Source organism: Manacus candei, unplaced genomic scaffold (assembly GCF_025592945.1).
Source record: "Manacus candei isolate 608988 ecotype Guabito, Panama unplaced genomic scaffold, ASM2559294v1 h1tg000023l, whole genome shotgun sequence".
Classification (NCBI taxonomy): Eukaryota; Metazoa; Chordata; class Aves; order Passeriformes; family Pipridae; genus Manacus; species Manacus candei.
This window is the reverse complement of record NW_026138071.1, coordinates 6,498,811-6,570,097: the sequence shown is the minus strand read 5'-3', so window position 1 is coordinate 6,570,097 and position 71,287 is coordinate 6,498,811. Positions and strand designations below refer to the sequence as shown.

At 48.1% G+C, this 71,287-nt stretch overlaps 2 protein-coding genes across 2 annotated transcripts in view; one reads left to right on the top strand and one right to left on the bottom strand.

Moving 5' to 3' along the window:
- IGFBP5 (insulin like growth factor binding protein 5) overlaps positions 1-4,792 on the top strand; it is a 20,775-nt gene extending 15,983 nt beyond the window's left edge. The window contains exons 2-4 of the mRNA XM_051786981.1: positions 3,517-3,743; positions 3,920-4,039; positions 4,440-4,792. Of these exons, the coding sequence (XP_051642941.1) occupies positions 3,517-3,743; positions 3,920-4,039; positions 4,440-4,571 (479 nt within the window). The 3' untranslated portion in view covers positions 4,572-4,792. The remainder of the gene's footprint in view (positions 1-3,516; positions 3,744-3,919; positions 4,040-4,439) is intronic.
- Positions 4,793-11,768: 6,976 nt separating this feature from the next.
- Positions 11,769-70,807, bottom strand: IGFBP2 (insulin like growth factor binding protein 2). Its single transcript, XM_051786968.1, has 4 exons — positions 70,214-70,807; positions 17,486-17,709; positions 15,883-16,023; positions 11,769-13,643 (listed from the first exon to the last, which is right to left on the bottom strand). Exons 1-4 carry the CDS (start codon positions 70,611-70,613, stop codon positions 13,476-13,478), a joined length of 933 nt encoding a protein of 310 aa, XP_051642928.1. The 5' UTR covers positions 70,614-70,807; the 3' UTR covers positions 11,769-13,475.
- Positions 70,808-71,287: the final 480 nt, after the last annotated feature.

Sequence of the window (71,287 nt, the reverse complement as noted above, 5' to 3'; positions counted from 1 at the left end):
GCATCCTCAGTTTGGCCAGCAGTGTCACTCTTCTGTGTGGCCAGCAAGCCTGGGACCTCTGCTGAGAGGTGAGCTTCTACTGAGTTGTGGGAAGAAGGGGTGGAGATGTGTGAGCCACCCACCTCCTGGTTCCCACTGTCCCTCATCTGGGGACACCATGAGTAGGGCCTTGCTGCCTATGCCTTGTGCCCATGGTTGTGCAGTGTGCTCTGCCTCTGCAGACAGCTGACTGCCTGAAACCCAGCCACCAGGCTGGCAAGGCGGACGGTAGTAGGCGGGAAGGGGTTGTGTGGCAGGCCAGAACCTGACAGCGAGGGAGGAGGAACTCCAGCCTCCTTCCCGAGTCTCAGACAGACACAAGTAAGGCTCATTTGGGGAAACTGGGCGTTGCTCCTGCCGGCACCTCAGGCGCAGAGGCACAGCAGTGCCAATGCTGCCTGCCATGAGCCAGCCCAGGGGCAGTCAGGGGTCAGTGAATGACCTGGTGGGTGTGGATGGGCCGGCGGAGACAGGAGCTCTGGAGATGCTGATGTGAGTGTCTGGTCCTGGCTGCGGTGGGCAGCTGCAGGTTCAGGTGGATGAGCCAGCCAGGAAGAGAAGCAGGGGAGTTGCATGGGTGATGCATGTCCTGGCTCTGCCTTTCCCTCTCCTCTTGGCACCGGGAAGGTCTCTCATCAGCTGCCTAGAGCTTGTCAGGAGTTTCTGTGTCAGAGACTTCTGCCCTTCAGTTTGTCAAAATTGGCTTGTTAGTATCAAATTAGGGAACAGATCATCGGGTGCATGAAAAGGGGTTGCGTCAGCCTTGTTCCTGAAGGAAATTAGGCTATAAAAAACATGAGAGGGTGGAGGAAAGGGATCCCTTCAAGGCATATATGGGATACTCACTGGGATATAAAGACCCAAACCAGACACCACTGCTGAGTGACAGAGGAGGAGTCCCACCACAGCCATCCCTTGTCATATCGCTGCTTGAGGGGCACAGGTGCATGCCACGGAGAGTGAAGGGAGTCAATTCCAGGTGCTTTTTCGTCCCTGCAGGAAGCACTGGACTCGGGCTGGAAGCTGGGCAGCTTTCAGTGCACACCAGTCCTCAGCTCCCTTGCAGAGCTCCTGTGGCTGCCATCTCCCCTTGCTGAAAGGGCTCCACAGCTCACTCTGGCTTGCTGACAGTTTGCAGGGAGAGGAGAGAGAAGGTGTTTGCACCTTTACCTTATTTTGTTTGCTGCTAAAGCTGCTGACCAAATGAGCAGGCTGAGCTGCTGCAAAGGACTCACACCCATTGCAGAGTGAGTCCTGGGGACTGGACACCCCATACTGTTTTTCTGACTGAATTCTCACTGTGTGGTACCCTTCATTTGTTATTTGTTTTTATTTGCTAGGATTGCCCAGGTAACTGTTCCTCATTTATTTGCAAAGGTAATAAGCTGTGCCCCTCTTGTGCTACTTCAGGATTGCCAGCACCAATGTGAAACCTCCCCTCCCCTTATTATCGTAGGGCAGCCCAGGGAGATGCCCTGGATTTGCCTTCTCCAGCCCTGGCAGTGGGTGCCAGAAGGGATTCCTGGGATGGGACACGGTGTGTTTCACTGCCGTGGAAGGACTTAGTCACTGTGAATGTCTTTGGTCTTCTTTTGGACCTTGAGTTGCCACAATATCTTTGAGGCAAAGGATGGACTTCAACTGCACCTTGTACAGTTTCATTTCCTGGGGGGTCATTCCAAATTTACTCAATCTCTTCCCTATCCCTTGTCTGTCACCCTCTTAGAATAAAGGAGCTCTGACCTGTGGAAGCAGTTGAGTCCTGCAACAAGGAATAAAACACCAAGCATATGAGCATCATGGGGAAAAATGGCAAAATGATCCCATGCTGGGGAGCCATGTGAGTCCCAGGGGTGGTGCAGGGGGTCACTTATGTTGCTGTGGGCAGTTAGGAGGGTGCTGAGTCTGGGATGCTGATCTAGCACTGTTCTTGTGGAACCAGAAAAAGAAAGGACTGCTTTAACGAATAAGTGGCCATGAAAAACTTTCCGTTTTTTGATGGGAGAGTGCAAGTTCACTTTAGCAAGGAAGAATAGGAGACTGATATCTGTGGCAGACTTGGGGACCCAGCGACCTCTCCCCTTGGTCACCTCCAAACCCCCCAGCTGGGGTGTGTGTGACAGGCTCGTGCTGCCATCTGCCACTGAGCATCTCCTCTGTCCCCCTCACTGGCCACCCCTGGGCAATCTAATAGGGCAGAGGCATCTTCTTCATCCTCTTTCCCCTTGGGGCTGCATCTAGGCTCAAGGGAGCAGTCCATCTGCAAGGAGATTCCTGTTTGCCTGGTTGGGAGGGGGTCTAACTGCTTTTATTTTAATCCTGAGGCTTCTTCCATCCTGTAGGAGGGGATGAGCTGGGTTCACTGGTATCAAAGTTGCAGGAGATGCTGTTCAGGAAGGGATTTCAGCCACTCTGATGCTTTTCCTTCTACTGCAGTGAGTTTCCTCATGGTCACTTGCTGGTCCCAGCAGACTTGGCATCAGCACCAGACTGCTGGGAACCAGGGGTCAGGAGACCAGGGAACCTCAGGAACTTTAAACTCTATTCAAATTTAGTACAGAAATAGCCCTTTTTCACTCTGGTGGCTGTACTAAATGTCACAAGTCATCTAAGTTTAGACTGTCACCAGCTTGCTCCTAAATATAAACCGCACGGGGCTCCTGACTGCATCCTGCTGGCAGAGGTTACGCTGAGGTGATCCGGGGGGTCTACAGGAGGACAACTGCCATGGACAGAACCTAAACATGCTCCCCCTTTGCTAATACTACCATCAATGGTAACTACAGTCAGGCAGCATTGCTTGGGAGCATTATCCCTGGCTTTGCTCTCTGCTTGGTGCATGCCATCAGATGGAGGCTGGTTTCCCATGAGTGTGGGGCTGTGAGCTGAGGACCCTGGAGATCCCAGCACTTGTTAGCTGAATCTTTGGTGTCACTGCTGAAGTACCTGCCTTGTCACGTGGTGGCTTTGCTGTGTTGTTGACCTTGACTTTGGAGTTGTCTCATCTTCGAGCATTCCTGGCTTTTGCTCTTGCATCTGAAAGGCTGGGTGGAGTGTGAATTTGTCACTTAATCCTCCCACCACAGATAAAGAGGGGCTTCTCTGCCTCATTTGTGTGTCATCTGGCCCTTTCTGGGTGTGGGATGACCCTCACACCAGTCTTTTTCCACTGACACACACAAATGGTAACGGCCCTTGTATATCGAAGCCCATCCTAGACCTCCAACTCCTCCATGTCCTTAGACACCTTCCTGTCCTGAGTTCAGAGGTCATACAAAAGCCTCACAAAGTCCCACACAGTGAGATAAAGCCAGAGCTGTAGACGGGGAAAGGGAAAGGGATTTCTTTGGCTATTTGTCCTCATCCTGTCTGCCTGGTGCAAAGATGTCCTCTGGGGTTGGGCAGAAGGCTCTCTGTGCAAAAGCAAGCCCCAGTCAGCCCATGGAGACCTGACAGTTTGGTACCTGTCTCTTCCAGAACGAGAGTCCCGAGAGCATGAGGAGCCGACCACATCCGAGATGACAGAGGAGACTTACCCGCCCAAGGCCTACCGGCCCAAGCACGGGCGCCTCTCTGAGCTCAAGGCTGAAGCCCTGAAGAAGGACCGCCGGAAGAAGCTGACGCTGGCCAAGTTTGTGGGCATGGCCGAGAACACGGCGCACCCACGTGTCGTCATCCCTGAGCTCCGGCAAGAGTTTGAGCTGGTGGGTGCCTTCGCCTTCCTTCCATGGGGCTCCCATGGGCAGGTGACTGCAGGATGGCTTTTACCCTTGGAGAGTGGGTGCCAGTGGCAGAGGAGAGGGGACCATGGGGCTTTTGCAGCTGGAGGCTTGCTGTGAGGGTGCTCCCCTTCTCACACTCCATCTTCTCCTGCTTCCAGGGCCCCTGCCGTAGGCACATGGAGGCATCTCTGCAGGAGCTAAAGAGCAGCCAGCGGATGGTCCCCCGCGCTGTCCACCTCCCCAACTGCGACCGCAAGGGCTTCTACAAGAGGAAGCAGGTAAGAGCCCCATGAAGGAGGGATGCTCCCCACCCAGCAAGGATTTTCTCTGCCTCTGCCTTGGATGGGAAGGATGGAGGTTTTTCCTCTGCTGGGTTGGTGGGGATGTTGCTGTGAGCATCACCAGGCACGTTTGGTAGTGGGTTGCCTTGCTGATGGCTCCAAGTGCCATCTGGCCTGAAGTAAGCATCCTGAAGGAGCTAGTGAGGGAGGAGGAAAAGTCAGAGAACCCTGGGCTGGGGTGGCAGCAGAGATGGGGATGTGCTGAAAGCAGAGAGCAGGGACTAGGTCCTACCCTGGGAATTTCATCGCTGGAGTTAAAGGGGCAAGGCCAGGGTTGATCCTGATCCCCAGTGTGAGGGAGCCAGCTCCTGATCTCTGCCCTTGGGTGTCTCCCCAGTGCAAGCCCTCCCGAGGCCGGAAGCGTGGGTTGTGTTGGTGTGTGGACAAATACGGCATGAAGCTGCCGGGGACTGACTACCTGAGCGGAGACCTTCAGTGCCACGCCTTCGACAGCAGCAATGTGGAGTGAAGTCGCATCCCCTCCCTCCACCCCGTCACTACCTACCCAGGCTCCCTTCCACCCTCCCCTCCGCACCTCCCCACTCCCCAGGACTCCGATTCCTTTCATCTCATGTAAGAAGAAAAAAAGAAAGGAAAAGAAAAAAGAGAAAGAAAGGAAAATGAAAAAAAGAGAAAGGGACAGAAAGAAAGAAGTAAAGAAAGGAAAAACAAAAAGAGAGACAAGAAAGTGAAAAGAAAAAAGAAAAGAAAGAAAAGAAAAAAGAAAAGAAAAGAAAAGAAAAGAAAAGAAAAGAAAAGAAAAGAAAAGAAAAGAAAAGAAAAGAAAAGAAAAGAAAAGAAAAGAAAAGAAAAGAAAAGAAAAGAAAAGAAAAGAAAAGAAAAGAAAAGAAAAGAAAAGAAAAGAGAAAACCCTGAAGAAACTGAGGACTCGGAATCTATTGCAGCCTCTTGACAAGGACTCAATAAGGAAAGGATAGAGCCAGAGACAAACCAGCCGCAGCCTCTCTGCCATTCCTCACTCTCCCTAATGCCGCCTGTGCCCCTCTGCCACAAGCAGAGGTCACCCTGATGTAGGAAGCTCTCCGAGTTGGTGAATTTCCACTACGGGTTTTGGGCAGGTTCATTTTTAATTTTTATTTTTTTTCATCTTAGCTAGTTGATTTCTGAAGGGTCTTGAGAGAAAACCTTGTGGCCACCAGCACTCCCCTTGCAGTCCTCTGGAGTGTCCTCCCCACACTGTTGGGATTCACTCAAGTCGATTTGATTTCCATCTCAAATGACTGCCCCCCAATCCAGGCAGATTTCAACACATCAGGAGGAGGCGTGAGATTGCTGGCTTCGTGTCTGGAGATGAGCTGGGGAGGGAAACACAGGTCCTGCAACTGCACAAATACCCCCAAAAAGTATTTGTGGACTTCAAAAAAAATCATCCAAAAAGGAAATATATTCTGTTCTTCTCGAATGGAAGGTCAGAAATTATTTTGGACAAGCAGGACTCTGACCGTTGTCCATCTAGGTGTGGAAGCGTTTGTCACCTGCGTGCATGTGTATGAGTGTGTGTGTGCATTGACATGGCTTTTCCTCCTTGCAAAACTTCACCTTGAAACCTGCAATCTGGAGGTTTCAATGTAATATGTAATCAGGGGGAGAAATGCTGCCCCTCCCAAAAACTAATAATAACCTGCTGGACTAAGCACAGGAGCAGAGTTACGGAGGACCATCAGTGCCTGTGGGATCAGGGCCCCATCAACATTGAGGGCTGCATCCCAGCCGACCCTGCTGTTACTCTGTCGCTGTCCAGACTGAAGTATCCCTACATGGGGACAGGGAGATCTGGGCTAAAACTCTTCACCACGCTTTGCCACCACAAAGATGACTATGGAGACTTTTTTTTTTCCCACAGCCAAAAATGTGGTTTGCTCCAGGGGAAAAAAACCAAACCTCCATTTTACTTGATCATGGTTTTTTGTTAAGGCTGGTTTATACCTTTCCCTATGGGTAGGAAAATGCCAGTCTACATCCTTTCACTTTGAGGATACTGCTCATGTTGCCATGGTTGATTCCCACCACCCTGCAGTAAGATCCTATGATGGGCCCTTGCCTTTAATCTGGGACCCAGCTCCTTGTTGAGTGACAGCAGCCACCACACCACGGAGACCCACTGCCTCAGGCATGGTGGGACAGCCCTCATCTGCCTTCCCGACTTATTGGTGTTTTTAACTTTTACGTTCAATTTTGGAACTGTTGCCTCTTGCTTCTCCATGACAAGGGTCTCCACGATGCTGGTGCTGGGAGGAGATCCTGCAGCGAAGGGAAGGAAGGAAGGAAAGGTGGGGTCTGGGTGCTGTGGTCCCAGTGGGCAAACACACCCACCAGGAACCACATCCCACTGCCACAGCTGGAGCTGGCCAAAGGACACAACTGATCTCAGGGGGAAGGTTCCTGCACCCCCAAAGCCCCTTTGAGGTTCCTGAACCTGGGCAGAGAAAAAAGGAGGTCCACAGCACCACCGAGTTCCCACCAGTGGGGATGGACAAGGGGGATTCAGTGCCAAGGGCTTCTTACACCACAGGTTGGGAGCCCTCATAGCCTCCCATGACATGTCATCATTCCCCTAAGCAGCCCCGGAGCCCCCCACCAGGACAGTTGCCCCAATCAAGGGCAGAACTGGACACCTGTGGTTATTTCCCTCAAAGTTACAATGGGGGAGAATTTTGCTGATGGACTTCCACAGAGACCTAATGGAGCATGTTTGGACCTGGGGACAAAGGTCTTTCCCTTGCTTAGAAGATCACCAAATGCAGATCTGCCCCCCAGAAAAGCCTGCTGGAGTGGGGTAACCGCCGTGTTGCTGGAGGGGAGAATGGCGGGTGTTGTGGCCGAGGCAGGGAGGGACCTCTCTGGGCTCTGCAGGGCTGATGGAGTAAGGTTGATTTAACAAGGATGGTGGGTTAATGGTGGGGTGAAAGTGGGGTGAACACAGGAGGAGGAGGAGCTTGTGCCAACCACAAGTGCCCCTGTTTGCTTGCTGATCCCCGTGCAAAACGTCCTGACTGTTACAGGCCAGTACCACCTTCGCAGGACCCTTCTTTCCTTCTCTCTTGCTTTTTTGTTTGTTTGTTTTGTTGTTTAATTTCCCAAAACTTGAAAGCCTTTGGCTGCAGAGAAAGGAGACGTGCCACCAGGGTGGGATGGGAACAGGCAGAGGGATGCCACTTCCCATGGACCTTGTCTTTTGGGGAAGATGCTTTTGCAGGGCGAGGGTCAGCTCACAGGGCCTCATGGTGGTGTCATGACAAGGCCACTACACTGACACTGGGAGGGGGACACAGGATGATTCCCCGACCTCTCCCTACAAAGCAAGTCTGCATGGCCCCAGGAGCCCACAGCACCAAAATCCATCCCACGCAGCCTCCCTCACCCCTGCGCATCCCATGCTGGGACAGCACTGCCTGTCCTGTCCACACCAACCTGGAGGGAGGAGGATGGAAGTCTGTGCTGCACCACTCCTGCCTCCCCAAATCACCTTGGCTCCTGGGATGGGGCACCAAGTGACTCCCCTGGCTGCCCGCTCCCTCAAGGATCCCCAGCAGGACGAGGCTGTTTGTAGGCTTCACTAATATTTAGGACTGGGGTTGGAGTCTGGGTCAGGTTGGGGATACAAATGACTTCAGAAGGGGTTGGTCACCCCCTGGGTTGGCAGTGACGAGGTGCTCCCATTCTCAGCACCCAGCAGCACCCTTTGGCATTTAGGGTGAGAAAACCAAAAGGGGTAGATTTGGGGGCTGAGGAGTGTGGGGAGTTGAGGCACATGGGGAGATGTTGGCAATTCATGCATTAGGGGGAGGTGTGAGGCTCAGGGGTCTCCAGCTACATTATCTGAGCCAAGCCCACGCCAGTATCTAGGATGCAAGCTGAGAAGGAGAGGACAAGGATGGCACAGGGGTCAGGACAGCCCTTCCACCACGTCTGCCCACGAAGCGGCGCTCAGCAGCTGGGCTACCCCTTGTCTGTACTGCAGTGGACTTCGAAAACCACTAGTACAAGAGCATTTTGCACTATTTCTCCACTCTCTCCCCCCTTCCCTTTTTCTCCGCCTTCCCCATGAAAACTTTTTTGCTGTTGGTTTGGGTTTTTTGTTGTTGTTGATTTTTCCCCCCCCCCCCAAATGGAGCATTGTATATTTAACGACCAACAGTTCACCTCGCTTCCAGACCCCTGTCCTGGCCCTGGCTAGGAGCCCTGCCTACTGTGCCCCCCTCCCCAGCCCCACCAGCCCCCTGCCACTGCCACCGGGACAGACGTCACCGCTCACGTTACCCACCGTTGTAACACACTTGTTAAAAACACACCAGATTCCGAGTTTCCTGCCTGGTTTTTATCTTTAAGCAATACTCACTACACATTTTACGGTAGCTTTTTATAGCTTTACATACATACGGTAGCTCTGTTGTTTCGTTTTTGTTTTGTTTTTGTTGTTTTGGTTTTTTTTCCAGTAAACAAGAAATACTCATAATCTTACTGGTGGGAAAAAAAAAAGCAGTTTGTGAAAAACTGACAATGGAAGAAGAGCTTAATGCTCTGTTTAGCATTTTGTACTTAAAAAAAAAATCTCACATTTTATTAAAAAGTGAAGATTGCTGTATACTATTTATTCAACTTATAATTTATGTTACTCTTTGATCTTTGTCTTTTCTCATGACAAAGCATTTATTTAATAAAGTTATGCATTCAGTTAGCTTCTGCCTGACCCTTGTGGAGCATCTCTGTGCTGGGGCCTGCCAGTGACCTGCTCCAGCCCCGAGCATTCCACAGCTGGTGGCGTTGGGCCCTCTGAGGGGCTCATCCAGCTCCATGGGGGTGCCCGGGGAGGTACAAGGCATGGGGCAAAATGGACGCAATGGTTTAGAAGAGCTTTTGATACCAAGTATCAAAAGCTAGATGAGCAGTAAAATTGCAGGTTTGAGTTTAGAGCATCATAAAAGCAGAGCTACCCTATTTTTTTTCAGAATTTTCTTTGCATGAATGTGTCAGTGGAGCACAGCATGCACATTCAGCAAGCTTACCAGGAGAAAGTACCTGGCAACCAGTGATGTTAAGCTCCTAAATGCTATCGCAAACTGAGCCCCACAGCTTCGGATCAGATGCGATGTTTGAGCCTCAGACCTCACTGGGCCGCTGGAAGATTTATCCCAGTGTGCAGGAGCATCCCTGGGGCAGCCCAGCCAGTCTATAATCACCTTGTGGTAGCCCTTGGTGGATCTTCCTGCTGCCCGGTGCCCTCCCCAGTGTCAGATCTGACCCTCCCCCACTGCCCACACAGCCCACTCACCCCCTCATCTCCCCCTCCTTCTGTGCCCCTCTTCCCCTCCATTCAACTGCCCAGCATCATCCTCACGTGCCCAGAGCAGGGTGGGAGGCAAAACTATCCCCTTTGCCCCTGCACTGGGGAGACCGTGGGTTGTCAGGGCTGCACTAAAATGCATCCCCCATCCTATCTGCACCACGTGGTGCTGGCACAGCCCCCCCATCCCTGATGGACACCCCACAAGGCTGAGCCTGCACCTCACGGGGCAGGAGCCGCGCGGCGCCGCAGCTGCCACGAGGTGCCGCCGCTGCCCGTGCCATTCGCGCACCCTGGTCTAGCGGGATGGGAGTTGGAACTGTATGATCTTTAATGTCCCTTCCAACCCAAACCACTCTAAGAAAATATTCACTTGCCAGTGTAGATACCTCTGTGTGCGTACACCACAGCTGCTGGGGTTTCAGCTAGACTCCTGCGTGCAGCTGGCACAGTCCTAATGCCTGACCTCATGCCCCATCAGGCAAATGGCACAAATCTGGCCCAGATGAAACCCCAAAGCAACAACAACCATCAAACCCATGCACAGACATATGCAGACATTAAGGTCATATCACAACCCTAGGGAAGCCTAACTAGAAGCTTTTTGCTCCTTTTGCCTTAATGTTGTCTCCCTCTGCCCCTCTGTAAGGTGCCTGGCCAGTTGCAAGCACCCTTTGCTGGATTGCGGGCTCCCGTTTGTTCACCTCCAGCCCCTGAACTGGAGGGTGGCCCCTGGCATGGCTGGGCTCAGGCACCTCTGTCACCTTCAGACCTCTCTGGGAAGCACCTGGCCAGGAGGTCCCTTGTGCCCTACAGTGCACTTGGCATCCCCCCCACTCCCAGCATCACCTGATCCACCTTCAGCTACCCCACATCCTGCCTGTCCTCTTCCCCTCCCCTGCAACCTACTGCCCCCAGGCATTTTCCTTGTGCTCCCCACAATTGCCCAGCCTCTCAGCATGTGTCAGTCCCACTCAACCTCCTGGCAGGGAATGGAAAATAAACAGAAGGGGAAACAGCCCAGTGGTTTTGCCCCCCTTTGCGGAGGCCAAAGGGAAACCACAGCCACCTGGATGCTAGATGTCAGGGCCACATGGGGCCTCTCCTTCAATGCTGCAATTTTAATTGAATGTAGTGTGGAGTTTTATTATTAGTAGTAGTTATTCTTTGCCTCCCTGTGGTGCCCCAAGCACCAAGCTGTGCTGTCACACTCCCTTTGGCAGCACTTCTCACCCTGGGAGAAGGTGCAGGACCTTCAAGGGACCTGTCTCTACAGCCCCATGGGTGAAGCAGCTCAACCAAACTCTGGTCCCACACACAGCTCAAACCTCCCTGCACCTTCCCAACAGCCTGTTCTGGGAAAAGGCTTCACTTGGAAACACTATAGTCAGCTTTCTGGCCAGCTCAGATTTTGCTCTCCTTGTGCTAGCAAAGGGGAGAGTCCTTGGGAGTGTCCTCCATGGAAACCACATGCAGTTTCTCCCTGAATCATCCTGCTTAGCTGAGGAACTCTTTGCATGGGGTGTAGTGGAGGCCAAAACTGTAGCAAGACACCTAAAGGAACCTGGATGATTCATGGAGGACAGGCCCATCTTCCAGCTCAGAAACAGCATGAGTGGATGCAACCATCAGCTCAAGAAGCCCCTGAAATATCAAGGCTGGGAAGCTGGAGAGAGTAGAGAGACAACAAGGGAGTTGTCCTTACAGCCTTTGCCCAAGCATCTGCCAAGGTCCCTGCACTGGGTAGGAGGGAACTTGCCTTGGAAAGCTGCTTCCCTGCTCAAGGAGCAGGAAATCACCACTCTCACATAGCCACTCAGCAGCTCAGGAAGCTCCATGAACATCATGTTGGACAGGACATTCACACTGCCATTCTCTCCACCCAGCAAAGTGGAACACAACCACCTCTTTCCACCAAATCTAGCTGCTGTCAGGCAGGGAGAGAGTCTCCACACAAATACTGGCCAGATGCTGATTCAAGGGCCTAGTTGCATTTTGTAGATTCACAAGGTCCCACGTGTGTAGCAGGAATACAGCTGGCCAAAGGATGAGTGACACCAGTTCCTCCCTGCTCATACAACTTGGGACAGTAACGATGAAAAGCTCAACTCCCATTGCTGCCTGTCAGGCCTGGGGTTTGCAACACCACCTGGACAAAGGATGAACAGGGCCAAGTTTGCATGTGATGCATCAGGCAAGGAAATATCCTGTGAACAGTGGGGAGAGGGAAGATGACAGTTTTCTGGCATCCCATTTAATTTATTCCAACTTTCTGCAGCTCAACTTTTTCAAAAGAGAAAAAGACAAACACATAAGAAAACTTCCCTATTCCTAAACAAAACAAAAAGTATAAACTGCAGATGAGAGCCAGCATGTGCAAGGTTTATATGAAAAAGCAGAACACCCTCAGATGTTAACAGAAAACAGGTAGCATCAGTTTTACAGTTACTTGGTTTCACATGGAGGTGTTTTCTTCTTCTCTCATGCTCCCAGTCGTAGACATCCACATATGCCCCCCATGACTTTCCAAAGGGGGTCCTTCCCCCGTCTCCTCCACTGCCATATCCAAACCTCTAAAAAGTCACAAAGGCTTTAAGTTACAGAGCCCACCTGTGCCCTTCACACTTTGGATCTGAAATGTGGGTCCAAGAAGCAGGGCAAAAAGCAATAAACCATTTAAAGAAAGCCCAATATTATTACTCTTAGGAGAGGGTTTTTGCAATTGCTCTACAAAGGGTATCCATATTTTAAAAAAAAAGAAAAAAAAGAGAAGGAAGAAAATAATAAAATCTCCTTGCTTAGGCAATGGGGAAGTTATTTATTCTCAGCATCGGTGTGTTCTGTACAGAAAGAAATCAACAGGTGAATTAACAGCAGAGACACATCTCTCCTCAGAACAGCATGTCCAGCGCAAAACCTCTCAGAGCACCTGGAATCACTTGGATTTCATCAATATAAATGTGTATGTGGGCAGAGGAGTGTGTGTGTGTGTCAGGGCCTTTATGAAGCAAGATACATACTGTAATTTACTTACAAAAAGAAAAAGTTATATGCTGAATAGCAGATGCTCACTCCAGTCCCAAGCAAAAATGGAGGGACAAGGGCAGCTGCTTGGGAGCGCAGGTTTTAGATGTGTTTTGGTTTTTTCCTATCTAGAAACAAAGAAAAAATGAATGAGAGAAAGAGAGAGACATTCCCTGGCTTGTTATCCTAAATCTACATAGGCATCCTTCTACCCAGCCTCAGCAAGTTCATTTTAGCTCCCTCAGTATAAGCTGATCCTAAGAAATACTCAGCAAAAGCCCTTCAAATCCCCTTGAAAAACAAGCATTTAGCTTTGTCGTCACCTAAAGGCCCCATGCTCTTGGACCAGTGGCTGAAGCCAGTCCCTATGGAGTTGGCTGTTCCCCAGCACCAGGAAAGGAAGCACCCAGGAGTGTTTTTAGGGGGTGAGGTGAGCAGCTGTCTCATTTTTAGCCCTTTCCCTCACCAATGCTTCCTTAGGGAACACGTCCCAACTGCGGTGGTATGTTCCCACCCCACATCCCATGCCAGGACAGATGGCTGGGCTGGGGGACAGGGGACCAGCAGGACACAAGAGGCAGACGACAGTATTTACAGTCTTTGGTATTGGGGAAGGGAGAAAAAGAGGAGCAAAGGCTGGGCTTTTTCTTTTGTTTTTTTTCACTCACTCCCACCCATGGCAAAGGGTTTTGCCCCCTGGGAGGGGTCAGGGAGCACATGGCACTCTGTGCTGGAGAGCAGAGGAAGATGCCGCGAAGCAGCAGGGACGGCAGGGCTGCAGGGCGAGGAGCAAAAAAGACCGGTTCTCTGGTTTATGTTGGGTGAAAGACTAAGAAAGCAGTCCCTTCTCCTTGCAAACCCCCCACCGCCTTTCCCCTCCCATAATCCCTCCCTTCCCCAGGAATCAGGCAGCTGAGGAAGGAGGGCAGCACGCAGGACCCAACCCCAGTCTCTTCCAGAGCCTAAAGAGACACGCTGAAAACCATGTAAAATCCAGCACTGGGGCCACAGTGAGCCACCTCCAGCCAGCAGGATCATGTCTGTCTACTGGCTCCGCAGGGCATGTGCTCCCCGGTCCTCCTGCTCATGCGCTGTGTAGAAGAGGTGGCACTCGGGGTCCCCGCGGATGGTGGGTGCACCCTGGATCACCTTCCCGTGGATTGGGTCCACACACCAGCACTCGCCACGCTGCCCGTTCACAGACATCTTGCACTGCATGAAGAGGGACAGGGCAGGCATCAAAGTAAAGACAGGGACAAAACAACCCCCTTCCCAGGTCCACCAGCCCAAAGCCCAAACACAGGCCGAGCTGGGGTTTCTCCAGTCATCTGGCACTAGTCTGGACTTAGGCAAGATCCACAGATACCATACTCAAACAGCCCAGGGTCTGTACTGCACCAGCAGTGTTACTTTATCAGTCCAGGCTGAGGGCTGAACCTCTTTCCCCAGTGGCTGATCCAAGGACCAAGAAGCCAATTTTAATGAACCACAAGGACAACTGTCCCTGAAATGCATCACCTTCTGCCAATTGTGGAGAAAAGCACCCAGAGAGTCAAGAGTCCGAGGGGAAAGAGGGATGGGATAGACTGACAGAGGAGTTGTATGAGCTTCTTCTCACCTGTAGATTAGGCTAAACAAACTGAAACATCAGATCAAGGCCCCCTCAGCCAGACCTAAACATACTTCTAAACAGGGATTCACTCTGTTCCAGAATGGAGGTAGGGACCATGGTGCATCTGGACCTGGACTGTGTCCTCCCAGTCCTGTTAGACAAAGGTTTCTTGCCCTAATTGTTATCATCCACCTCCTGCCGTGCAGGGCTGCAGGCACTTTGAATCTGACACTCACCCCTCCATCCCCAGCATATACATTTCTGGACAGGGTGTAGTGGGAGATGCAGAGGTTACTCCAAGCAGGCCAACCTCTGTGGGCACTCCGTAAAGCTGAATTTAAGCCATTTTCTGCAGCTGGACTGAGGTCAAAATGCAGCCTTGTTCATGGGAATAAAAAAGTACAAAAAGAGAGGAAGGAAAAGCCTCCCCAGCAGGAGAGTGCATCCTCCACCTGAGTACTGGCCCATAGGGGGTGTGAGCAACTGGGAATGCTTTTGTTGCCGTCTGCTTTCCAGTAAATGAAAATGAGCTCAACTCCTAGATGGAGGGAAATTGGTATCACTTCACATTTGCCTTGTTTGCCCTCAAGCAGGGAGGTGCAGGGAAGAAGAGAAAACAATTTTTGTCCTCTCTCTTTATCTGTAGTAGTGACCAGTGTGTAACCCACCTGCACCCTTCAGTGCAAGCTGACTTATTTCCCAGGGACAAGGAGCAGCAGAGACTCTCTTCTCTTTTGTAGCACACAAAGCATCACTGCACTGTCCAGGCTCATTCCCCAGATATGTCTTATCTCCCTACAGGCAACTTGCCAGCTCTGCTCCAACCAGCCCTTCCAAGTATGCTCATGCTGGAGGATCTAGCCAGCCCATGGGGCTCTTCAGGGGGAGATGGAGGGTGAGGGTCCAGATGGCACAGAGACAAGAGAAGGGACAGAGGGAGATTATCTCAGAGCATCATACTTTTTTTTTAATGCTCCTGATCAAGGGAAGTAGCCCTGAGTAAAATGCTCAGCCACAAAAAGAGCAGGTTTTCTGGGGTCCCCTCCAAAGACTCAGCTATAAGGGATCCTCATATCCAAGTACTATTCCCACAACTGCAGTCAACTCTGGACAAGCTAGGGTTTTGCTGGTTTTCCTGGCACTTTTTTCCCCATGACTGAGCCACTGACACCTGGTAGTTTTGCACAGGCAAAGCCAAGAAGTCAGAATTCAGACACACAGGTTCTGTGAGTCTTTCTGGATCCCATAAATACCTTCAGAAGCACACTGCACCCCAAGCCCCACCTCACCTGGAAGGAATCCCTCCTACAGCTGTGGGACCAGCCTTGATTTGTGGAGGAAAACCAGTAAAGTGCACTATAAAACTTCCTGACCCAAGGAGAAGTCCTTTCTGTTTTGTCTGCAAGACTGGCCAACATTCAGTCTCTCTCTGCTTTTCTCCTGCAGCAGGGCCCAGTCAGGACAATATGTGGCTCAAAGTACATTAAAATAGACCTGGACAGATAAGCAGCTCTTGTGAGGAAGAAGGGGCTCTGAATTAAACAGATTCTTGGCTGCCCAGAGCCACACGTGGATGTGGATCTCATCTCCACTTGTGAACCCGTGGCTGCAGATGCACCTAAGCACCCATGGCTGCAGCAGCACCTAGGTGCTACTAAACCTGTTCATGCCATGTGCAGTATTTGCTGTTTACCCCACACCTCATATCGTGTGTGCAGTCTCAGCCCAGCCCTGATCTGTGCCTGTGCTTTGTGGCTGCACACGATGGGGACAGACAGAGAGCCAAGGGCTGCTGCTGGGAGTACAGTCAGCCCCAGAGCTGCCACTCTCCCCACTTACCTGCTTGAGATTGTACAGGCCATGCTTGTCACAGTTGGGGATGTGAAGGGAGTAGAGGTGCTCCAGGGGACCTCGCTCATCTGGCAGCCGCATAGTGGATATGCGTTCCAGGACCTGATCCAGCTCCTGCTGACAAGGGGTCTGAAAAGAGACCAGAAAGCAGAAAAAAAAATTAAAAAAATAAAAATAAAAATAAAAAAAAAAAATCAGGGCAATGGTACCATTCAAGGTCAACACTTTGGACAGTGGAAACACCAGTAGGGATGAACACTTGCGTGCACCTCCTCATGACACAGGTTTGCCACTGGGTTCTGCTACAGACTTCACCTGCAGACACCCAAAATCAGAGTGCTGCATGGCCACATGTGGACATGAATGTCTCTCCCATGTGCCTTACATGGCCAAGAGCCTACATAATACCATGTCCCAAGCCCTGCATATACAGAGAAGGAGAAACCTTAGAGATGCTACCGTGGGTCCCACGGGTGATGAAGAATGACACAAAGCAGGGCTAGACCAGACAGACCAGGATGGTTTCATGAGTTCCCACACCTGTGGCACAGTTTTGGCCCAGAAGTGAAATTCAAAGCATGTGAAAACCCATGGGAGTGGAGGGGAAGCCCTGGAAATGAGAGTATCCAAAGCTAGCCTCTGGAGGCATCCCTCTTGCTCCACAGCAGCTTCCACATAGGGCTCCCCACCAAGGCGGTCTGTTTGAATTACACCTGATGTGAGCCAAAGTGAGTCCACACCTCTGTTTTTGCAGTGGATGGTGTTGGGGTTTTTTCCCCTCAAAGGAGCAGCAGCAGTGTGGGAGCTCTCAAAGCTGATGGTGCTTACACCTTATTTTGAACCTCTGTTTTGCCTGTTCCTTGGAAGACATTGAGGACTCTCTTTTAAAGTCCCTTTCTGTCCCTGTGCTCACCAGATATTAATGCTCTATATGTTTACAAGGACCTTTTGGGATGGGTTTCCATCTCCATCCCCATCCCATTTAGTTGCCTTGACCAAACTGCCCACTAGAGGGAAACCACGGCCAAGGACTGGAGGGCATAGAGACAGGGAAAGCAAGAAGGGGACGGACTTTGAGCACTCCCACTGCTATGAGACAGTCGCACAGCCCATCCTCGGGGCTTGTGGCCCCCCTAACCTGGACTGGGGCTGCTCTGCAGCAGGCAAGCAGTACCCCTTTACCCCACCCCCCCAAATCCCCTTGGGCCATCTCTGGCATTTGCTTAGGGGAAAACGGGTGTGAGAAAGGCAGTCCACGGGCAAAGGGCATGCCGCACCCCTGCAGAGGTAGGTATCGAGCCAGCAGGAGCCCCCCTTTCCCAGCTCTGCCATCAGGAGGTAAAGCTGCAAAGAAAATAATGGCTCCTCACCAGCACATCAAAGTTCATCAGATGGTGTGTTCAGCCCCAGCTTCAGGCCAAAACCAATGTTTGCTTTTCCTTATTTTCCTTGCCCCGCTTTTTTCTTTCAAAATTTTTTTTTAATCTTTTTAAGACAGTTTACTGCAGATGTCACTAAGGCTTTGCATTCAGCATTTCCCAGTGAGCCCACAGCTGCACCCCTCAGCCCCCCACAGCCCCTGCCCTCTCACCCTGCCCGTCGACAGCCGTGACTTTTTGGAGTCTTCATGGTTGTGATGGGCCTTGCTGACTTTGCCCATCTGCCGCTGCTGCTCATTCACCTTCTCCCTCATAACTGCCAGCTCCTTCATGCCTGTCTTCATGGGCTTCCTCCCACCAGCTCCGCTCAGTATCCCCACAGTGCCATCCACGTGGTTCTCGGCAAGAATGCTCTCGGACCGGTCATCACCATTATCTGCAGGAGAAGGGCAGGCAAGGAAAGGGTCCAGCTCAGTCTGGTGCTCTCTCACGTGTTCATCCCACCCCGGATCATTTTCAAATGTGGCTGGTTACCAAGCCATAAAACCTTTGCATGCAAACCTTTTAAATTGCATTAGCCCTTTCATCTGGAAGGTGAGAATAGATCCTTTCATTCTGGAGTTATTGCCACTCTAAAAGACAGTTTAGAAAGCAGAGGAAATCGCTGCTGTAGAAGTTCTTTCTGGCTTTTCTTTGACCTTCTAAATTACTTCCCGAGAATGTAATTTTCCCATCACAAGTCCAGTTGGATTAGGGATGCCAAGTGTATTTCAGCTCCAAAACTTAAAACCACAGTGATTATTAACAATACCTTGAGTCCATCTATCATCCCCCAGAGTATCTCCAGGAATACTTACCCAATATTCAAGTGCTAAAATAAATTCTCAACGCTGCTTTCAAAAATACCTTCCTTCTGTTCTATGGCCACCTTAATTTCCCTTGGAGATCCTGCCATTTCAGTGATTGTCCTTGCCATACCATTTTTCCCACTGTGTGTCATACACTGTGTTACTCATTTAGCTTCTACCTACTTCTGCATTTGGCCATTTCTGCTGACAGTGGAACAGTCCCATCTTTGCCACTGTTGCAAGCCACAAGATCCCCAGCTAGTTCAGCCATTTCAAAATCGGTTAGCAGAAATCTGGGGATAAACACTGGACTTTTTCCATCTCCTCTGCTCTCTACTTTACTTATTTTCCCAATTCACTGGGAATTTCTGAGAGCAAACCTTGGCAAAGCAGGACACAATGGTCACAATGCTGCAGACAACAGTCCCTTTAGACTTTGCAGTGGCAATGAGGACAGATCTCAATTGCTCCTGCTTGCTCCAAAAGCCCAGAAGGTGACAGCTGATCCCTCCTTGTTGCCTGCTTTGATCTGGCTAAGCAAGCACATCTAACACTGTAACTGAATCTGATATTGAAGCTGGTCCTATGTTAGGCTGGGCCTTGGACCAAGACCTCGAGAGGTCCTTTTGAACCCAAGTTATCATTCAACCCACACATGTACATCACCTGTCACTGCACTAACCCAGGCTATATATGTCTCCATATATATCTCTCTATATAAGACCTCTTCAGCAGCTCCGTAGGTAACCACACCAGGGGACAGACCAGGTCGTTCTGGTGGTGATGATAAACATCAAGTGTCTTTTAGCATCTTCCAAGCAAGAACTGTAGCACTCAACCTCCCAACATCAGCATTCTTTCCAGCACCCCCAATTTTGGCTTTCCAGCATTATGGAACTCAGACACATAGAGGTAAAGAAATCACATCAAACTGTGCACGATGCAGGGCAAGCAATGCTTTAGCATACACAGTAATGCTTAATTTCTGGATTTCTTCTGCTTTTCAGAAGACCAAGCATGCAGAGCATTTACAGATGTTAATATTTCCTTTTTTCAGAATCTGCATCAGGATGTTTTGTCAGGGCATAGCTCTACTGTCATGACAGAGAGTGAAAAATCATAATAGCAAGTGTTTTATTTCTGCCACAGCTTTTTAAGCTCTTTTCAGATATTACAACCCCAAGCTCATAAAGGAGAAACTGCAAAAAGAGTTTTGTCTGAACTTACTCAGCTGCTTGATGGCAAGATGGCCCAAGTGAGCTGGATCGAAGAGCCCCTCCAGCCTAGCATGCCATTCATGAGAGACCATCAGCAGCTGCTAGGGGACACAACAGAAGGACCATTCCCAATTTGTGCTGCAGACCAGCAGTAAAAGCACTTTCATGGTTGGAGACTGCATCTGACCCACAGGATTTAAAAGCCACCAACAGACCCATCCCTCAATGGATTTATCCAATATCTTCTTCAACTTCTTCACCATTTTGGCCTCAGATATCCCAATACTAGGATCATCCCACTTCCAGAAATACTAAATATATTTGGTCTGCAGGTTTTTAGCTGCTTAGGTAGCAACTGAAAAGCAAACATGGGGCAAAACCAATCTGGCAAAGCCCATTACTTTCCTCAGTATTGGTTCCAGATGAGAACCGAGACCAGGTTTGATAGCCAGATGGGCGAGCTCAAAGTCTAGGCTGCTGCCTGATGATTGCCATCTGGCCATCATCCTAGGAGACAGACAGGCAATATTTTGAGCAGGAATCTTCTGTTTATACACCAGTCTCCCTGCTAATTAGAAACACATAGTGAGAAGAGAGAAGGCCATGAGGCCGCCTTTAGAGAGGATCAAATAAAAAAAGCACCATGAAGAGATGGGCAAGGCTGGCCAGGCCCTGATCCTCAATGAGCTGCTTAAGCGAGTTTTAGCCTTCCGACATCTTTTGTGCTCCTCTTGGTGTCTCACCAAGTTGTCAGCAACAGCACAATAAGCACAGCAGCAGGGCAGCTTCTCAGACACATTTCAGTCCCCTGCTTCATTCAGAAAAATGATGGTACAAACTGACAGAAGAGCAGCAAGCTGGAAGTGGTGCCTTCCCCCATTGATTCTTGCTCCTTCCTGCCTCCAACTAAAATATATAGACATCTGCCCAAATAAGCACTGTGCTAGTAAATGCAGGCGAGTTGGTAAGCCTCTTGTCAGCTGATTCATTCACAAAACCTGCTTCTGATAATATTTTTGTTCATTTTTCTCACTTTCCAATGCTAACAAATACCAGCCCAAAGAAAACCACCGATGGGAGTGGAGTGTGCAAGCCGATGTGCATGAACACACCCAGGGACGGCAGAGATTGCTCTTGGCTCCCCAGGCACCATCACAGGAGCAAGACTGGATCAGAGGCCAGGAAGGTCTAGCTGCTATTGACTGCAAGCTCTCCTCTCCAAGTCAGCCATGGTGAGCCCTGCCCTCACTCTGCTGCCAAGCTGGACCAATTCACCTGGGGCTGATGCCAGAGACCCATCACAGCTTTTTCCTCTCCCAAATCCGGTGCTGCTCTTAGGAGAAGCTCTCCTGATCTGAGGCTTCCAGGGGTGGCTCAGTCACAGGGGAAGGGAGCTGAGACAGAAGAGGCTGGCCCCCATGTGCAAAGCACCAGCATTTCCTTCAGGACAAACTGCGTGCACAGGAGGAGTCTGAGAATCAGGTGTGATGGACCACATTTCAAAGAGCAAATGGGCCAGGTAGCAGAGAGATCAAGATTCAAGGTCAGGAGAACACCGAGCATGCTGCAAACCAAACATCTCTTACAGTCAGATAATGCCTTTTAATGGTGCCCAAAAGCTGCAAGTCATGCATGCTTGCTTATGACTACCCATGAAATAATGAAGACAACCCGCCAATCCTACCGGCATGGGATGGGCAGGTATGCAATTGCCTCAAGATACACAACCCTAATGCCTTTTTGCTGACCCATTTCAGTTCACACTAAATATATCTGTAAGGGAGTGGTGCCAAACTCCAAAACAATTATGTTTTATAGTTCTTCCATTTTCCTATGGCATGTGGAAAACATCTCCTGTGCTATTTTGGATCAAAAGGTAGAGAGCTTTGTGCAGGGTGGGACAAGTGTGGCAGGAATCTAAGCAGATAGCTGAAGTTCTCCTGAACACTGATGCTGAGCCCATGAAACACCTCTCTCCTTGCCAAGAAAATGATTTCTTTATGGCCTTTTTCAAGGAAAATTCCCATTGGCTTCAATGGGGCGAGGACTTGGCTGAGGAAAAAGCGTGTTCAAATGGCCATCAGCTTATGTCTGTAGGAAGCTGCACAGTCTCGCCAACATTTTCAAAAGCGGCTACCAATTTCCACTTCTGAAATTTTCGGGAATCAGGTTTGAGACCTCCAGACACCTCTGACGAGACAGCTGAGAAACAGAAGGGCTGAAAAACAACCTGCCACTTCCAGAACTACAAGAAAAAAAAGTACCATACAAAAAAACCCGACAGCTGCCTCAGGTTAAAAATATATCTTTATCCCTTTGAAGGGCCCTGGAGCGTATCTGGCCTGTGGGACGGGATCAAGCCAGTAGCACTCACTTAGCACGGGAGGGCCAGCCTGTATCACGGGGAGCACGCACCATGCCAAGGACCACAGGCGCCCTCCCCAACACTGCTCTCTCTCTGCACTTGCTTTCCTTATCGACAGCTTGCCCAAAGGGTTTCACATGCATTTGTTTATCTGCCCAGGGTGTTTGCATAGCGTTTAAGTGCTGATCAAGGTCCCAAACCCACAAAAAGCTCCACCAAGTGGCCTTCAACACCCCTGACTGAAGCCCCACTAACTGAGGGTTCCAACTGTGTCCTGGGCTGGACGGGGCTTACATCTCCCTCTGGCAGCAACCACAGCCTCCACTGGCCAGCACTTTCCTTCTGAAAAACTTGAGAGTGCTGCCCAAAACCATGTGAGGAGCAAATGGGCAAATCCAGGAGCCCAAGTCCTGGACTGGCACTGCACCATACACAGGAACGAGCACAGCTGGGGCTGTGGGAATGAAGCATCCCTCTATGGAGAGATTTCTCACCCTGAGCAGAGGTGTCAGTGTTATCTAGGTTTGGTTTTGTCTCTTCCCCCCAACACTTTTAGCTTCTTGCGTCCACGAGTTCTACCATTTCAGGATAATTTAAGTGCCTGTTCTGGGTTTTGCTTTGCTTTTATTATAAGGAGCAAAGCTGCCTGTCCCAGGCTGACAGGAATCCAGCACTTGTCCTCTGCAGCCAGAGAGCAAACTGAGCCTTTAAACCTGACCTTTCATATATAGGAAAGGTGGGGAAGGAACAGACAAACCCTGACCACAGCCCTGGTGACCTCTGCTTCATCAGTCTGCAAAGTACTTCTAGAAGAACCCTGGGCAAAGGTTCTTGTGCAACAGCTCTAGTATATGTGCTGTTGACCTGGAGCTCAGATACTTCAAAAAAAGTTTGCTTTACTGTTTAAAAAATATAAATAATAATAATAATATAATAATAAAAACTAATAAATAATAAAAAATAAATAATAATAATTTTTAAAATGCCAGTAAAAAGTAAACTTTTTACTGGCATTGCAATTTCCTCACAGCAGGAGTTGCCAAGAACAAAGTCCCCCCCAAAGCCCTCTGGCCCATTCTAGCCCAAAAAGGACCCTGGGTTTGCCAATAACCACTGGCAAACTGCAAAGCACTGAGCCATAGCACAGCATCCATCACTGCTCAGCTGGTGGCAGAGGGAAAATGTGGTAGGTGCTCTGGCCACAAGCATAATCAAGCCACTCTGGATGCAGCTACAGAGGCAGATGAAACCAAACACCCACTCGAGTTTCACTCTTCCCTTTACACAGAGGTGCAACTGGGAATGCCACAGAGGGAGCATGAGTAATGGGCTCTGTAAGAGAGGGGGCGGTGGGAGACGGGACACAAAACAGAGAAGAATCACCTCCACCCTGGAACATCATCTCTCACAGAGGCCAACCATCAATGCTCAGGGGAGGAGCAGAAGAAAGGACACAATTATAGAGAAATTCTTCTCCGTCTCTCCTCCTGCCCATCAGCAGTTCAGGAACCAAAGGTATTTCATCTAGATTGGGTTTAATAGCCATTAACAGTCCTAAACAGGGAAATCCCATGCACAATCCCTTCTAGATTCAACTACAGGGAGCCCTCATACTACCTCCAGCTCTCCTTTCCTCAGCCAGAAGTCTGTTCTGCTTAAGTCTCATCCAGTTCTGCACCAGCAACATGTGGATGTTTAAACCATTGATTTGGTAGCAAAGGCATACAACCAGCATTACTGGGTAGCCCCGAGGTGTCTGTGCCATCCAGCTTTTGGGAGGACTCGCAGGAAGGCTAGTCTTTCACATCTCTCTGAAACACAGGCTTCCATGAGGCACAGATCAGCTCAGAGAATCTCTGCCTGCTGAAGCACTCCTCAGGTCAGTTCCCGGGACCCTCTGCCTGCCTGCATTCCCAGGGTTATTTCCTCATGCCAACTTGCTCAGTAACAGCGAGGAATTGCACACCACAGCCAGAAAATTCCTGCATTGGTCTCCAAGAGCTTGTTTTACCTCTGTGATAAGCTGTCCACAAAGCACTCTGAGATCCCCTGGGGCCAAGAGCCCTAGGGCTCTGCAAACACCCTTTTTTTTGTCATGAGATCTTTTCAGCCCATCTCTACCAGCAGGGAGGGCAGGACTGGGGAGGAACGGCATGTTCTGGCCAGGGGTTGCTTAGCAAGCTCCTGTCCCTGCCCTGAGCAGCTGGCACGGAGGGGTGATCCAAGGGGCACCCAGTGCTTCCCTTTGACTCAGTCATCCTGCAGGAAATGCTTTATGCTCTTCCAAAGTGCCAGGGACACTGACTCAGGGCAGCACAGCTTTCAGCAGTCTGCTTTGCTCTCTTTTCTCTGCCTATTCCTGGTGGCTGGAGAGCTCAGCTTTCCCTCCTTCATCCACGTAGGTCCAAAGTCAGAGAAAAACCTCTTACCACTGCCCAGTACCCTTTAGCACACCTGTGCCCCTCTGCACACAAACTCCTCTGGCACCGAGCAACCACAGAAGCAATATTGACATGGAGCTGATGTCAGATGAGGAAAAGAGAGGAACTGAAATGTCCCTTCCACCAGGCTTTATTTCAAACAGCCTTTTTTTTTTTTTAAACCATATTTGTAGACCGGTTTCCCAAGGATACAGAACTTGTGCAATTACACAGCTTGCCTCTATGTGTTTCTGCATGTGCGTATGTTTGCATGACTGCCTGTCTCCCTATTAGTTCTCTTCCCCCTCCACCTCTCAATATATCTACAAACACGTCAGCAAATGCCAACTGCATCTCAAAGAGGAACACAATTCTCAAAAATAGTAAGTTTCCAGCATTTCATGAAAATGTGCAACCAAGCTGAAGAGAGATAAAACAGCAGGGTTTGTTTTGTTAGCTTTCTTTCCAAACAATTTGACTGATGGGCCGTGTAGCACATTATCAGCCCACTCTGTGCAGACACAGTGAAGCACAAACCACCACTGGGGAAGGTCTGCTCCAGTCCTCCTCCTGGCAGCAGTGAGCCTGCACGTGTTGCTTGTAACATCCTGCTCCCTCCCGCACCAGCTGTTCACTGTGTGCCAAGAATGGTAAGTGAAAATGCTGTTCAGGACCCTCAAAAATGCGGGGGAATGTTTCAAGTCCCCTCATTTACTGAACTTCCATTAGCAATCCTGCTTTTCTTTCACCACTTCTCCTGAGCATTGGGCTGCTGAGCATCCCAGTGTGCACCTACAGTAGAGGCTCTCCAGACTCACCTAAATGCTGAAGCTGAGGAGCCAAAGGGTCTCATCTCACAGCTGATGACAGTGGTTTTGTGCCTGTGCTTAACCTCAACACATGTGAAGGCAGCTTGCTTAGGGGAAAGACCTTAACATGTTTGGAAGGTTTTGCTGAGTGAGGCTCTCCAAGCTCCCTGCCACCATAAAAGCATTCCCCCTTGCTAGTGAACCATATCTCAGCCCTTTCAACACACTCCTCTGATTAGCCCTCTGCAAAGCTGCAACTTTCCCAGCAGAACCAAATGAACTAACTTGAAAACACTTTCAAAGCTTAAATTAATTGCACTGCAGCTTCCCAATTCGACATTGACCCCATCTGTAAATTTCCCAGAGTAGCTACTACTTAGTCATTAGGGGCTTCTTCCTGAATGAAACAAACCATTAATCTTACCAGGCCAAGTCTCTGCTCTTCTTCCCCAGTCACTCACATGCATTTGTGTGGTCTTCAGTGCCCCAAGCACCCCAAAATGCCTACACCAACTTCTAGTATAAGCTCGTCTCCTAAATCCACAGCTCCTATGAATCTCCAGAATGAAACCAGGCCACAAAACCACCTCATTCATTTCCTACAGGTTTTACTGCTATTTGAATTACCTTTATTTTCCCAGTGGAAACATGGGCTCATCTCTGACCCCAAGCCCAAATTCACTGGGGCTTTTGCATCCCACAGTCTAGACCATGCAAGCACAGAAGAGGTTTCCTGACCACAGCCTCCATGAAGGTGCCTGCATGTTAACTATTATCTAGATGATCTCTGTTTGGCATTGAGCTGCTGCACCTCTCTTTCCTGCAAGAGAGCCAAAGGCTGGCAGAATTACAGGAGCTGTGAATCTCAATAAGGCTGATTCCCAGATATGATGCTCTGCAGCCTGCCAGGAAGGGCTGGTGAAGGACTTATGATCTGATGGACACACAATCACAAGCAAGAAACACTCCTCTAAATTCACACTAAACATTTCTGCCTCCCTAGCACATTTTGGAAAAATCAGAATATACAGGACTTTTTCAGACTATTCTCCTATTTTAAAATTATTACTTTTCTAGGTGCCGGCAGCAACAAGCAAACACCATGTTAGCTGGAGACAGACTGTCAAAAATCAGTTTGAACCTGCACAAAGGAAAGATGTGATACTAGAGGAAGTGCTCGCATCTGTCCATCTGGGTCTTCAGACCCACATGTCTCTTGGATAGGGTGCTTTAGCCAAATAGAAGACATCTTGCTCCAAGGAGAGTTGGGCTGAGAAATTTTGTAAGTTCTTTCACATCAGAAGTAAAGGGAGATAGTCTGTGTTTTTTTCTGGCAATGCTCTCTGTCTGTTCTGGCTCCTCAAGGATGGTTTAGCTCACCAAAAAGGTGTTCTCTGGCTCTGGAAGCCCAGCTGTGCCCTTTGATGCCTGTTCACAACCCCCATCAAGATCAGTGGCTGGTGGGGAAATGGCTCTGGACACACCATGACCAGAGGAGCCTGTGGTAGAGTAGTGCACCGCCTGGGAAGGCCGCACAAAGCACAGCCAAAAGTCTGACCTTTCACCCTGCAGAAAGGTCAAAAAGCCTCAAAATCAGGAAGGAAAGAAAAAGACCAAACCAAACCATAACACAACAACACAAACATAAAATAAAAAAGTACTTAAAATCCCTAAAAGGTCAGAGCAGTGCCCCACTCTGCCAGTGAGAGCCATCTCTCATCTACCTCTGGTATTGCTCCACTCCCTTCTCAGCCACATTGGCTTCTCTAGTTATTATGCACACAAATGGAATGAACTTCAGTAATTTATATTACTAGTTTTTAAATAACATCTCACTTTTCCACAGTCAATTTTCCAGACGGCAGCTCAGTCCAAGGCTCCCCTAACCACCCACCCAAATCTCACTGCACATTTCCTCAAAGTCTGCTTTTTTCAAAACACGTTATTATTACGGTAATTCCTTCCTATCTTCTCAGAAGCCCTGCCAGAGCCCAACAGCAATTACCACCAGTGTCACCTTGAGGTCTGCTGGACCCATGTCCCTGTGCAGCCCCTGAGCAATGCACCAACCCTCAAAACCAACTCTGTGTTTGCTTTTTCTCGAAACCTGCATTTCCCAGGGACAAAGCACAAGTGCCTCCAAATAAAACCGGAACACTGAACTGTAGGTGAAAAGAGGCAGTATCTGCTGTAAATTGAGTTTTTTCTGCCCACCAGAATCTCCCAGCTGCCTCCAGCACTTACAGCCATTATCCTTCCCTCCTCATGAGGGCTACTACTGAGTTGCCATATCCCACATTTAAGCCACAAGTTGAGCTGTTCCCAGATTGTTTGAGGTTTTTTCTTCATCTAATGTTCAAGCTAAGTAACATTGCAATTGCTTCAGGTTATGTCAAAACATTTTGTTCATTTGTTCTTGGGGCAGTATTTCACTCAGTTTTGCAGTCACTTTGCTCAATTTCTTTAAGCCTTGTTTTATCCTTCTCCCAGCTAGGAGCAGAGACTGAATTTGAACCCTCATGTTAGAGTACTCCATGAAGGGACTGAACCTGGTCTTGCATATGTATGTATTATGCACATTTACTATTTATCTTAGTATGTTCATTTACTGAAAAAAGGCAACTGCCACTCTCTAAGCATGAAGTCTTCATTGATACAACACTGCTACTGAAATAAACAAGAGCTTTGTCAAAATTAAGACTTTGTGGATTCATCCCACTGCTGACTGGCACGTGCACATGTGCAGTAACACCACGAAGGGCTCAGACTCATGGACAGACTACCAGAAGGCAGCAATTTACTGCAGATAAGCTGATCCGTAATAACAGTTTGTGGCATACAAGGGCCATGCACATGCAAGTAATGCAAGTTACCTTTACAGTCCCTCAGTGACTTCCAACCTCCAGAGCCTACAGCATGACCACATCAATGTCACTTGGCCTTCTGAAGGGGAAGTTTTCTTCCCATAGGTGGAAGGGAAACAGTGCCAGGCAGCCTGCTGCTTCGCTCTGATGTCATTGCTTTGGTCTCTTGCCTTTATAGAAAAAGGGGCTGGATCTCACTTTGTTTGCAAATGACTCTCTATTTTGGGCCACCCATGAAGTTGCCCAAACTCCAACCTCAGGAGTATGCAGACTCCTGCTGAGCAAAAGGCAGGAAAAGAGACCCATAAAACTGTGGTAGAGGAAGGAAGAAAAGAAAGGGGAAACACCAGTCAGTTGCATTACCAAGGAGGAGGGAGGCATTGCAAAGCTTAAAAAACAGACCACCACAAAACAGTGATGGAGACAGATGTGATAAGCCAGCTGAACCACTGGAAGGGAAGTTGGCATGTGCAACAGTCAGCTTTCCACTCAAACAGCTTCAGGAAGCGTTTTATGTACAGCCAACCAGCACGCTCAACATCAAGTGCCCTAGTGTGTTTGCTGTGCACCTGATCTACACAGCACCCCTTTCCTGGTGGAAGGATCCGGATACCATTTACAGGCTTGGAAGATACCCAGGCTTGTGGCAAAGAGGCCTTGAAAAGTGGGAGCTGCTGAAAGGTGGTGGGATCCACCACATGGTGGTGGGATGGTCCCCAAGTCAGAGACCCATGCCTTTATAAACAAGCCAAATAGTTAACACTGCACTTCTGCAAGGAAATGCAGGGGATCCCCTAGCTTCAGGAAGGACTGGCATTCTCATGGAATTCACCCCAAAATGCCAGACACCAGCTGTTTTGTGGCATACAGATGTTTATGTCCTTCTCCAAACCAACCCTGCACATGGTGTGATCCTGCACAAGTGAGCCTCCCCAGCCACAGCCCAACCAGCTGCTCTGCAGCAAGTGGTACTCACACTACACTGCCAGTGTTGTACAACATATGAATAACAGGTTTTACCTGGCCTTTATCTATTGTACTCTTGAACCCCTAAATTTGCAAAGCAAAATGCAGCAGTCATCTGAGGGCAGGTAACTCCCCAGGCATAGGGTCTGGGGAAGGAGCACATCAAGGGGGGCACCACAACCTCCCAGAAGCACCAAGGTGGGAGGCTGTCATTAGATAAATTGCCCTGGAGTGCTATAATTAACCCACTCACACTGCTCTCAGATAGACCACCGCAACTGAAAAGCCCTGTAACCACAGCCATCCCAGAGGCAAGGGGGCAGAAGCCAAGGAGACGGTGGGAAACAGCAGCCCCAAGCAGCTACATACCCTCCTTTCATCAGTCCCCAGAACAAAAGTGCTGCTGTGCTATTCCCCATCGGGAAGCAACAGGCACCCAACCCATCTCCATTTCACTGGGTCCATAAAACTCCACTTCCACTGTTGTCACATCTCTTAGTGCTTTAAAACACGTACATCTGGCTTAATTGAGCACTTGACTATTGCTGCTTTATCTCCATTTTCTGAACAGGCCTTGGGGAGAGGGTTTTGTGTGCCTGAAATTTGCTTCTTTTTTCCTTCTTCCTTTTTTAAATTTTTTTTCCACTGAAATCCCACCTGAAGCAGGAACAAAAGCCCTGTGACAGCTACTCACATGCTTTGGGGCTGCTTGGAGGAAAGTCTCCTCTCTAGACAATGAACCCACCCTAAATATTCTGGTTTATGTGCTTCAAAGTTGCAGAGCTTCAACAACACCAATCCTCCTGTCCCACTCTGTCCGCCACAAAAAAAAACAAGCAAAAAACCAAAAACAAACAAACAAACAAACAAACAAAACCCCCAAACAACTAAAAAACTAAAAATCAGAGTTAGTGGCGGAAGATGTTGCAGTACATGCCAGGGCAAAAAGAGAGAAAAGAAAAAGAATCTTGCTGCCCCTGCAGTCTGTGAAACTTTGCATCTGCCAAGTTACAACAAACAGGAAAAGCAGAATCAAAACACAGCCCCCGTGTCCCCCTCCATCCACCCAGTGCAGCCTGTGCCAGCTACTGCTCACAAACAATCACGCTGCGAGACTCCTCTGGCACATCCTTCCAGGTGGCCTAAACAACAGAAAAGCCAGCTCAGGAAGCCTGCATTCGATGCATGGTGTGCCTGAAATCCCTTCCAGAAAGTACAAAGGTCCTTCATGCCCCCAGACTAAGGAGAGGTTACCTGAAAGCCCCTTTGCCAGTTCCTGTGCTGGAAGACGCCTGTTTCCCTGTGAAACGAGAAGCCAGGCACGAAGTAGTTGGGAACAGAGAGGAGCACTGGCTGTGAAGTTGGCTGTTTTCCCACTGTCACCCCAAGTACTTCCCAGCCACTGGAAGAACAACAGAACTGGTGCCACCTGGGGGAAGGAGTTAGGGCACAATCGATGGTCTGAAGCATCCTCCCAGGGTCCCGTGCCCAGCATCCTTCCACAGCTTTCAGGCCATGATATGGCATGGGCACTGCCTCAGACGCATTTCTCTCACTGCAGACTGAGGGTGGGACTGCTCAGCAGGCAACCTGGCTTTTGTGGAGCACCAAATGCACACAAATACATTATGCTACTTAATGCTAACACAGGATACAACTCACACGTGCAGCCCAGGAGCTCTATACCTGCTAAAAGCAGGGTAACCTGCTGAAACCAGGACTATTGCAGCTTCAGGGTAGACTGGCTAGATCAAGTGATGCCTCATCACACCACCACACGTCACGGCTGTGATGCAGCAATCCCCACCATCTGTTTCAGACACTCAGAATCAAGCTCCTCAGTTATACCGCTTGCTTTTCATGCCCATCAGGTACATTCCTGAACTCTCACTAGTCATCTCCCCAGCTGTTCTGCCCTGACCATCAGCTACTTGTTCTCCTGCCCACCACGTACAAGGGAGTCCTGTTCAGCCAGTGTCACACCTTGTAAACTCCGAGTTTCAACTCTTCCAGTGGAAGCAGGCGTCAATGTCCTGCCTGTCCCTCTTCCTACAAGAATAAGATATTCAAAGCACTGTCAGCTCTCCCAGTGCTGTGTTCCAGTTTGATTTCATGCTGCAGTGCCGAGTCCAACTATCTTTTGTCCCTGCTGCCTGGTATCTTTTCTCAGATGTCTAAACACAAAAGCCACCCTTGAAGCAAGCAAAAAGCAAGGCATATTAGCAGCAGCCGAATGAGCTCCCCTGGTCCTTCCTGTCCCAGCCCAACAAGACTTGAAGCCCAGGAAAAGAAATATCTGAATAGTGAAGTGAAAGAGAGTCAAAATGTAATTAAACTCTGCACTTCCTAACCCAAACTGTTAGTGGGTGTTGCTGTGGGTTTGATAGTTACTCAGGCACCCTTGTTTCACTGGAGATGAAAACAGTTCCCAGTGAGACAGGGAGCAGAAGGGAGTGAGCTGTGGCAGTTCCTTATGCAGAGACTAAACCAGCCATGAGTCCATGACACAGAGACTCATCCATAGAGAGGCTGAAGGATGAGCAGAGCAGACCTGTCCAGCTGCAGGCAACTTGTTTGAGGCCCCAGCACATCCTTATGTCTCCCTGCCAAGGCACCAGTGTGCTTTTCAAGCACTGGACTGATTTCTGTGATCCACAAGCAGCTACAGCTATGGTCAGCAGCTGATGTTAGGAGGAGTGTTAGGACTTATCATCTCCTCTGCTTCTGGAAACCAATGGCACAGGGACTTTCCAAGCCAGAGGCTGCACATGTTTCATAACCAGTCATACACTATGAATTTCTATGCTTCCTTTTAGAAGCCATTTATATCGAGGACATTTCAAACTTACTACAGCTATGACTGTCATGGTTCAGTTCTCTGCCCTGCTTGATCTGTTAATGGGATGCTGAATGAAACTGAAAAATAGTGATCTTCTTGTTCCTCCCCCTATTCACAATTTCATAGTTCTCCCTCTCAGCCCATAGGAACAAGTCAGCAGAAAGACCTAAACACCATAGTGCAGGTTTTTATGCCCCATTGAGACAGGTTTTGAAGATCCCTTAGCCAGCAGGTGACCTTCAGAAAGCAATGTGCACCTGCTGTGTGCCATGCACACCTCCATCATGCCTCCAAAATCAACCGCAGCCCTTGTGAGGGGCTGGGAGCCAGGACACCTCTTCTTTGAAAAGAAAGAAAAATGCCCGGCCTTTTCAGAACTACAGAAGGTTTTGGCACAGGCTGAGGGCACAGGAACAAAGCCAAAGCACATGGAAAACAGCAGCAGCAGTTCTTACCACTGCCTGTCTAACTGAAGAGCCAGGACACCACCCTAGAGCGAGGGATTCTCTGTAAGCTCCTGACAAGCTGCACAGGGTGCCCTGATGCAGGGAGAGACCCCCGTTGCTGTCCTGATAGCCCCAGCCCATCAGCACTCACTCTTGTCACACAGCAAAACATGCTGGCTCAGCCTCAAGGAAAGCACCTTCTAATGGGATTTTTCAGGTTTCAAGGATATCAGTGTCTGGCATAGGCTGAAGTAATTAAGAGACCTTCCAAGAGACAATCTGGCATTGATTAACCAGCTATTTACCACTGAACATTACAAGTCCCACTCTAAAACTCTGCACCAAAACACTTGCTTTTTCCTAATTGTTTTCTCCTTGCCTTTCACAAAGCCCAGCTGTGGCCTCTCACACCACACCCTCAGCCTCACCATGCTTTGCCTTGCTAAATAAACCATGATGGTGTCAGCCAGACTAAAGCTGAAAGGCTTCCTGAGGGTTAAAGGGAAAAGCATGTTGCTCTTGGCAAACAGATAAATCCAGTTTTCACTGAAACAGGTCTCAAGATGGACAGCCACAGCCACATATGCTTGCAATCATCATATTTGCATTTGACTCTTCCTATTGAATACCAGGGTAAGAAAATCCTTGGACTGATCTCATTTCTACCACCTTCCCTGGGCTGATCCCTACACATCAAGTTCCTCCAGACCAGAGACATCCCTAAAGCTGCAAGAGCTGAGTTAACAACTCATCTCGCTACGACTCTCTCCTACATCACTTAGAAAGCATGCCTGCAGGAGCAGCAAACAGGTAGCCCAGAAGGGAAGGTTTTGTAGTCAGCAGGGAAGAGTTAACAGATACATTTAACACCTCACAGGAGTGGTAATGCAAATTCTGCATTCAAAGATAGGATTTGTTATAGCACCAGAGAAGGCAGAATGGGCATGTCCAGTTTCAGAGCACTTCCACTCTCTCTGCACAAAAGATCACCAGCTGGTATGTCCTCCCCTATTTGAAAGAGGGTCTTCCATTCCCATTTGCTCCAAAGGAGCAAAATACACCCAATGTCTGCAGTGTTTGGATCCTTCCCTACAAAGATGTATCATCTCTGCTCCCAGTGCCCCCACAGCAGAATGGGAGATGTATGGAAAGACTAGAAATCGGTGGGGCAGGGCTTTGCCCCTTTAGTGGGGCAGCATAAATACTTGCTATTAATGAAGTGTAAGAAAAGAGGAGAATGGAAAATGCTTATCAATAATGAAAACCAAAAGTGAATAAAACCTGTAGAGCAAATTCCATACAAGCTTCTTTCTCTTTCCTAAAATATATAATGGAGCACCACAGAAGAAAGCAGGACATATTGGTCAGATAAGATATTAGAAGGCAAAAAGAGCAACCAGGGAAAATCTGAATTCACCTAGAAAGTGAAGTCTAGAAAGACCAAAATTTTTATAAGACTTTTATAAATACACAACTTTTACTGAAATGAAGACTGCTGCATTAGACAAACATGGAAAATCCAAATAATTAGCCACTGATATAGTTTATAAAAGGGTTGTGATAGTGTCTCGTGTTTTCAGTGATTTTAAAGTCAAAACTAAATGGTTTTTGTAGTATCCTAGTCAAAATAGCAGTTCACACAGCAAAAATCTGTGGTCTGAACTGGATGAGGAGGCAGGCTCAAGGATGGGACCCTGTCCTTCTGGACTTTACGCTGTGAAAAATTAACCTAGGAGCATCAGAGATGGATGCACACAGAAGAAGAGCTGACACTGTATGCACTGATCCCTAAACCAAGAACCTCCACCAATGAAAAGGGCAGTGCTCAGATCTACTGAGGTGGAGCTGGGATGGAGGTCTCCAGATGATGATTCCTTACAAAAGTGGCCCTGATCAGTTGCCATGACTGACAGCGTTAGCATAAATCCTTAAACGGGACAGAAAATGAAGCAGCATCTATACAGTAAAACAGCCCCAGAGATGGACAAAGGAACAAACTCTTAATAGAGCATCAGATGGTGGAAAATGTGAGAAGTCATCAGAGGAGTCATCCAGACAAATTAACTGGAAAATGGCAGAAGGCTGATGAATATTTGGCATCAAAACAGCCATCGGCCTCCCTGGGATGTTCCTAGAATGAAACTGTAGAATGAGCCATAAGCAATCCAAAGTGCATCTTTCTCTTTTGCCCCAAAGGCAGCACAGGCATGATGGGGGAGCTTGGAGGTGGAGAGAAGCAAATGCTTAAAATCCAACCCTCACTGAGTGACAGCAATAATTCACTCTAGAAAGGCCCACTGTAATATGGGGAAGAGCCTTCTGGAGACCTTAAAGGCATGTCACACTTCTCGATTGCTCTCCTGCCAGCTTTTGTTTCATTCGTAATTAAAGTATTAGAGATGCCAGCTAATCCTTCTCCCTGTTTCTGTTGGGGCTCAGACAATGTACCTGATACCTCCTCTTGAGCAACTGATTCTCTCTCTCTGTTCCTAACTTTACCACATTACCTAGTTATTGGCATTGTATAAGGGCTTTGTTTTAAAGTCTTCCCCCATTTCCCCATTGCAAATAATCACTTTCTGATCACTTCCCACTTCTCCATTTGCAAAACCCCCTTTCATTGAAAGTTTAAGGTCACAAAGTACAGATTTTCTCATTTCAGCTCCCCCCCTCCAAAGCTGGAGTAATTTGGTTTGGCTGCAGGGCAAACTCTAGAGCCTAAAGAAAATAAACACATAGGACACTTCTGCTACCCTGAAATGCTGAGCAATAAAATCTCAGTAAATAAATAAGTACATGGAAACTTGTTTTAGGTCAGAGCACATCATGCCGCTTGGTTTGCTACAATTTAAAAAAAAAACAAACAAAAAACAAAACAAAACAAACAAAAAAAACCAAACAAAAACAAAAAAAACCAAACAAACAAAAAAAAAAAACCAGGCAGACCAAGGATCCATACCTAGAAAACAGTATTAACAGCAACAGAAAAAACACATCTTCATTCCCTTTGAAAATTCAGGAAAACGTATTGCGAAGCAGCAATACTGCTTTAGCCTCAACCCAACTCAAATTTGACTGAGATCCCAAATTCCGAGAGCACAATTTTGTTTGTAATTTGGTGGATCAATATTGATCTTTAACAATCACCCTCCTATGACAAAACTTGCCTTCTGCCAAGCTGAAGGAGCATTAGCACGGCAGGGTCAGCACTATGTTTCCTTGTGTGTTGACAAAACCTGCTGGGCTCATGAAGAGAACTAAAACATTTTAGAAAATTCTTGGTTTAAGGAAAAAATGAAATCCTCCCTGGGATTAATGCAAGGGCCTCATGAGCCACTGGACATGAGGCTTGCCATCAACCACATCACACAACCCTCATTGGGAGCAGAAAAGTATCTGCCCTGACCTTGTGGTATCACCTGGAGATGTCCTAGAAGGACAGTGCTCCAGCCAGCAGAAGATGCTGTATTTTCTAGACAGGATATTATTAGGGCTGAGTTATGGTATGCTGTCCTCATGCCAGCACTCTTCTCTAGCTCACAGTGCTCTTTCCCCTCCCTGTCTTTGTTTTCCTCCTGAAACTTGTGGGAGCAGCCAAGCCCTCTCCTGCCAAGCCCTCCGCGTGGCACATGTTCCCACTCCCCTGGAGCTCTTCCCTGCACCTGTGCCTGCCCACATCCATTTTTTTCTAGCTCATGACTGCTGCTGAGGGCTTGCCAGCTGCTTTCAGAGGGGTTAACACTTCCTTCCCCATGGGACACTTCTCTCTGGATATAGGGTGAGCCTGGGTGGTTTTTGCAAAGCAAGGCCGGAATGGCTGTCCAACCTCACTCTGGGATCAGTTAAAACATGCAGGGCTTAGCTGTCCACTGGCACATTTCTCTAGCAAAAGTCCCATTCATCAAGGTCTCCAGCCTGATCTTTCACTGCCCATTCCAGCACTCTGTGCTATTAATTTTTATTCCATTCCAGACCCTCTCAACCATCCACATCATTTATCCTAAAATTTTCCTGGGCTTTTTCTCTTCGTAGCGATGAACTCAGGACAATCACAGGTACTCAACACCTTCACACGTACAGTTTCCACCAGGGCTGGTGCTCCTGCCCTCTGACTGATTTCAATCAATTTAATTATTTGACTTTTAGTTTTTCCCTAGAGTCCAAGGTTTCCATGTCCTCATCCCCTCCAACTGTACTGAACACTGAAGCAAAGTTTGGTTAATACTGGAGCCATACCTAGATCATCTTTGATCTTCCAATTGGTTCTCACTGCACAGCAGCTTCAAGTCTCTTTTTATTTATGTAGCTGAGAAACCTGTTGCTATTTGTTTTAATTTCTTTTGCCAGGCCTAACGCAGCTTGACTTTTGGCAATTCTCATTTTATCCCTACCCTTCCTGACCTCTAAGACATTGCTTTTTTGCCAATTCTTCTTTTTTTCCATTCCTTACAGACTCTCTGTTTAATCTCAACTATCCTTTTTAAGGTGGCTATTTACCAGCTCCAGCAAGGAGCACTTTCCTGCCTTGTTTTTCTCCTTTGCTTAGGATCCCTGATCCAGATAGTTTCTGCACCTCTGAATTAGAGAGAAGCTCTGCATTCGAGTTCTCATGATTCTCTGCCCAGATGACTTCACACACCAGGTTTTTTCATTTTCCAAAGTCTGCCCTTTCAAAGACAAGTATCCTAGTTCCAGATCTACTTTTGTTTAGGCTTCCATTTAATTTAAAAGGAATCCATTTTATGAGCACTAAGTCCAAGATTCCTCTGTACAACCAGGCCCTCTTAATATCAACACTAGTTACCAAAACAAAACCTAAAATAGCACCTCCACTTGCTGGTGCTCTATTTAATGAAAAAATCTGGGCTATCACATCCAGGAATATCTGTTTTACCTTATTAATACAATATGTTTGCCAATGTGTATTCCTAGATATTAAGATACATTCCTAAGTTCCCACAGCAATATTATTTTGGAAACATTTATCTTTCCAATAACATTACAGAGAGATTTATCCTCTGCCACCCACCCCTGCCACCCCTCATTTCAGAGTTTGCCGTTCTATCTATCCAAAGGTACTTGGATGAACTGCAATCTTCTAAGGCACTTCATGAACACGTTCAAGTGGCCCTATCACTAGGATGTCTCTCAAAACAAGCAGCCCATCACAGGAGCAGCTGTATCAGCTCAGACCACAGGTCCACATAGCCTCATCTCCTACAGTAGACAAAAGTGGATGGAGATCAAAGACTGTTCCATGAGATTTTAACCCCCACTAACTTTCCGAGTTTCTCCTTGAGCACTTGGAAATTTTGAGCATTTACAGCATCCTCTCGAAAGTCCCACAACTCAGATGATGCTATGAAAGAGTACATACCTTTATTTGGGCAGCCTCTGACCTCTCAGCCCTGGTTCTCAAAAGAGACCCATAAAACATCTTCAAAAGGCAAGCTTGAAAACAAGAATTTATAACTCTGCTAGGTACTAGAAATCCTGGTTTCAACAGGGAGATTGACTTTATTGCCTATTGTAGTTCTGTCTGGCCTCCTCCCAGCTAATCCCGTGTTCAAAAGATGGCGAATTCCCTCTCTCTCTCTCTTTTTCCCATAGAAGGTAATTTCCTTAATTTTCACTTTTTAAATCTTTGCTACTGGTGTCCTTATCTTTGGTCTGTCTGAGATAGAGTCAGTAGTGTTGGCTCAACGTGAGAGCCTGCGAATGGACTTGTCATGGAAGTCACAGGCTCTGGCATGTTTCTTCATCAAAACAGCGTTAGCCAAAAAAGGGGAAATGCAAATGAAAGAGGATTAATTAAACAAAGACTAAAAATGAATTCTGGTAGACTAAGAAAGTCTCAGTGCCTATTACCTTACTGTCTGTGAGGCCAAAGAGCTTTGTTTTCGGTACTTTCTTTATTCCTGATCCCACTCCAATTCTTGTACACTCTGTTTCACAGTAAAGTCCTTGAAAGAAGCTAATGTGGCCCTGGCCATAATCTGCTTAAAGTAATTTGTGCTGGTACAATAAAGTTGACTTCAGGAAAGTCAATCCTGACACCAGGAAGGTCCCATAAACAGTCTCAGGGCCAAGTTTGTGCACGAGGATTCAAGAGAATTGGATTCAGGCCCTCCTACCCTGCTTCTCCATCCTTAAGAGACCTTGAAGAAGTAAATTCATCACTCTGTCCATCAGTACACATCTATGAAAAAGGGATCATAAAAATCCCATCCTTGACAGAATGACTGTTAGCATCAAGCCAGCAGATAGAAGAAAGTCCTTGTATCTACGGCAAGGACAGCCATATAAGTCACACTGAATAGATATTTAGGTGCAAGTCCCTTGCTCTGACACTGACTGTGCTTTTAGTACCAAATAAATAATTCCCCTTTATTTTGGCATGCTATTATCTCTGAACATACAAGTTAAAGTAAGACAGGGCAGGGTGTGGGGAGAAAGTCTGATTTCTTTCTCTTTTCAGCCCTGCAAAGGCTGGAGGCATTTAGCAAAATCCAAGAAAAGGATTGTGGTAATTACCTCACCTACCTTGCTTCAAAAATTTCCTGCTTCAAAAATTGCCTCTTCACAAAAAACCTCATGCACTGCAGCTGCCCAAACTAAGACAACCCCAGGCAATAACCCTGAGCTGTGCATCTGACCTGATTTTTAACTCAGGCTATGCAGATTAAGCAAAACTGACCCCATGCAGAAGCCCAGGAGACACAGCTGCTTTTGATGCTCCTCACCCTGACATGGCTCCCACTACAAACCACCCAGCGGGGGGGGGAAACACAGATGTTTCCCCACAGCACCAGACACAATCCACCTCACCATCACCTTCTTACCTGCTGAAAAACTTCTATTCTTGCTTGGCAGCAGGCACTGTGATTACCAAGCATGGCAGAGGTTGTACACTCCTCAAACTTGAGACTTTCAGGAAAGATTTGGGTGTGGCTTTTTTTTTTCCTCATACAACAAGAATCAGCAATTTTGCAGAAGTGATTTGCATTTTCTCAACCCAGTGATTTTTCATATCAAAGAGGTGTACGTGCCAAAACACACATGAGCCTAGGCACATAAGAGGCAACATTAGTCTCCAACTTGCCCTTGAGAAAAGTCAGGCAGTAATAACCTATTATTTGTGGGGAGAATGTTTCTCCCAGTTAAGTGAACAGCTTCAGGGCGACCAAGGTTTGGTCCCAAACTGTAAGACCCTGGGAGCAAAGGTCATACTGTCTCCTAGAAGTGATAAATCTAACTCTACACCTGAGCTACTTGATCAAATGCTATTATCACTTAAAACGAATGTGTTGATCTGAGGTCCCCCCAGGACAGCAGTCCCAGCATATAATTTGCTGAACAGACTTGTTTAGAGATAGTCTTGTCTCCTAAAGACTTTTTCATCAAAGAACAGTCAGGTTCTAAGGGAAAGTGTGAGCACCCCTAATCTCATTGTTTCATGACTGAATTAGCTACTGTGAGTCTTCAAGTTCAGATCTTGACACTGAGCTCCCTCCTGGCTGATTCAAAGGTTGCAGTAACTAGCTACCTGATGAAGAAGTCCTGCAGCCCCAAGCCTTCACTCTCCTTAAAATGCATCACAGTTTATAAGTTCTCTGAAATCAACACTGTACCATCACAATGCTTACATACATCAGACAGCTGGAGCAACTGAGGGTCACCTGCTCAAGATTGTGCAGGCATCAGTGGCAGAGCTGGTAATAAAGTTCCAGGCTCCAGACTCCAGCCCTTGATTTTTCCACAATGAACAACATAACTCCAGCATTAGGCAACTCAACTCACACAAATCCAAACTGTCTGCTCCTAAAGAATGCTCTTGCCTGCTCTCCATTGTATGGTCTGGATAGCCATGGGTTTGGAAGGAGGACAAAGCAAAGACAAAGGGACAATACAGCGGTTTAAGACAGCAGCCTGGGCTCTCACATTGCCCTATCTCCTCAGCTGGTTATAATCTCTTCCACAAAATGAAATAACAAGTGAATGAGTAATGACTGGAAGATGAACACGCCTTGCTGAGGCAATGCAGCAGGGCAAAGGACCCTTGCCAAAAGCAGAGAGAATCTTATTTCATTGCTCCCATGAACACAGCATCCATTTACCTCTCTCACCAGATCCCATCATGCATTCAGAAGGCTGCTGCAATGAAAAGAAAAAACCTAGTCCTTATCTTCCACCAGTTAATGCCCCCAGATCACCTTAGTTGGTCTGAACCCATTTTCCCTTAATGAGCTAGGCCAGCTCTATGCTTTTCCATCACAGCTGCTCACAAGCACCTATTAGAGATCTCTCAAGCACCCAGAGAAAGCAGCATGAACAGGATCAGCCAGGAAATCCCCAGATGGCCTAAGGGGAGGGGAAAATCCTGCATGATGAAGCCTTGTGCTGAAGTAAACGTGCCCTAACCAGTTCCCATCCAGAGTAATTTCTTCCCAGGGCAAATGAATTTCTTCCTGAGACAGCTGTTTGTTCATGTGCAGATGTCCAGAGGCAGCTACCTCCATGCCTTGCCTCCACCACTTTTGCCACATCATCAATTACACTTAATGTTATTTCACTCCTTGCTTTGAGCAACAGCAGCTCTTGTTTCAGGGAAGGACACTTCTCCCTCTCCTCTTTGTTTCCCCTCCATGTTTCCACATCTCAGACCAAGCCTTCAGTGTCTCTTCTCTGAAAGCAACATTAGCTTGTGACCTTGTCCTTCCTTCTGCTCTGATGCCAAAGAAGCACTAGTTCAGACCTATTCCACAATTATAATTCCCACCTGATGAACATCTGGGAACTACAGCATTTTCTCTGGCAGCTTAGTTTGAACTTGAGGGCTGTGTTGTGCTGCATGAACAAGAAACACTTGGAAAAAGGGAATTGAGTTCAGGGAGCTGAGGAAAGAGTTAGGAAAGTCTGACAGACAACCTGCTATCAGCAGGGGTGTAAACAGCAGCAGCTTTCAGGAGAAAGCAAATAATAGGAAAGAAAAGACTTGACAAGCCAGAAAAAGACAATTGCCTTAAAATGGCCAAATTTCTGCCAAAATACTCTTAGGCTGGGGGAGGATGAGGCCAGTTTTGGCATCTCTTCTGCCCAAAATGACAATGAGCTGGTGGGTTCTGCAGGGACCAGAACCAAGGAGGTCTGTCCAGGGGACTGACACAGAAGAATACTTTCCATTCAGCTCTCTGACATCAAATTCATAGTATTTTAAGTACAAAAATTAAAAGCCAATCTCTGCCAATTTTCACTAAATGAGTAAAAAATAGTTTGAATGGCTCCGAAGATTATTGCATCAGGCATGAAATTACTGAAACATGGGAAATGTCACCGCTTATGTTCAAAAACATGCTGAAAAAAAATCACCTGACTCCCATACTTAGTCTAGAGAGACTGTCAAGAGACTATACAGACTATACATTTGCTTACCACCAAATCTTTCCTTCCCAAGCTTTACCTAACCCCAGAGTCCAGCCTAGCATGGAAATACCCAGAGACATGGTAAGACTTGAAAACCTGCTTGTGCCAGACAGTAGCTGTGTGCCACTGCAGCTGGACAGGGCAGAGAAAGAAAAAGGACTTGGCACATCCAACTGCTGGTGCAAGACAAGCCATTAAGTCTCCAGTGAATGTCTCCCCTCTAGGAGACCTAAAGCCCACAGGAAATGTGAAACACAAGGTTCCCCTTCCAATCTCTTGCTTTAGCTCCTTACGCTCACTACAGAGTGTGTGACCTACATGAGGGGAGCAGAGATGATGCTCACCCCAGAATAAGCTCCAGAGAGGGACAGAATACAGGCATCTCTGCAACAGAGTCTCAGCAACTCACCTCCCAGAGCCTGAAACACTGGCTAATTAGAAACATCTTTAAATCCCCAACTGGGGAGGTGCCTGAAAAAAGACAAAATATAATAAGGATGATGATGATGATATTTGTAACTGCTGTTATTTGTTATCTTCTCAAAATGTTGACAGCAGCTCTTAGCAAGCACACACCAGTGAATAGCTTACATGCACTAATTCTTTTAAAAAGCACATGTTTAACCCTCATCAGAGAGAGCACTTCTCCATCTCACATGAAACCTCAGGAATTGCCAAAATGACTTAAAGCCCTAGCAAACAAGAGCTCTTAGAGGTAATAATCAACCCCTTCTTGCACACACGTGACTCTCAAGGTCTGTTTCTCATGCTCTGTAGTTTCCAGCTGGGACCCATCAGCAAGCTATCAATTGCCCCTTACATACAGATGAACAGGTAATTAGTAAAATGACCTAATTAATATTAATACACTTGAGTGATAGAACTAACAAAGCTTGATTTTTATGGGGGATTTTTTTATGTATCTCTTTCCTCAGACTGTGAGTGTGAGCTCTTTGTTGGTTCTCTGATGTTTAACACTGAGTTTCTGCTTCAGCCCCTCAGGAGACATGAACAAGGTACGGTCCTACCACCCAGCAACTATTTCCATAGAAGCTGTAGGAAACCAGTATCTTAGAGCTCAATCCCTCCACTGAATTTTCTGGTTCAAAAGTTTCCAGGGTAGCCATAGAGACAAAGATAATCCACACGTGCCCACACACAGGCTCATTTGGAAGAAAGCCAGGCTCAAAATGGGACAGCCGGTACGTTGCTTTAAAACAAGAAAGAGAAGTCTTTACTGAGTGCAAGAGCTCAACATCCAGGACCATGTTTCCACTTTATTGCCCAGATAACCTCCCAGCAGAGTTAATATGGCATAGCACACTGTAGAGGTGTTAAAGGGAAAAGATCTGCACTTTGACTGTAATCAGATGCCCTGGATGCATGAAATGTGCATTCATATGATGGGGATTAAAAAAAAAAAAGTAAGATTTGGAAATTTTAAGGGGTGGGGAGAGACAAAGAGCGGGCACGGTGAACTGAGCCTCGTAAAACACGTGCATGCACTCGCCTGCATTAAGCGGGGATGCCGAGAGCTTCGGAGTCAGATCCTGGAGCAGCACCGGGGATACTGTCCGCCCTCCCCACCCCTGGGGCTCAGGCGGTGGCACAAACAGGCAGGGACAGACATGTTAGGGAGCAGCCTGCAGGGAAGCAGAAAGCCAGTTGCTGCTCACCTGGCAAAGCCTGCGGGCAAGGCTTGCTCACCGCCTGCCCCCATCTGCCATGGCCACGGGACGAGGCCCCTGCGTGCACAGTGCCAACGGGACAGCACCCACGGCAGCCCCACTCGGAGGAGTGGGGTGTTTTACTCCAAACACCATCCTGGCCTGAAGGTGTTCCCATGACTCCAGCACATCGCACTTAGTGGAAACCCAGGGAGAGAGCTGCTCCAAGCAGGAGGAACAAAGTTTGAATTAAAGCACCTTTAGAACCCAAATGAAAGACAGTGGGTCCAGGGGACCCTGTGGGCTGGCTGGGCTGACCTCACCGCAGCTGAGGAATTCAGGAGCACCTTCTGCAGGGAAGAGGCCTCCTAGTTCCAGTGTCTGTCTAGCATTTGCCCCCGTGCAATATCACCTGAGAAGCCTTCAAACTAGGTAGCAATTCAAATATTCTCACTAGTTTTCTGCTCTACTCAGGTTGGGACAGTTTTCAAGGAATATTGTCAGGGTAGACATGCTACCCCACACACATCACATCCCCAGCCTGAACCCATCAAAAGTGAGAGAGGGAGAGGAAAGGAAAAAGCTGGGTCAGGATGGAGGACATAGCAGAAGGGGTGCAAGCACAGGCATGTCAACAGCTCCTGGGAAAGGGGGGGGGAACTGTTGAAACACAGCCCAGACCTGCTGCTTGGCAGCTGGGATTTTAACACTTGTTGCAGCAAGAGAAATTAGTAACAGAAATCAGCACAGGGAAAGATGGTGGGGATCAGGTTCAAGGCCTGTGCTGCACCAAGGGAAAGCAGCAAAAGTGGTTTTTAGTGGAGGGTTTGTTGGCTTCACTATGCTTTGTTTTATATTATTATAAACTGTTCTTAATACTCCTGACCACAGTCCCAGGAGATGTATACCCTCCCTTAGGTCTTCCCGTTCCACCATCTTGGTGCATCTCCGAGGCAGGAACACCCTGGAAATATGAACAGCAAGTGAATTTTTATCATCTTCTCTGCTGGAGGTTTTAGAGAGTTGAAAGAAAATGCTTTTGTTTACAGCAACAGATAGCTTTATCAGCTGTTATCCCTTCCACTGATCCTAACAGAGTATTGAATTGGAGGTGTAAAATGAAAACCCACATCCCATGGCCATTTGCATCACCAAATGTGCTGGTGCTGCCCAGGCATCATCCACTGCACAGCTCCTTCAGCACAAGACCACCTGACTGATCTACTTTCCCATGGGGAGTGGAGGGGGGCAACACACGCAAGTGAAGGTGAGAGATCGGGAGCCACACTCACCATTTTTTCAGCACAATGCCACCCCCATATTCCTGTTGCAGATACTCTGCAAACATTGGGCTCTGCAGTGAGAACAAGGGGGCAGGAGGAGTCTTCCCTGCCATCCCACCTGGGATCACCCTGACCGGAGAGCAGCAGCAGTGCAAAATCTCTTCTCACCCTTGTCTCAACCCAGGAGCCTTTAGTTATATTTTCTCTCTCATGTCCAGCTGAGGAGGGGAGTGATAGAACAGCTTTGGTGGGCACCTGGCATCCAGACAGCACCAAGCCACCACAGGTTTCTATTTGAAATTTAACAGCTGCCAGCAGCAGCTCAGGTTCCTGTCGCAGATGGCAGAGCTCCCTACATCAGGATGAGCAGTGAACACCTCCATCCCACATCTGAAATTGTTTGAGAAAAAATAAAACACTGAGCTCAGCTACTACCCATCACCCATATGAGCAGATACTCCTGAAGTGAAGGCTCCTGAACTTTTCCCAATACCTTTGCACTGGGACCACATTCAGGTTATGGCTGCAGAGGATCACGCAGTCCTCTTCTTCCAAGATTTCTTCCTGAAAGGAATGTGAACCACTTGGCTTTCCCCCACAGATGAAGGGAGGAAAGCTGAGACACCAGGCAACCGCAGGCTCTTAGAAAAGAATTCATGATGAAAAATGATGGCTTTTCCTCCTAGAAGGGGTAATCTTAAACTGCGAGAGACTCTAGACCCTCATTCTGCACTGCAGCCACTCGCCCCAAGCATCTCAGAGCATGAAGGGCTGCTGATTCAGGACTGCACCTACACATTAGAACGCTTGCTAAAGCATGTCAGTCAGTGAAGAGACTCAGCAGGAGCCTAGCTGGGCTAGTGGACAAAAGGAAGGAGGCAGGAGTAAACCGTGACAAATTGAAAATTCAACTAATAATTCCTTTCAAGCCAAAGGGGATTCCTGCAAAAGAGGTAGCTTGCTGCAGTCCCTCAGCTCCATTTAATGGAATAACTCACAAAAAGTTGGGTAGGTTTGGGGTTTTTGGGTTGTGGGGGTTTTTTGTTGGGTTTTTTGTTTGTTTGGGGCTTTTTTGGGGGGGTATTTTTATTTGTTTGGGTTGATGGGTTTTGGTTGGTTGGTTGGTTTCTGTTTGGTTTTTGGTGGTTTGTTTGTTTTTGTTTGGTTGGTTGTTGTTGTTGTTGTTGTTGTTGTTGTTTTTAAATAAAACACACCAAAACCAAACTGAGTTGCAAGATGTAACTGATCTTCCATCAACAGAGAAGAGCTGGTGGAACCAACCAAGCAGGTGACACTGAAGATAGATTTACACACCCTGGCAGGACAAGAATTTGCTCAAAATGGGAAAGATTCCCATTCCCCTTTGCTAGAGACAATTTTTCATTAATAAAAACAGTGTAAGAAATATCCATTTGGGGGATGGGGAAGATATAATAAATATTTTCTCTCAACCACTGAGATTTATTAAAGCAGGAGGAAAAAGAAATTGGTGAAATGAAGAAGAGAAGGCTGGAAAAACAGGGAAAGAAAAAAGTCCCAATAGTAAGATCTACTTAAGTTACTGAGAGGCATGCCCAAAAGCAGGGAAACCCCATCTCTCAAACTATAGGATGCAAACCTAGAACCACTCAGCATGAGGAAGGGCCCCCTCCCCTGCATCTCCCACCTCCCATGGCAAGGTTAGGCTTTTTCCATATGCAAAATCTAACTCTGCAATAATCTCTTCTGGCCCTTCTCGTAACAAGCAGAAGTGCCCTCAGGTTGCAGCAGGGGAGGTTTAGACTGGATATTAGGAAAAATTTCTTCATGGAAAGGGTTATCAAGCACTGGAAAGGACTGCCCAGGAAAGTGGTGGAGTCACCACCCATGGAGGTATTTGAAAGACATGTAGATGTGGCACTTAGGGATATGGTTTAGTGGTGAACTTGGCAGTGCTGGGTTTAAAGTTGAACTCTATGATCTCAAGGGTTTTTTCCAACCTAAATGATTCCTTTATTTTGGTGCAGAAAGTGCATTGTTTCCCAAAGAGAGAGCCAGCCATCTCAGGAGCAGTGTTACCAATGAGTGCATCTTGGCCCCTGGCACCAACTTAGATGCCCTGATGCTACTTGAACCCATGCTGAACCCTTCCTCTTCAAATGGGCACTAACAGGGCCTTTATCCCTCTATCTGGCCAGTGATTTTCACCAAACTTTCAAGAAGAAAATCATTGGTCAGACTTCTGCACCACCCCACCAGCAAGGAGTTGGTCAATGGATCCAAAAACTAGTGGGAAAGGGAAAGCCTTTATAGAAATCAGACTAAAATGCATTCCTCCCATGGGAACTTTAGAAGCCAAGCCCACTGGCTTTGGAGCTCCCTGCCTGAATTCCACATATTTTACACTTTGCCTAAAACCAGATCCCCAACTCCCTGCCAAGCCCTCCTAATCCATCAGCTTTGAGACCAGGACTGCAGCCCACTCCACAAATTCCTCTTCCTCCTCTTCCTCTCTCCCAGGCAGCCCCAGCTTCTCCTCCTCTTCCCTGAGCTCCATCTCCACAACTGTTTATTCCCCATTTTCCTCCTTCACCCCAGTTCCCCTTCTTCCCTCTTCTTGCTTCCCACATGAACATCATGAGCTCTAACTCCCCACCCAGGCAAACCCAGGTCCCATTTTTTCAGGAAAGCCTGGGTATGTACCATGGGCTCCAGGATCAAGCAGGAAGACCAGACAGAGTGGCAGGTGGGGTAGTTTGTTGGCTGCTGCCTATTGGGAGGGTGGGAGAGCACTGATCCCGTTTTCCCTACTTGTGTCCCTATTTGGGGATAGGGATGTGTGAAAGAGGTTCAGGACTGCCTTGTTCTCCAGCCCCTTGGTCAGAAGTACTTTGGCTGCTTGGTGCTTCACACCTGCTCGGGATGGCTCTGAGGACCCACACTGCTACCAGGAGATGCTGCTCTACATGCTCCCACACCACCCCACTCAAGACAGTGCTCACGTGGCAGAACCAAGCCTCTCCATCCTTCTGTCCAGCTTGGCTGGGGTGTGAGCAGTGACCCCACAGCCTGACCCCCAGCTGAGGAGCAGCTGTTCTGCACAAGTGCTGACTCAGGCATGAGCAACACTAGCACAAGGGCAGTGCCTGCCCTTGGCATCCAGGGCCCAGACAGCCCGCAGCCTCAGCCCAGAACATACTCTGCCCTGGTGAATCACACACCAACCCCAGCAAGTCCTTTCAAGACCCATCAGTCACCAGAGGGGAAAAAAAATTACATGCACACAAAGTAATTAGAGGTGTAACCCTCTCCCCTCCCTCTGTGCAGGCTTAATACTCCCTTTGTCCAGGCATGTTTGGCTCACTAAGTCACGCTTCAGGACAACTTTCTTGACAGAAAACAAAGGCCAATTAATAAATTAAAAAAAAACAAAACAAAACCACAGAGAAACCCTTCATTAAAATGGCCACCCTCTCAGCATGGCTTTCTACCCAGACTCATCCTTCTTGGAAACAGAGCACTGACCCATGGCCATGCCCCTGCAAAAAAGCCAAATTACACACAGCCAACTCAGGGTTGTCGCAGATCAGAGACAAAGCAATGTGCAAACCTGATGGCTGTCATCCACCTCACTTACAGAAATCCTAGCCCCTCTGACAGCTTGTTTCCAGTTAAGTTAAACACTTCCCCTGGTAGCTTGGTGGCACATATCTTGTGACCTGCTGTAGCTCTGACAGCCCCTGCATCAGCAGCTCTTCAGAATACATTACAGAGGAAGGGATTCCAACTATCAAAGATATTCTGCTCCCACCCTCCTTACTTAAGCAGCTGAAACCACAGCAAAACCACTTCCAATTTATCACCTGCATTACCAAATGTTTCACCTTCACAGTGGAAGTCCCTCATTACAGCACAGACATGAGAAACACAGGTAAAAGTCTGCTTCAAACCTGTGCTCTCCAAGTGCAAAAACACCTCTCCCACATACTCCTCCAATTCACCTCGGACACACATTAACACTTCTGATCCTGTTAGCTCAAGAAAGGTGGTGAAAGCACACATGCACACGCATGCTCACCAGGCAGATCATTAAATCTAATTAGACAGTCTTCCACAGGGAATTTTGAAATGCATATCCAGCAATTACTGTACACTGCTCTTTCCTCAACCCTCTGGATGGGTGATTATTCACCACATGAAAAATAAAAATTAATATGAAACTTTAGAGAGCTGCCATATGTGCACATTAGCAGAGGTGCACTGTAATTTAATCAGTCTTTCTGCTTAGAGACAAATATGGAAGCAGCCACACAGGGAAAAAAGAACACTCAAGCCTCAGATTTGGATCCAAATGTCTCCAAGAAACTGACAATACAAAATACCATAAGTTTTTCCCAGTAACTTTATCAAAAATTCACCCTGCTGACATTCTGGTGTGTAAGGCATGGAGCCATGTGTGCACAAGACCACCAGCAATCATGAAGAAAACTAAGTCAAAGTACAAAGGACTGAATTTTGAGGGACTCAAGGAAAATGGAATAATCACCTTCATGTGCTTCCAGAAAAGCAAATTTGTGGTTTCAGACCTGATATATCATGTAGGGGATATTTGAGGGCTGAGCACTGAAGTGGAGAGTCTCATGCACTGCCCAAAATGTTCCCCATTCCCAGCTCTGCCAATACTGCCAGCTCCAGGGACATTCCCTGTATTCAGGGTACTCTTTCACAGCTTCTGCTTTACTGCATCAATTCACAAAATCCCTCACCTGCCTTTTTAGACAGGGGAAGCTTCATCTGAATTCACTTTCACAGTAGAGTAGCTAAATCATATTAAACATGCCAACTCAATACAGACCATCACTCCTTCTAGTTTGCCTTCTTACTTGCAGGGAGAATGCTGCTCACTTTGAACTAGGAACTTTTCAATTCCCAATAAATGTCTCCCATTAAAACTTCTGTAGATAAAACTAATCCAGACTACATACACATCATTAATTCTTGAGAGTCCCTGAGCATCCAGACTCAGCAGCTTCTCATCGTGTCTAATCCAGCAAATCCTAGATGAGTTTGGTAAATTCTGGTTTCCTTGCCGATGTGAAAACACCCCAACAGATCTGATCAGGAAACGCCAACAGCATCGCTCCACTGCAGCAGCCTGTGGGGGGTATTCAGGAGACAAAATAAGCATCTGTTGTGGAGGCCATCATTTCTTTAAGTTATGTTCTTTGTTAGGGTGATTGCTCACCTAGAACAGTTCTTCTGAAAGCAAAGAAAGGCTGTCCATTGAAACCATTTATACAATCACAAAACTATTAAAAAATATTTCTTTTGCATTGCAGGGGTCAAAGTCTGGTCTCTCCATATCCAGATCTGAACAACCAAACCCAAGCCACACACCACTTGGGACACACAGCTGCTACATTCCTCTGATCCCAGCAGCAGTAGGAACTAGTTTCACCTTCAGACCTGCTTCCTTTCAGATGAGCTTTACAAATGTTTTTAACACACAGGGGTCACAAACAACTTTAAACAGACATGATCCACTCAAAGTTGAAGAGCATTTTACACCTCAAACCCTAGCATACAGCATGGAGTCATTCAGTTAGCCATGCCATATCCCACTCCTACTAAGGGTGATGCTGAGCTTCTTAGGACAGTTTTGCATCAGCACAAGGTCTTGGATCAGAGACCTCAGACTTCAGCTGATGTTTCTCTTTTCCCTTGCTGTATCATGAGTGCTCTGCTCCTGCTCTCCTTGTCCTCACAAGCAGGAAGTTGCAGTCTGACCACGCTCAGGGAAGCTGTACTTGATGTCAACCACAGAGCCATCAGCCTTGGGGCAAGCACAGCCTTTCTGCCATGGTGCAATGAGATCGTCCCAAATCCAGCCACATCAATGCACAGGGACATTTCAGTGCACACAGGGGGTACTGTGTGTCTATCTGGGCACGTGAACTTGTAATTTCACATCAGACACTCTGAAGACAGGAGCACAGATACAAAAGCACAAAACCCACATACCACGACTGTGTAACAAAGTAAGTTCCCTAATCCTTCTCAGATACACTTTGGGTCAAATGCAGCTGCAGGCAAGGATGATGGGGAAAGGCTCCCACTGACCCTCTGGGAGTTGCATATGATCTTCATGTAGATGCACTCACACAGGGCACAGCCAGTTAAGCACAAGGCTGGCACTCTTCAGTGAATTTGCAAGCTTGGCTAGTGAAGCCAAAGGGTTTCCAATTTCAATAAAGCAAACCACTCCCAGTTTTTTCACCCTTGCTCTGTCGAGTCTTAAAGACACAAAAAAAAACCCCAAAACCCCCAAACAAAATAAAACAAACAAAAAACCAAAACCAACCACACACCAAAAAAAAAAAAAGCCAACCAAAAAACCAGACCAAAACAAAAAAAAACAGGAACAAAACCACAGATGCACACAAAAACCCCTCCTAAAGTAGGAAAAATTATGGAATACAAAGGACTAATACAACCATCACTCATATGGATGACAATATCCATAGCATTTGCCTATTTGCCTTTGTTTTTCTTGCTCATTAAGTATCTTAGATTCCTACTGTTGACAGTAAGAATTGTAAGTCCTAAAGTCTACAGGATGACAAGTATCCAGCTAGGGTTAGTGCACATGGCTGCACTGACTGAGCTGTTCAAATTTTATGATTATTCCAGTGGTACAATTTTGTCAGAGACACTACAGTTTCAATTTACAAAACATCAGAAATTAACTGTGAGCTGCAGCATATAGAGAATAGCTAACTGTCAAAACAAGACAAAAAACCCCAAAAGCATTTTCACCAGTAAGATCTTTTCAGTACTTAAAAAAACAAACACCCCACAAAAACAAATAAACAAAGAAAAACAAAAAACCAAACAGTTTTCCATAATTTTTCTGACCCTAAATTAGATGACTTCTTGTTGTGGCTCATGATCAAAAACAGCAATAACATATTTTCAATCTTTTTTTCCATTTTGGTCTGAAACCTATGAATTGTAGCAAGGACTTTTAATAAAAGGAGAACCTGTATAAATTGAGATACAATGCAACGAAATGCTTAGCTGTATTACAGAGCTGGGCTCTGCTCTGTAAAATGGTGTTTCAGCAAGAAAAATAAAAGAAAAGATAATAAGACATTTATTCTGACTACTGGAAAATACAGATGTTAGTCCTAGATCATATCCTGTTCAAAACAAAAGCTATGGGAGGGGAAAAATTTTTTTTAAGTATTGGAGTCACTACAGCTTTTTCACAGAGACAGAGAGAAGCAACTTGAATATAAATAAGTGTCCAAAATAGGTCAGCACTCTTTTCTTGGCCACTGAAGTCTGATACTTTTCACTTGAGGTTATCCTGGACATTGGTGGCACACACACTGCAGGGACAGAGGCAGCTCTGAGCTTGGTGTGAGTCCCAGGGCCCAAGCACAGCCCTGCAGTGACAGGCTGGGGCTCACACACCGAGCACCACCAGGCCTGCTCCGGGCAATGGGCACACACTTTGTGGCAGTACCTGCACGGGTTTGCTATCCAACCTCACTCCCGTTCTAGGAGTGTTTTGAAATTCTGTGTGTGTACAGATAGTTCTCAGCTTATCAAACAAGAAGCATGATAAGAGACATGAGGTTTTCCACAGCCCCTACACAAAGACCCACCAGCTCCATGCATTCAGCCCCAAGCATCCCAGCCACAGCCTGGCAGGAAGCAACTCTCTGGGCCAAGGCAGGACTTGGCCCTGCACAACCCAGCTCTTGGTGGGTGGGCAAAGCCATTGCCTTCCCACCAAAGGTTACAGTCCCTTAAACCAGAGGAGAGAGCAGTTTTAGACCCAAAAATCAGGCCATGAGGTGCAGAGTATGTACCTCAGCTGCTCTGCCACTGCTTCCATGGGGGAGGCTGGTAGGAGCATCAGGCTGCAGGAGAGCCACAGGTTTTCTCTCTGTCTCTTTTTTTTTTTTTAAAAGGAAAAAAGTGAACAAGTTATTTCTCCAGCACCCAGAGGCAAGCCTGCCACTCCAGCCTCGGCAGCATTCCTGCCTAGCTCGGCTTGTTTACCACCAATAAAAAGCCCATTAGTTGCACAATGTGCCTGTTAAAAATAACTCAAAAAAAAATCATCACTGGCAAATTAGTAAGACATCAGAACACGCAGACACCTCAGCATGGTGTTATGGAAACCACAGAGGAGTCAGACTTCCCTCAGGAGTTTTTCCCATGGAAGCAGAGTCCAAAGATTTCTCTCCCTTTGAATGGACCCCTCTAACTTGAAGGGCTCAGGACCAAAATGTAGCAGTCACCCAGTCAACCAACGCAGGGTTTTTGATCAAGTGAATTCCAGAGAAACTAAATTCACCAGGGTCAAATGCTATGGGTTTGTGCTAATGAGAGCACAAGGTCTGCCTCACACAGGGGCAGCCAGAGGAGGAGGCTGTCATGCCCTGAGGCATCCCCAAAACTTTGTACCCCTGCCCAGGGTCTGATATAGCAGCAGCAACAGGTGCTGACTCAGCACACCCCAGTCCCTGGCCATCAAGGACCCTGCTTTAAAAGCATCACTGGTGTAAAACCAAAAGGAGGTATGGGGTGAATCATAAGCTGCCCTGCTTTAGGGACTGGTCACTCATCACCAGTCTCCCGTGGGCACTGCTGGCACAAAGAGAAAGAACTACATCTCCAGTACATATTTTAACATAACTGCTGAACAAAAAATAACCAGCTCCCAGCCCATCCCTCACCATTTAGTGTCCCAAACACAAAGTCTGTCCTTGCTACCTGCCATGCACAACATTGCTCTCCAGCTAAGAAGCCTACAGCAGCACAGCTCAGACCTTGCAGACAGGGCTTATTATGCCTTTTCTGACCAGTGCCTCCAAATTTGTGCAATTCAGGGGTCACTCCAAGGCTAACCCCAGGGTTCACACAGGCAGTACAAAGAGTGGAGGCCCTGCCTGGCTTCCCACATGCCTCCTCAAGCACCCAGAACACCCAACACAAGGGGAAAGGTAGAGTAAGGACAGGAAGGCACTGCCCTGTGGATTGCAAGCAGAAGAACTGAGGGTTTTTACAATACTGTCCCTCTCTGCAAACTCCTCTAAATGCAGAGCAATCCCCGGAGCTGCTCTAAACTCAAGAGCAATATTGCTTTTCCTCTCTTGTCTGGTCAACTTACATGGAGACTGCCCCAAATCCCCAGCATCACCACCATCACCAAGCACTGACTATTTAGGGAAAACCTGAAGATACTACTTTGCATTTTGCAGTTGTGAGAAAGGATAAGGATTCCCTTCTGCTGACAAGAGGATGAGAGGGGATTTCAAAAACACTTGCAAATATCCAAAGTGATGAATTACCTTTTCACAAGAGAACACTTTCTCTTCCCATGCCCACACTGGAGAGCAAATGTATTTTTCAGATAATGCACTCGATCCTCCAGATTTGTGTGAATGAAAACAGGGTCACAAGCAGGTGAGCAAGCACTGAGCTAAAGCCTGGATGAAAATAGAATCTCTGAATATAAGAAGCAAAAACATCCATCAGCACAGAGGTTCCATAGTACCTGCGTTACTTCTGTGACTAAGAATTCTCCTACAGAGCCCTGAACACTGAAAATTCCCAGGAAAGATCTAAATGCCACATCAGAAACACTCACCATCTCCAGACTGGAGGACAACAGCTGGAAAAGCCACACTGACTTACATCCAGGGGAAGAAGAGCTCCTCTCAACTCAGGAAGGAGAAACGAACAGGCAAACCCACTCTCACCTAACACATTAATTCAGGCGGGACTTGATGAAGACAATAGAGGAATAAGAAATACAACGAAATTAGTAGCCAGTGTTTTAGGTGGGATGATGAAGATGCTCAGTGATCAACTGTGATCACCTTCAGCTGGAAATGGGTGAGAACCACTCCCTTCACAGGGTCTGTGTTTCTGAAACCTGCATTATGATTTTAAAGCTATGCTCAGGAAAAGCTTTCCCACTGCCAACAAGCCCCTCAACAATGACTAAACAAGTAACAGCAGCAAGGTTATTCTAAGAAAGAGCTTAACCTATTAAGGTCCCTAGCAGATACACTTTTTAACAAACAGCAAAGGAGGGTGCTTAAAATCAGACGCAAACCATGATGGCCAGTGACCCACTCCATGCTCATCCCTGCTACATCTACTGCATCCAAAACAATTTTGGAGGAGAGGGCAGGAGAGGTGACTCCACTCCAGCAGATTTCACACCAGATAAGAGTATGGCATTGTCTGTGCCCTGCTGCTGCCAGGCAGCATGCCAGCACAAACAGTGTGCAGGTGCTCCAGCTGCTTTGACAGCATCACAGCCGTATCCTCGGGATGGATCCAGACTGTGATCTGCCAGCCAAGCCACACGCACATCCCTGGTGTCGATGGCCATGGAAACCGAGCTTCACTTTGACCCTGCTAGGCTGGTTTCGGGTGCAGGGCCGGCACAAGGAGGTATGTGGGGGTGCAAGCCCCAGGAGCCTGCAATAAAGGAGATTTGTGTGGCTGGCAAGTGTGAGGTCTCCTGGGAACAGCCCTTTTACTGGGCTCCAGATGCTGTGGAGTGATTGCTTATATGAAGGCGGGGGAGGCCTCTTTACTGTTTCTCATTTCCTCTTTTTTTTGCTCCCCCCCCCCCCATTTCCTGGTTTTGTTCAGAAGCACAAGAGAGTCATTCATCATTTTTCTTCCAGCACAAGGAGTGCTCTCACCTCCCTCTCACCCCTAAATCCCTCCCCACCAGGAAAGGGCAAGCGTTCTCCATCCAAAAAGGCTCGCAGCAGGGAAGGCAAAGCTCCCCAGCTTCTGCAAGCAGCTCCAGCACAAAGGGCCACATTCTCAGCTGGGTTCAGTGGGTGCCAGCCCCCAAAGGCTGAAGGCCAGAACTCAACGGCAGCAGAAATGCTAAGTCAGAAAACGGATATCAGCAGAGGAGGAGAACGATTTGCACCGGTCTGAATTAAGAGAAATGCAAAGCAGAAAGGAATTTGCATGCTGAGGAGAAAGAAAGCACTCCAGGTAACCAGAGAAAAAGAGGTAAAGGTCCACATATGTCTCAGCCTGTGTGCCATGATGGTCACTCAATTCACCAAAATCTGGGAAAACTTTCCTGCAGACTTTGCCCCATATCCACTGGAAACTGGATGGGCGCTGGTCCAAGTGCAGTTCAGGCACTGGATTTGCATCATGCTACGTGACAGCAAGCACCAGCCCCAGGTTTGGGATGGGCTCGCAGGAAAGCCCTGATCAGCTTGCAGGAGGGAAGAAAGGGGGTGGCTACAGATGCAGACATTTAACCCATCCAGAAGGCCAAAAACACCCCCGGAAAACTTCATTACAGAGCTTTGCTCCAAAGTCCACTTGGGTTCACAGTCACACTGCTCTCTCCACAGCTTCTTGATGGCCTCTCCTTGCCCCACCTTGGAGGGAGAGTGCCAGGATGAAAACACCTCAGTACAGCTGCAACAGAGAAGGTAATCTCTCTGCAAATTCCCTTGAGAAAGAGAGCAAGTAGGAAAGTAGGAAAACTCCAAAGTCTTGCACGTTTTTATAAAGCAACGGTGCATTTTCATGAAAAGCAGGACAGTGCAAACACCTGGGGTCTGTTTGGGGCCATTTGGTTTGGCTGATGACCTGGAAAAAAAGGAACTAAAACTGGACATATAGAAAACATTCCAGGTTTTGGTTTTGTTTGGGTTTAATCACAGCAGTAACAGCAACCAAGTCAGAAAGGCTGGCTTATGGTCAAACCCAAGGGTTCTTTTTGGTTCTTTTAGAGGGAAAAGAAATAGAAGATTGCGGTCAGTACTGGGGCCAGTTGGGTGGAGGGGAGCCTGCATGCCAGCAGCTCCACCAAGGAGGTATGTTTATGGTCCAATTTCAGCAAAAACTGAAAGCCACCAAGAGCCTGGCCATTTGGGACTAAAGTCTTCCACGCCCACTGAGCCAGAGATCCTGCTCAGCTCCTGCAATTGCTGCTCAGGAGGTTCATCAAGCCAAGCGGGATCACTGTGCTCCTCCAGGCTCTCCCCCAAACACCATCAGCTGCATACACCAACTGAAATGTCAGCATTTGGCAGAACCCAAGAGTTACAGTGCAGGAGCCCAGACAGCTTATGTTCATCTGTCAGGCAAAGGAAGAGTTTGGGGTGACTTTTCACACATCCTGGGTCAGTGGGTAAACTGGTGACACATTCTTTCACACTGCTCTTGAGGGTGTGGATGTTCATTCCCTCTGCTTTCTTCAAAGGTGCTCAAGTGGTGAACTTTTTTAGCTGCTGGTCTCCCTAAATATCTTTGCAAGATTGTTCTGAGGTTCCTTTGTGTTCCCATGGAGAAATGCCAGTATTTCAAAGTTACCAGAATAAAACCTTAGATTTGGCTTTTTTTTTTTTTTTTTTTTTTGTGGTTTGGCAGCCAAACCAAAATTGTCAGTCCCAAGCAGGAACCAACATGTGCACTCCATCATACTCCAAACCCAGAGTGTGTCACCTCCACAGCTCCCAGACATGCTCATGCAGAGCTCTGCCCTAACCCTCCCACCCCAGCAGGATATCCCCTGACGGCTCCTCTCTCTGGATCAATGGCAAGTTTCAGCAGGTCTTCACTGAGCCAGACAGGTCAAAATGATCCTTCTAGCACCCTGCTAAAAATATGCAAAGTAAATATGAGAGCAGGCAAGGGGAGAGAAGGTGAGGCTGGCAGAAATGCAGCAAGAGAATACAAGAAGAAGAAAGAGAATGCAGAACTTTATAGCAGGAAAATAATAAACTTGTTGACCAAAAAAAAAAAAAGCAATGGGAAAAATGTACAGGGCTCTAGGGAAAAAACAGCAGCAAAGGAAGAAGGCAAGAGGGAGTGGGATGAACATGCCAGTCTGAATGCACATGATCAGCAAGGGTATAACGATGCATATTTTCTTCTCAGCACTAAGGAGATACTAGAGGGCCCACAAAAGCCTTTGCAAGTTAAGACCAAGCTCTTGACTTCTCCCAGGTGCAGCAGCTGCTGGATCATTCCTTACCCATCAGGCTCTCATCCTAAAAAAAACCAGATTTCTTCTATTGCAAAGAATATTTTTAAAAAATAAAAAAATCCCGGGGAATTTTGCACTGGAGCCTTTTTAGTATTTTCCCCACCCTGGCATCTTTAAACTAGACAACACATAGCATCATTATTTTTTTTTAGTGCTCATCAGTGGAGGAAATAGCAAGCTATTCAGTCTAAGAAACTCTCCTAAGACACAGTCCCATTACTGAGTCTTCCAGGACCAAAAGATAAGGATGCCCAAGAACAACACACCCAGAGAACCTGCCTCAGTTTCCCAGACTTCCAGGTGGAGCTTTTACAGTGCAGCAGAGGCCAAACAGCCAGTCTGTGCCTGGGGGCAGCAGAACCACAGTGGGGGGGAGGGATGGGATTAATTACATGAATAACAAAAAGCCGGATGCCAGCCCCCACCCCACACAGCTCAGCGGGAATGAAGAAGGGAAGCGAGCAGCTCAAAACCCAGAGGAGCTCCCAAATGAGGCCAGGCTTACCCTATTCCAGCTACAAACCTGCATCTTGGCCTTCACAAGGGCCAGGAAAAGCCCTGAGCATTTTCTTTAGAAAGGAGCACAACAGTGAAAAGCCCCCAGTTGGAGAGTTTTCCTTTCAGCCTGACCTGGACCGTCCTGTGCATCCGCCACGGGGGCACGGCCACCGGGAGCCAGCTCGCCCGCTCGGGGAAGAGAAAGGGAAGTTAATTTTCGCAGCCAAAAGAAAATAGGGAGTTCTTTTCAGATGGCAGGAGTGTAACCGTGACATTTAGTCACTTACTATTTCTTCTTCCCGAGTACGTCTCTCCACAGGAAAGCCCCTGGACAAAAGTACCTCCAGACAGCATTGTAACACATGTTTGCTCAAACTTCGGTGTCTAAACCCACTCCTGCGGTCCCTGCTTTGGGTCCTTGGGAAACTGGGGGGAGACTCTGGGGGGAAACTGGGGAGATTCAGCCTCGCTCACTCTGGGCCTTGGCTACCTTAAATCAGATGCATGTCTCTATCTGGGAAAAGGGCAAACCTGCAACCCAGCTGAAAATAGCAGAGCCCCACTCTATCCACGACACGGCAGCCAGGACAGGATGGCAGAACTGGCCTGCACCGGCAGGGCTCAGGGCATAGGGGAACCGACGCCACTTCTCTGGCTCTGAAATACAGCTATTCAGCATCGTCAGGATGGGGAAGTCCCATTTGCTCCACTTTTAGATGCAATGGTGGGTGATCCTACCCGATGGCGTCGGAGCTGGCACCTAGCCGAGCTCCCCAGATCCATCACGGGCGGGCGCAGTATCTGATCTGCAATCTCCTAATCCCTGCCAGGCTTTGACTACATGCCCTCCAGGCACCATGCATGCTTCCACAGCTGGAGAAAGGAGAGCAGCCCAGCTGAAGGCTACTCCAGTACAAGGCAGGTTGTGCACCTCGCACAAGCAAGCCCCAGGTACTGGCGGCAGACATTCCGCAGACACCGCTCAGACTGCGACTTCAGGGATTTCCAAAGCCCAGCCAGTCTGCCCCTGCTCACAGAGGTTACCTTTGTCACTCTGTGACTGCACTAACTGCAGTCTTGCATTGCAGGCTCTTTCTGCCACATAGCCTGAAGTCCCACCCATCCACAGCTCTTTCTTGGGCAAAATTTTGGTAACTTCCCCCATTTAAAAGGTTTTATAAATTCAGTGAAAGTCCACTGCTTCAACAGAAGAGTTGCAATAGCTTTAACGCAGCCTGTACAGAGATTCTCAGAATGTGGTTTGTATGGCAGTGGGCAGCCCATAGTGGGGTGTAAATGTTCCCACAGGAGCATTCACACACTCAACACTAAGCTTGATGTCAGTCTTTAACATGGCTGATGATGACAGGAGATAAACAAGATGCATAATTTAACTGCCAAAAATGCCATGTCATCACAGGATGCCATGGAAGGAATGTGCATTCCGAACATAGGCAGGGAAAAGCAAAAGAGAAGAACTGGGGAAAAAAAAAACCCTACAACAAACCACAGACTCAGTTAAATGTTTATGGGGGCCACTGTATTTCAGTCTCAAGCAATTTTTGAGGTCAGCTGAAATGGTTTAGTTCTGCTAGGGCATATCAGCTCCAGGGGACACAATACTTCCAACAACGACAACCTGGAGGCTGAGCTCTCCTAGCATGTAACTCAAGATAAAACCACATCTGGGCAGGGCTGTGCTTCCACTGGGCACAACCGAAGTGATGGGACCTTCCTTCTCACCACGGCTCTTGCTCCAGGACGCACAAGGTGGCAGGAAATCAGAACAGGTAGCTGACTGGATTTGTAGGAGCAACCCCAAATTGGTCTTGTGCATGGAGTTCTTCCTATCCCAAAGCATCAAGACACAGCAGTGATGTACACAGGCAATGATTTGCTTGCCTTCCCCAGCACTTGAAGCCCCACTGCTGGAATTCAGCTCTCCCAACACAGAAGCAGCAGCCAGCAGACCAGGCTGTGCTTTGGAAATCCCTTAAATCATGGGCTGAGTGGTATCAGCAGCATTATGGGTTTCCATAGCACTGTTCCCACCTCACAAGGCTCATTCCACACTCTTTTCAAAATTCCCAATTTGTGCACTGCTGGCTACCACCTAAGGCAGGATTACGGGTGTCATGGACCTTTGGCCAGGTTGGTCTACTGCCCAGTCATATCTCCACTGCCCAAGCATTTTCAGCGTGTTCTGAATTTGCAAAGGTCAGTTTCAGCATGTGCAGGAGCAACTTAATGGCCAGGAGTTAACATAACAAATCCTTGAAACCAGCCTGATAAAAAGAATAAACAGAAAAATGGAGGACAGCAGCAACTGAAATCCACAACAAACATTACTAGAAAGACCAAAGCTTTCCAGCCATCTGAGATTAGAAGAATCTATGTCTGCATTTTCATTTCTTACTCTTTTTACAGGGCACATTTTGTTAATGCTGAAAACTCTGTGTTTCGGCCCTTTGTCAGCTGAGCTGGCCTTAATCCCTGCAAGATGAGGGTCACAATTCTCAACAGAGCTGAACACCAACCAAGCCACTCTGTGTGATGGGACCGGTAGGAACTTTACCTCCTCACTGGTCAGCTTTCTCAGGTTGAACTCACTTAACCCAAAACAAGGGGGGAAAAAAAGTCAAGCCTGGTTCACAAAGGTGGGGCTGAGCAGAAAGGAGGGATTAGACTCAAAAAGAGAATCCCTGTCCAAACACAAGTATCTGAATCAATACGCATAAAGCAAACACTGGAACTACCAGCAAGCAGTGTGCATTTTGCACACCTGCCCCTTATCAGCAGGCAAACCTCAAGACAACATCAGCACTTCTAAAAAGGGATTAAAATAAAAGCCCACTGAGTCCATGGACAACCTTTGTTTAAAAGCCATCTGAGAGGTGGTAAGTTTCTGCAGGCTGACTCCCCACAAACGTAAGCAAGGGAAAGTTATCAGCTCTGGGCTCCCAAAATATTTACTCAATCTAACATTACTCTGAGTACACTCAATCAAACCTTTCCAAAGTCCTATGCCTGTCATTTTTATGGTATACCCTTGACCAGAATTCAAGTGCAGAGCACTTTTTTCCAAGGGTATTTCCAAGCACTTCACTACCATAAAAGCAAATGTCCCTGCAAAGTAAGAAACCCATTCTAATGGGTAGAGGAGACTAAAGGTCTGCAGCCTCCACTGTGCAACATCCAGGGGTCAGATTTGAACACTGCATCAAACTGAAACTGTGGGAGTAATTAAGAAGCCTAGATGAACAGCTTGAGATGAGCAGGGAACAAGCTGAGAGAGGACTCCCTCATGGGGCAGGCTGGGGTGCTTAAGTGGCTGCAATTGATCTAAAACTTGAGTTTAGATCTCATCTAGCCAAAAGCCACAGCTTGGGAAGCATGTCTGGTGGAGGATGTCGGTATACTCTGTGTGTTTCCTCACAAAGGCTTGGGATACCAGTTCTTATTTTTAGTACTATTTTCATTTCTTCATGTAATGAGTTCAGTGTTTCAGACAGTCCTGGAGGAGCAGGAAGGACAAGTCCCATAATAAAACTAATTAATTCATGTGGAATTTCTAGCCATTATTGTGAAAGTGGACAAATTCCTCACTTCTGAAAAGCTGCCAATGTGGCCATTAATCTGGCTGTGGTCACAAGCAGGATTCCTGTGGCCTCCTGCAACACCCAACCGGCCCCCAGGACAGAGGCTGCAGAAACCAAAGTGGATGTTATTATTTCCTCACACCAACTCCCACAGCCCGAGTTTTACTAGACAAGATAGTTACCTCAGAGGGCTCCATGCCAAATTCCTCCCAGTGCCCCTAGACCAAGAATCAACCAAAATCCCTCAATAATGCACAAGAATTAATGGAATCTGTCTCACTCCCTGCAAGCTGAGTGTGACAGGGTCTGTGGGGTCTGGCAAGGAAAAAAAGCAGAGAATAAACTTATTTTAGATACTAAAATCAACAACAAAATGACTCAGAATTCCCACAGGGAGATGACCTGTTGTGCCAGAAGGCAGCACTTTGCCATAGTCTCACTTTTTTCTCCCAATTCTGGAGTGCTCTTTAAATTCAGTGATGGATTGGTGGGCCAGCCTCTAAATAGTATCTCTATTGTTGACCCAGCATCCAGTCCCAGGAATGGCAATATTCCCTGAACACCGCCAGAAACAGAGATCTTCTGCCCCAAATGCTCTCTATAATGGACCATCTATAACAACCTGGATTTCTAACAAGCATGGCACAAGCCATGGAAGCAGTCCCGTTCACTGTGGCCAAAGGAAGAGGTACCCAACAATGGCCAACCATTGCTCTTTCCCTCCTCATCCCAGCAAGCACTGCTGAGAGATGGATGTCAGCTACCCACCCTTTTCTAGTTAGAAAACAGCAAGAAGAAAACATGGAAAGGTTTCAGACAATCTCCTCACCAAGCCAAGAGAAATTCATTAGCTTGGACTGTGTCTTCTACAACTAGTCAGAAGAGCTAAGAACAGATTGCTCTGGCTGAAGTTTGAAAAGCAATATCTTATGGGGAAATCTTACTGTAGTTTCAATCAAAAATACTGGGTGAAGCTTCATGAATTTCCATGACACTATAGGACTACAGGACTCTCCCATAGATGTTGTCGTGCAAGTGACTGCAATGCACTGTGTGTCACTGTTGTAGGCATCCTGCATCACCTAGTTACAAGGACAAGCTGCAAGGAGGCACAAAAACTCCTCTCTAAAATATTCTCCAGTCAGTAAGGTGTTGAAAATGTTATTAATTTCAAGGGCAGAGCATTAGAAATCCCCTCATCCTACCTGAACTGATTTATCTGCAGAAAATTGTAAGAAAAAGCAGGGATTTCAACACAGCCCAATTCCCACCAGTGCTTTGTGTCACTCTCAATTACAGTCCAGAATGAAATACCAAGAAATCGTTCCTCACAGCCGGCAGAATTAATGGGATCTTTGACTACAGAGAGCACCAGGCAGTGAACTTGTTCCCTTACCAGCCAAGAGGCACAGTGCAGCTTTCTTCAGAATAAAAGCTGCAATGTCAAAGAATAGTTTAAGGCTTATAAGTGACCTGATGTTTCCCAGTATTTCAGTCCATAAGAAAGGTACATGATTAAACAATTTATTTCTACCATAAGCTGATGTAGCAGGAGACTTTATCTTCCCACTGGTATGACGGTTAATGACATGTGGAGAAAAACACTGAGCAGAAATCAACCAATAATGCAGTTACAAAAAGCTGTCAAATGCTGGGCTGCAGCAAAGCTCCAATAACTGAGCACTAACCCCTATCTCTTAAGCCTTTGCCTAGGATAGCCACTGCATCATGTGTTCTGGTAATTAGGTGTCAACTTGCCATTTAATGAGGTCATGCTTGGCCAGTTTGTGAATGAGAAACACCCCCCATCTTGCTGGCAGTGACTTCTGAAAGTAGGCAAAGATGTTTCAGTCAGACTCAGTCTGCTGAAGGTAGTTTGTGGAAATAATAATACTACATTTGCAATCTGATAAATTGGCAGAAAACTCATCCTTCCAGAAAAGTGAAGACTTGGTTGGGTTAACCCAGCTCAGCTGGGTTCCAAACAAAATCCAAGACCTGTACAACAGAGTATGAGGATGTGTACCAGGATAGGGAGGGAGAGGGGCATGACTGCCATGACATCAGCTCAGCAACCAAGAATAATCTACACAGTATGTCAAGACCACCAGCAAGGATTTTTCCTTCTCTCACGAGTCCACACCAGGACCATGCACCATGGTTAGCCTCCAAATCCCACAGCATATGAGGCACAGGAGGCACCACGTTGGTGCACTGGTGCACACGTGTAACACAGCTCCCTGCCACAGGAAGGCGTGGGGGACTAAGGCTGGAAAACCTGCCCCTTTTGGCAGATGGAAACAGTGAGGACAAGTTGGAAAGCCAAGCCCACTGTGTTCAATGTCTGTTCCTAAAGGACACCCTCATATGGGCACTGATTCAAGCAGCACCTCCCCAAGGAACAGCTGGGATGAAGACAGGTGGAAGCGATAGTGGGAGCATATGCAATGGCAATGGCTTTGCATCTCTCTAACAGAAGGGGCCTGCTAAGCAGTCACAGGATCACAGCAACATATTTCACCCTGATTCAGTGAAAGAAAACAGGAATATGTATGGCTGGAAACTCAGTACACCTCCCCAGCTCAGCCCTCCTTCTGGAACAGAAATGCTTTACAAAGTATCTTTACGTTCTACCTTGGCCTTCCTCTTACTCTGTCTGCCTAAAGCAAACGATCCTCCCTGAAAGAATCACAGTCCCAGCAGGGAAGGCAGATTTGACCATGCTCAGAAAGCTGGAATTGTCCAATTCAAGTAGAAATGCAAAAAATCCACCAGGGAAACCTCTCCTCCTCCTAGCTCCTTAGAGAAGAACATGTGACCAGGAAAAGCAGGTACTGGAGTGCTGCTGGCTGCTGGGATGAAACCCTGCCTTCACAAATCCAGTTGTGTTTGTGGGTAACAGCGACAGCTGCCCATCGGGCAGATAAATTAGCCCCAGCTGATACTGCAGCCAGGTCTAGTACAGAGCCATACACAAAGACACCTCTCACATTCCAGTTTTCACTGTTTTGCCTTCTGAATTGTTTATCTCGGCTCAATTCCTGGATGTGGATAAAACAAACTACATGGACTTTCTCACAGACAGGGCTTCTTGCTGTTCCCTTGACAAATACCACACTCAGTGAGTATGAGCCTGAAATCCAGAGGAAAGGAAACAACTGCAAAGGGCAAGAAGGAAACAGATCATTTGCCAAGGGACAGCACGAAAACACATTTCTGCTTTGAGTCAGAGCCTTGAAATCTTCCCAGGCTTCCCTCTCCCTCCAAAACACCATTTTCACACCAGCATCACTCCCACCATGGCAAACACCAGTGGGACTAAGGCAGAGGGTAGCATTATTTTCAAGAAGCTGCTTCACAAAGGTGTTATTTATTGTCTTAAAAGATGATAGGGCTCAACCAGGTTAGCTCTTGACCAGACACAGCTACCACAAAGGAGCATGGAGAGCTGGTCCACCTACTGGCAAAGCCCCAGAGACAGCAAGGGCAGATGAGCTGTGTGGTTTTCTCATTCACTTATCATCCCCACAGCTGTTACTAATTGCATTTCACTTTTAATAATTTCTTCCAAGGTAAGGACCTCTGCAGGCATTCAGCTTATCCTGGGCAGAGACACTATAGTGGCTATGGACATATTAACAAACTGCTGTGGATTTGGTTCTTGCAGTTGGCTTCTCTGGTGTCTGGTAATGCCCAGGCTTGCATAAGCCAGACTGAACACCTGGCTGCTGCACTTGTAACTAAACTCCCTCTTACCCCTGTGCTTCTGTCTCAAAAGGCATCTAGCATAGGATGAGGGGGATGGACAATCCCAGACTGGCTCTCCTCTACCCCTGGCCCACTTTTTAGCAACACAGTGCCTTCAGGGCCATCCACTGCTGCGCTGGATCCACCAACTTGATTGACAGGGTCAGAAGTTGTGGGGGCAGAAGGGCAGATACACACATGCACATGCAGATCATGACGGAGGCTTCATTTCTTTATTAAATCAGGAGAAAAGCAGAAGTCTTCCTGGCAATTCAGTGGACATGAAAAACGCATTCATAGCATTACTGGCATGGTTTTCAAGTTGCTGTTAAAATTCCACTTACATTATGCTACCTTCAACCTCAGAGTCTTCTGTGTTTTGGAGCAATACATTAAACTTGTCTTTTAGCAGCTGCATGCCAAGGGGAAATGAAGGTTTTGACATTTGACCCGTAAGGAAGGATGTGTGGCATTTGGAGCTACCCAAATAAGGATTTTAGTTGGATGCTAAAAGAAGCTGTGCTTTTAACAGTTAACTATTTTGACACTGTTTTTGTATCATGGGATTTCAAAGTGAAGTCCCTGATCAGGTGAATAAGGCAACCTCTGCCCTCCAAGTTCAAGTTTGCTTGCAGTTACATTCTTTGCACAGCTCTCTTTCCCTTTGGAAAGGTTACTTTTCACTGGCATGGACTAAAAAAAACACATTTGTTTCAATAAATAAGTGAGATTCCAAAGCAGGACTCAATAGCTAGCAGTGAGTTCTGAGGCAGACCCCACTGAATTAGTACAAGTATCCCAACAACAAAATAAACAGTACTACAAACACAACTGAACTGCACTGTCAAAGGGGAAAAAATTCCCTGAACTGGTCAGCTTTGAACAGTGGCTCAAAAACTTTTTTTCAGAGTGGAACAAGTTTTATTCCTAGGATCTTTTCTCCATTAGGAGAAGATAGATGTTCTTCAGCTATTCTCATAACTTGGGCAAGAATATTTAGGACATCTGCTGACATCATTAAGATCTGCCCTGCTTCACCCCTTAGCATAAGTTCCCACGTTAGAGCAGCACTTGTCACCCTGCTGGGCACCCTGCTGCACCTTGAGCCAGTTCAAGTCATTGATCTGACACGTGTTTTCTGGAGCTGGCTTGCTGCAGGACTAGCTTCTGAACGAGCTTATTCTGACAGAAGGTGAGAGCTGAACCCAGCAGAAGGACATGGCAGCTGAGAGCTGGAAAACACCACACAAGCTCCTGATTCCAGTTCATCATGGATAAAACAGAAGGCAGCATCCCCACCCTTCGGCTGAGACTGGAGAGGCTGAAAGACCTAATGGTACCTAAAATGACTCTGAAAGCACATGGTGTCTCCAGGGCCCATTTGGTCCTAGGTCACCCTAGACGTGTTTGAATAGAAGATGGCTATAGGGATTGGGACGTTATCTGTCAGGACACAGACTGCTAACACAATGAAAAGACAGCTGTTACGCTGCTCCCTGTGTCCTGAAGGACCTCGGGCACATCATTTAGTTCATCTGCAAAACAGCCTGATAATCTGGCTGAGGTGCTGGAGAATAAACACACTCAAGACTGGCACGATCTCTGCGAGCTTTGCGTGCACAGTAACAGCCCTCTGTCCCCAGGTCAGGTGGTTCCAGTCAGCAGCAGTATGTCAATTTGTTACACGATGACCTGAAACAAACTGTGAAGGAGCGTGGTGCAGTGGCGTATGAGACTATTTGAGAGGCCCTGATCCCAGGAGATGCTGAGCCTCTGTCTCACTCCCACCACTAGTGGGAGTGGATGCACTCGCCTCCCCAGGGGAAGGGGTAGAAGTTCTCAGACTGATTTCCACAGACTGCTGATATTTTGTTCCAACATTCCCAACATCTCCAAAATACCCAAAGCCTCTTGTGCAATGAACAACATCCCCAGCTTCCTAGCTACATGGTGGTTTATGTTACTTTCCGCCTACAACCATTTCAGGATTGGCTTTACAGACCTAAGTGGAAGACTAAACAATGCTGGAGCCATAGCAGGAGAATTTGCAGAGTTTTATTCCTTGTTTCATTTGGGCAATCCTTCTGCCTCTCATCAGAGACAAAAAAACTTGCCAACCTCTTAATTTAGGAATAGCACGAGCTCTGCATTCCAGTCCTGAATCAGCCAAAGGAGCCTTTTCAAGCTGGAAAGGGGAAAAAGAGTAAATACCTTTAAGCATATTAAAAAAAAAAGGCACCACAAAACAAACCACACCAAAAAACCCTCAACACCTGCCTTTTGCAGGCAAAAACCTGCTCTTGGGGCACTCTTGAAAGTGGCTTAACATCAGCATTTGAAAGCAAGTTCCAGTCCCTGCTCTTTTGGGTGCCAGAGTGCTTTCCCTGTCACTGCTTAAAACGAAAAGCAAACTCACAGTCCCACCTATACATTTAGCAAGCACAATGCAGATGGGAGCAACGATGTGAGTCTGAAGAGTATCAAGTGAAACTGGCAGGTTCCGATTTTGTTTTTGTTATGGGTTTGGTTATTTTGGTTTGGTTGGGTTGGTTTTTTTTCCTAATGGCTACAACAACCTGTTAAAAGTTTTGTAATCTGAAGAGAGCAAAACCTTTTCTGGATGTCCAAGCTCCTTTGCCAAGACATGCTCAACTGTGAATATTCCAGCTGCATGTTTCACATCACGCTGGTTAGGGATGTGCCAGTATTTTTATTAGTCACCCCCTATGGATATTACAGAGCACTGCATACATTAAAGTGTTCTTAAACTGTGCTGTTTATGTCTGTGTGTATTACACACAGAGATACAGTCAAATAAATCACACTAATTGTAAAGGAATAAAGATAATAAAATCAAGCAAAATACCATGTGAAGTTAACATAATTCTTCAATGAAGTCCATTAAAAAAAAAGGTAGCATTGACTCAGAAAATCACCTCTCAGCCCATCAGTGCAATGCCCTCCACCCCCCCCCCCCAACTTCTTGTAAAAGCATAAGCCTGGAAGTCAGTGCCAGATTCCTTAAATCGAAATGCCCTTGGCTTCTTCTGGAGAGTGTAAAATTCATTCCCTTGACACTCATATTCCATAGTCAAGGAATATTTCACATCAACGTGTTCTCCAGACTCCTGGTTCTCTCCACAACCCTTCACAGCTGGGCAAAGGAGCAGGGACAGGAGTCAGGACCAAAGCAGTCACAGCCTGGGTGCATGAAGCAGCAGGTTGCAATGTGCAAAGTTTTCTCTGATGCTGGTTTGTTTTCACTTGCCTCTCTCCATCTCTCCTCCTTGAGCAGAGCAGTGTGAGCAAGTACCCGAAGTACTGTGCACAGGTACCCGGCTACATTCCCATCCTCACAGGAAGGGAAGCTAAGAGGTACAGCCCGGTTCAGAGCACTTTTAAATAAAGCCTCAAGAGGGGAGGGAGGGAATTTAAAGTCGTGCTGCTGAACTAGTTATGCAAACAGGGTCAGAGCCTCAGTCATAGCTAGGGGAGCAAAACCAGCAAGGATGCAGAAGTCAAAGAGGGGTGATTACAAAGGAGAAAGCGCTGGTTTCTGTTTCCAGCCTTGATTTGTCAATTTTCAACATCCCATGGAAAGGGAAAGAGCTTGCAGCCGATCGCAAGGGAAGTAGGCATTAATACAACCAAGCTCTGCTGTATCGGCAACCCCAGGAGCGCTTCCTCCCACAGCAATCACAGCAACAGGTCAGGAGCCTGTTGGTGTCCCTGTCCCCAGGGCTGCGCCCTTGGAAGATGCTTCTCTTCTCCCTGCACCCAGTGCCTGGACCAGGGAGGGCCTGAGGGCACCAGGACCCCCACGGGAGCTGGCAGAGCACACCTCAGCTCCAAGGTGGGCTCTGCTGGGAGGATAGCCATAAGGAACGGGTTTCTCACACAGCAGGGCTCCCGCAGTCCCTCAGCCACCCCCTTCCCACCAGGTAGCACATGGTCTTCCGACTCTGCCTCTTCCCGCATCTTTGGGGGATCCATCACCCTTCAGGGGGATTTTAGTCCTCCATTAAACTCAAATCTGAACGTCCACTTTCCTCTGCTCCCCAAAGGACTCCTCTGCCCCTCAGTTGCATCTCCCCAGATTTCACCCTTATCTGTCCCCATGTTTTTTTTTTTCACTAGAAGACCCCAACATCCAGCCTGCCCCCCAGAGCAGTCCCTGCATCCCCACTCCGTTACAACTGACCCCTAGGGTTCCTGTCCCCTGACAAGGAATCCTCTCTAACCCCCGGGGTAACTGCACCCCCAAATAGCTCATTTTCCCCACACCCCCAGGAACGCACTTATGCTTCATCCCCCCTCAGCGCCCTTCTCATTCCTGCCCCCTTTGTTCTTCTCTAGACTCTCTCGCTCCTCTCCCGCAGGGATTCCCCTTCCCTGCCCTCGCGCGGGGTCTCTCTTCCCCAGGAGGACCCCCTTTAGGTCACCCTTTAGGATTCCTTTGTGCCCCGGACCTTTCGGCGGCCCGCCGCCCCGGCGCTGGCCCCGGCACTCGGTCCCGAGTGCGCGGTGCCCCGCGCCCCATACCCGGTGCTCGGTGCACTGTCCCCAGTACCCAGTACCCCGTGCACTGTCCCCAGTACCCAGTACCCCGTGCACTGTCCCCAGTGCCCGGTGCACGATGTACTGTCTCCAGTGCCTGGTACTCGGTGCACGATGCACTATCCCCAGTACCCGGTACCCGGAGCCCGGTTCCCGATGCACTGTTCCCAGTGCCCGGAGCCCGGTGCTCGATACACTGTCCCCAGTGCCTGAAGCTCGGAGGGCGGACCGCACCCAGCCCCAGGTCCCCGGTGGCCGGAGCGCAGTGCCGAGCGTTCTGTGCCCCGTGCCCGGTGCGCTGCTCTGGGCGCGCCGTGCCGGACCCGCGGTGCCCGGGGCCGGGCACTGCTCACCTGCGGGGCGCTCGGCGCTGGCGCCGTACTCGGCCGTGTCGCGGCGGCGGGCGCAGGTGCCCTGTCCCTGCACCAGGGCTTGCAGGGGCAGCTCGGCGCCGGGGTCGGGGTAGCAGCGCAAGCCGGCGGCGCAGCGCGGCGTGTACACGCCGCACGCCTCGGCCTCCAGGCGGGCGCACACCGGGCAGCAGCCGCAGCCCGGCTCCCGCACCAGCTCGGGGCAGGGCGGGCGGGCGGCCGGGGGGCAGGCGGCCAGGCGCTCCGCCGTGCAGGGCGGGCAGCGGAACAGCACCTCGGGCAGCGCCGGCCCCGCCAGCGCCAGCGCCGCCGCCGCCGCCGCCAGCAGCAGCCGGGGCCAGGCGGCCCGCGCCGCGCCGCGACCGACCCCGTCGAGCGCCATGGCGGGACTGACGGGTGGCGGGGCCGGCAGGTGGACGCGCCGCTCGGCCCCCCGGAGGGGCGGCGCGGGGCGGAGAGCGGCGGAACCGGGCGGCACGGCCCGGCACAGCAGGGCACGGCACAGCACGGCTCGGCTCGGCTAGGCTTGACTCGGCTAGGCTCGGCTAGGCTCGGCTCGGCTCGGCACGGCTCTGCTCGACTCGGCTCGGCGCGGAGCGGGGCTGAGCGGGGCCGGGCGCGCCGCGGCGCCGCCGGGTCCTAGAGCCGCCCCCGCGCCCGCCCCCCTTCCCCCGCGGGGGTCGGGGCTGCCCCTCCCGGAGGGGAGAGGGGATCAGACCCACAGTGGGCTGGGAGCTGCCGCACAGGAGATTGGGGTTGACCCAAGGAGGAAATGGGGAGTCTGACCAGCACGAGGCGAGGGCCTGCGGCAGTGGAGACAAGGTCTCCCCACGGGGTTGTGGATCTGCCTCGCAATGATGTTGGGGTCTGCCTCGCTGAATACAGTGGTGCCACGCACAGAGGGAATCAAAAATGCCCCACAGAGACATCGAGTACATGGGGGGGTGGAGATCCCACTCCACAAGGGGGCTGGGGTCGTGCCCAGTGCTGGGAGAGGGGGAACTGGGTGATCTCCACATCCCCAGAGAGACATGAGAGGGTAACCAGGGGGTAGGC

Excerpts from the sequence above, each read along its gene's own strand:
- IGFBP2 (XM_051786968.1), bottom strand. The coding sequence starts at position 70,613 with ATGGCGCTCGACGGGGTCGGTCGCGGCGCGGCGCGGGCCGCCTGGCCC. Across the intron at positions 17,710-70,213 it reads CAGCGCCGAGCGCCCCGCAG|ATAATGGTGATGACCGGTCC; the intron begins GTGAGCAGTGCC and ends CTTCTCCTGCAG. Across the intron at positions 13,644-15,882 it reads GCCTGTACAATCTCAAGCAG|TGCAAGATGTCTGTGAACGG; the intron begins GTAAGTGGGGAG and ends CTCTTCATGCAG.